This window comes from Pyrus communis, chromosome 9 (genome assembly GCF_041283825.1).
Source record: "Pyrus communis isolate YQ-2024b chromosome 9, ASM4128382v1, whole genome shotgun sequence".
NCBI lineage: Eukaryota > Viridiplantae > Streptophyta > Magnoliopsida > Rosales > Rosaceae > Pyrus > Pyrus communis.
The window spans coordinates 14,343,504-14,415,592 of NC_142573.1; the positions used below are offsets into that span (position 1 = coordinate 14,343,504).

Below are 72,089 nucleotides of genomic sequence, written 5' to 3' on the forward strand. Positions count from 1 at the left end.
GAGTTCCTACGGAACCCGAGGCCAGTGAGCTCCCAAAAGGCCTCGTGCTAGGTAAGGATGAGAATATACATTTAAGGATCACTCCCCTGGGCGAAGTGGAATGTCACATCAATATTTGGGCTTCACTACTTAGTAGACCTAGCAATTTCTTACATGATCCGTTAACATGATACTAAAATAACGGGTTTTGTGTCAACAAGATAACTAATTGGGTTGTTATGGGGTCACACGGTAAGAACCCGCTAATAACAAGTCCTTAACAAGTCTACACGAGGGTGACACGCCGATAACCTGTTTCGATAAGTTAAGGAAAAAAGTCATTTTGATGACTTTAATTTTTAAACTACTAAAAAAACTTACTATAAAATACAATAGTCACAGTGTGCATGTATATATAGTATATTGATATGTATTATTTTATTATTATTATGTATAAATTTAAAAAATTCAATTTTTATTTATTTTATAGTATACCATAGGCAAAGAGTGAGATTTAAAACTATAAAAAAAATTATAAAACACATTAAAAAAAATCAAGGAATTTAAAAATATATATGAACGCTCGTGAACACATCCTTTACACTTTGGGGATGGGTACATCATCATTTGAATTTTTAAAACCATACAAACCCTCATGAATAGTTTTAAGGGAGTTCAAAATAAATAAAACTCACAATTATTAATGTACAAGTATGAAAAATGTGAAAACATATATAAACGGTCATGATTGCATCCTCTATGCTTAGATGATGGTTACATGGTCATTTCGATTTTTAAACCCTCCATATCTTATGAATAGTATTTTTTATTTGAGTGCAAAATTAATAAAACTAATAATTATTGTAGGAGTGTGAAAAATGTATAAAAAATATATATATACAATCAGTCGTAATGACTAGCTTTATAACTTTCTTGAAGGCGTCAACTCCAAAACCGACACTATAATCCCTAAACCTTAGATTTAAATTTAACCCTCGATTGTCGTTTACGCTTTATTTTACTCACCGAATTTCATTTTTTAGACTTCCATTATTTATTGATAAGGGTCGGGTCATATTACCTGATAATAGTAATGGGTCAATCTCGGGTCGGGTCCTATTACCTATTTACTTTAATGGGTGTTACACGACATGGTCCATTAAGATATCGGGTATGTCACGAAGACGACACGAGCATGAAAAACACGACAGGAATGTCAAGTCTACTACTTAGCCCATGAAGGGTGTAACTCTTGTGTTATAAAAGGGATCTTTAACGTTCACTTTAGGAGGATGACAAACTCTAACCTCTCTAGCAACAAGCATATATCATCTATGTACAATGTAACTCCCATTTACATAGTAAAAACCGGACCTACACCATCATGGATGTAGCCCCAACTTGGGGTAAACCACAATGTATTAGAGTGTTCTTGGGTGTGCCTGTTTGCCATCGAATCTGAGTTGGTCCAAGATTAACCTGATTTTTTGCAACAGAAAATTTTAAATTTAATAACTTTTTTATTTGTTGCTCAAACTCTTGCTTAACTACATGGCATGTTAGCTGTTTTAATGGTTAAATCTGGATTAATAATATCTGATTTTGCTAATATTTTATTTTTACTCCAATGTAATTGAGGGTCTTCTCATATAATTCTAATTTGTTTTGCTGATTGTAATAATTCTTCCAAACTTTTTGGTCTGTCTAATTACAATACCTTTATAAGGGTTGCTTCTTCTAATATTGGATATTCATGCTAAAATATTTATCCATCAAATTCTTCTTTATTATGATGCTCATCATTTTCTTTTGAATTCTCTAAAATCTAAATAATAATTATCTCGACTGCTAGATTCTTCTATATTTATGCTTCTATATGCTTCCAAAGTACTACTTTGGTCAGTTATTGTTATACCTCTCTTAAAAAAAAAATGTTATGTTAGGAATCATAAACAAAAAACCTTGCAAATTTTTCATAACGTTTAAACCTAAAATGAATGATTATGAACCTACTAGTAAGATAAATGTTAATGGTAAATTAAATTGTTGTTTTTCTACTTTAATAGACTCATTATTAATACAATGTGTTACATATCCTGGTCTTTCAACAAACTGTGTTATTCTAACTAGTTTTGCTTATTTCTACCCATATTATGTTAGTACTAACTCTTCTCTTATAACACTCTTTATGCTTTATGTATTTACCATTGTTGTTGTTTGTATTTTATAATCTTTTACAAGTTTTACTTCACAATTTATGGTAATTATATAACTTTGTTTTTGTTTTTCTATATTATGAATAGGGGTGAAATTTTTGGCCAAATTACTATAGCAACCGTACCATACCAAAGTTGTGCCAAAAAATAGTACCAATTGGTAATGCTACTGTATTTGTATCGTACCATACATTTTTGGTACGATAATGATATCCAAAAACTACCAATATTATTCATCTCATCTTCTCCTTCATCAAATTGGGTTGTCTTTCTCTCTGATTTCGTCTATAATGATAATTTTTGTACAATTTTAAAGAATATTGAGATGGAGTCTACGAATTTGTGTACTTCTTTTTTTTTTTTTAGGGGTGCTAAGTGTTTTTAGTAATTCTTTCATCTATTTACTCTTTTTTTTCTTAAATGAATCTCTATATATTCTCTATAATTAAATATAAAAAATTTAGAAACCCAAGAAAGTGGCCAAAAATGTGTTTGGGCCTTAAATTGGGTTGGAAAAAAAAAATCAAATTTTGGGCCAAAACAGTGGCCCAAAACAAATTTATAACTACTATTGCCATATCATGCTAACCGAACCATTTAATATGCCAAAATTTGGTATACTAAAAGTTGGGTACGGTAATAGTAATAGATTTTGCTATATCAAAAGTTTGGTACGGTAATTGGAAATTTTGATACGATAATCGTACTGATACCACCCCTAACTATGAACACTAGTCTTAATATTTCAGTACTCTATAGTGATTCAGCTGAATTTATTTCTAACGACCTACTATTATAACAAGATTTACAAAATATTGAGTATGTATTATAGTATTTGTTTGCTGTGACATCCCGTCCCGAGATTATAAAAACGTATGTGTGAATTTACCTTTTTACCCCTAGTTCGTTACATTTACGTTTAGTGTTGTTTGTGTGGTGTGACATGTGTTGGACCACACACACACTCACACACACTGTCTCTATCTCTCCCGTGATTCCCTCTCCCTCTGTCTCTTTTCTGTCACTTCTCTCTCTCTCTCCCCGAGTCCTCCATCATTCTTCTTTCTTCAAAAACGTACGGACAACACACAAATCACCCAAACCTTGGTAGATCGAGGGAACCAACTACACCATTGAACTCGTGAGGTTGAGAGGAGCATGATCATACCATTTTCAGGTAAGAACTCTAACGTTTTCATGTCGATTCGAGGTAGTCCGATTTAGGTACTATTCATGCAAACTTAAACTAGCATGTTTTTGGACTTTTGAAGCTTGTAGATGTCTTAGTGAGGTCCCAAGGAGCCTCGGAGTGCTTCGTTGGACAAATTTGGACGTCGGGAAAGCTTGGTTCAAAGTTTGGCCGGAGCTTTCGAGGCTGTTTCCGGCGAATCCACGGCGAGTTAGGGGTCGAGGCAGGTATGGGTGTGTTCGTCTCGTCAATACCTTCATTTTGATATAAAGTACGTCGAAAATGGTTAAGAAATGAAGAAGTTATGACACTTTGAAGTTTACCCAGAAATTCCGGCAAAACACCCACCTCCGGCGAAACCAGTCCGGCGACGCGAGGAAGAAGACGCGCGCGTGGGCAGCGCGTGTACAGGGCGCGTGAGAGCTCCAAATTGAGTTCTAAAAATTGTCACGTGTTCGTGACGTCGTGTAGATCACCGTGGTATATTCATACACCCAAATTGAGCAACGTATGAGAAAGTTATTGATGAATGTTTGTGTATGTGCGTTTAAATGATGATTTTATAATTATTCTTTTATAGGTGAAACTTGTACGGACGACGAATGTAACCAAACTAGGCGTGAGGGTTACGCACCGACTACTTATCAGTGAGTGGGCAGTTATTTTTCAGTATATATATACGTATGCTTGACGTATTTTCCAGAAAACGTATTTTAAAAGAAATACGAATTAAATATCCTGTCATATATGCATCATATTTTAATATGTGCATTACCATAATTATGCATACTGTTGCATGGTGCTGAGGAGGCCCAGGTAAGCTACACTTGAAATACATTTGATATACGTACGAAATACAGTTGATATACGTATGAAATGTGATTGAGATATGTTTGAGATACAATTGTGATACGATTGAGTTATGATTGAGGTATAATTGTGATATGATAGAGATGCCTAGAGAGCTCATAACCTGCACCCCCGGTGTTAGTGCTCCCGCCCTGAGCAGGGCACAGTCCTTCACGTGATGTTCACCTCCCGCACCTCATGCTCAGCTTGGATCCAAGCTAGGTGCACAGGCCTGTCGTACAGACCACTTTAGGTGGTTCCGACTCGTAGGTGACCCGCGATTATTCGCCCAGTCTTCACGTGATCGTAGCACTTATTTACACCCAGTCATGTCGTACAGACCACTTTAGGTGGTTCCGACTCGTGGTCAGGTTCAGATATTGAGATTGAGATTAGAGCTCTATATGCAGCCGTACAGGTCACATTAGGTGACTCCGGCTGCCAGATTACATGATGTTGATACGATTATACCTGAGCACTGGCATATCATTATGAGATTGCGGCATGGCATATTATTAAGCACATTTGGCATATTCTTGAGCATGTTGGGCATATATTTGAGCATGATTGGCATATATACAATTCGTGTATTTATTTCTGGGAAACTATACTTGTTTTACGGCGAGGGGTTAGTATATTCAAAGAGAAAAGAAGGTTCTGAATAAGTTTGTTTTGCTGACCCACTCAACTTTGTTTTGCGCCCCTCCAGGTTTAAGATATCAGAGCTTGGTGGCTACGAGGAATCCAACGGTGTTCTGACAGAATGGACAAAAATTAGGACTCACCTTTGGGTGTTTCATCTTAGAAATTGTATCTTTAAAGCTTCCGTACTGTGTAAATGGTTACGTCACTCTCACGTGACGGCCAGCATGCCCTCCTTCGGGACGGGGTGTGTCATTTGCAATTAACTTACTACATTTATAACACCTTTCTAGTCAACCTAAATTAATATATTTGAACCTTTTTTTTTCTTTTTTTATTTTATTTTATATTTTATATTTTTTTATTTATGTTCTTCTTCTATGAATGCACACATATACTCTTCTAAATCACTATCTGATCAGAATAATCCGATTCTGAATCTATTATATTAATAATCTGTATTCTATAAATACTCTCAATACCACTCAAATATCTAAGCTATATATTTATTGTTTATTGTCATCTTCTTCGAATTTAAATAACTTCATTAAATGTACTTTTATCTCTAGATTGCTTTCTTAATTTTGAACTCTTGGGACTAACATGTCTTGCTTCTCCATGTAAATATCATTTACAATTATTTTTACCCTTTTATACTTTGTATTTTCTTATTCAAGGTATACTACTTCTTTTTTAAAATTGTTTGTGAATATATTTTCGCTTTCTATATGATCTAGAAGGTCGTATAGTGAAATTTTTATTTTGCTTAAAAGGTTTATATGACATGTATGTCACATCCCGGCCGGGGCGGGACCACTTCCCGGGCCCCACTCCACTGTAGCACGATGTTGTCAACTTTGGGCCCCCAGCACACCCTCACGATTTTGTTTTTGGGAACTCACACGAGAACTTCCCGATGGGTCACCCATCCTGGGAGTGCTCTCGCGCGCTACTCGCTTAACTTCGGAGTTCCTACGGAACCCGAAGCCAGTGAGCTCCCAAAAGGCCTCGTGCTAGGTAGGGATGAGAATATAGATATAAGGATCACTCCCTTGGGCGATATGGGATGTCACAATCCACCCCCCTTAGGGGCCCGACGTCCTTGTCGGCACACACGCAACCAGGGTTAGGCTCTGATACCAAATTGTCACATCCCGGTCCGGGCGGGACCACTTCCCGGGCCCCACTCCACCGTAGCACGATATTGTCCGCTTTGGGTCCCCAGCACACCCTCACGGTTTTGTTTTTGGGAACTCACACGAGAACTTCCCGATGGGTCACCCATCCTGGGAGTGCTCTTTCGCGCTACTCGCTTAACTTCGGAGTTCCTACGGAACCCGAAGCCAATGAGCTCCCAAAAGGCCTCGTGCTAGGTAGGGATGAGAATATAGATATAAGGATCACTCCCCTGGGCGATGTGGGATGTCACATGCATTTCTTATTATATATTTTCTTATGATTATACTTATTATGAAATCCATATTGTTATAGTATATCTATATTTCTACAACTCATATAAATTTGTTTCTTAATTTGTCATTTTGCTTTTAGTTGCCAATACTCTTGTCTAAGTATATCATATAAGTATGTAATAAATTATTGTCATTTATCTACCAATTCTTCCAAAATATTTAAAGAAAATCGATGTCACATCCCTGTCCGGACCCCCACCACATCCCGGGCTCGACTCCACTGTAGCATAATATTGTCTGCTTTGGGCCCCGACCACGCCCTCACGGTTTTGTTTCTAGGAAGCCTTGATTTTGGTCGTTGTCATTCGGGGTATAATTAGCTATGTACTATAAATCACAAATTTGTAATTGTTCTAAATTTCTAATAGCTTGTTTTGTTCTTATTCACTTTTGCCATCTAACCTATTATAATCTAAAATCTCTTGTTTAATTAAAGTAACAAAACCATCTTTATTAAAATGTGTTTTAGCTACTTGATGTTGTTTTGAATTTTGTATTTTCCATGATTGGAAATAATAAAAAACTAAACCATCTAAAGTATGTTCAAAATAATCTAACATGTTTTGTAAATTACTAAAATCTAACATTAATGTTGCATGTATACAACTATTTTCCCATCTTTGTATTGTTTTTTTTCTTTTTCCTAATCTTGTGAATTTGCATTACCTAAATTCAATATATTTCCTACTATATTAATTTGTTCTATTCCTCTCAAGTAAAACACCCTATTTTTCCTAGATGGCCTGACCATATTTTCATCTATGTAATCTATTCTCTTTGTTTAGTATATTGCTCACTTGTTTGTCTTAAAAATTGTTGGTATGTTCTGGCAATGTATCTTGAATTATTATCTACTCTTTATGTTCCACTTTCTTCTGCTGGGTTACTCTCAATTTTTAGTTCCGATAAATAATTAAACTTCTTTGCTCCTAAAACATGTTCTATTTCGTCTAAAATTATTATTTTTTTTTTTCTTCATCTGAAATCTTGTGTGGCCCTAAATCATATCTTATATTTTTTTTAAATATTATTCCTCATCTAAATTATCAGTATCTCTATTTATAATTGTTGCTTGTAACATCCCACATCGCCCAAGGGAGTGATCTTTAAATATATATTCCCATCTCTACTTAGCACGAGGCCTTTTGGGAGCTCACTGGCTTCGGGTTCCGTAGGAACTCCGAAGTTAAGCGAGAAGAGGGCTAGAGCAATCCCATGATGGGTGACCCACTGGGAAGTTGCTCGTGAGTTCCCAAAGACAAAACCGTGAGGGAATGGTAAGCCCAAAGCGGACAATATCGTGATACCGTGGTGGAGCGGGCCCGGGAAGTGATCCACCCCGGGCCGGGATGTGACAATTGGTATCAGAGCCTAACCCTGGTCGCGTGTGTGCCGACGAGGACGTCGAGCCCCTAAGGGGGGTGGATTGTAACATCCCACATCGCCTAGGGGAGTGATCTTTAAATATATATTCCCATCCCTACCTAGCACGAGGCCTTTTGGGAGCTCACTGGTTTCGGGTTCTGTAGGAACTCCGAAGTTAAGCGAGAAGGGGGCTAGAGCAATCCCATGATGGGTGACCCACTGGGAAGTTGCTCGTGAGTTCCCAAAAACAAAACCGTGAGGGAATGGTAAGCCCAAAGCGGACAATATCGTGCTATGGTGGTGGACCGGGCCCGGGAAGTGATCCTCCCCGGGCCGGGATGTGACAATTTGGTATCAGAGCCTAACCCTGGCTGTGGTGTGCCGACGAGGATGTCGGACCCCTAAGGGGGTGGATTGTAACATCCCACATCGCCCAGGGGAATGAACCTTATATGTATATTCCCATTCCTACCTAGCACGAGGCCTTTTGGGAGCTCACTGGCTTCGGGTTCCGTAGGAACTCCGAAGTTAAGCGAGAATGAGGCTAGAGCAATCCCATGATGGGTGACCCACTGGGAAGTTGCTCGTGAGTTCCCAAAAACAAAACCGTGGGGGAATGTTAAGCCCAAAGCGGACAATATCGTGCTACTGTGGTGGACCGGGCCCGGGAAGTGATCCTCCCCGGGCCGGGATGTGACATTGCTTCTCATGCACTAGTTTCTTATATTTGTACATGATATGGCTGCCTATTTCATACTACTTGTAAGTTAGGTAATATCCATTGGGTTCCTTAAAAGCTATTATCTACTGGGAGGATTATAAGCTTAAAACCAAGGATTTTTATCCAACGACTATTTTAATATAGGAGAAGTTGAAATTTTGACAAGTAGCTTATCTAGCTCAGTTGGTAGAGTGCAAGGCTCTTAACCTTGTGGTCGTGGGTTCGGGCCCCACGGTGGGTGTGTTTGAAATTTTATAGGGTAAATTACGAAAAACTACCTTAACTATAGATCCAACGACAATCTCATACCTCATTTTTGAAAAATGACAATGTCAGACCTCCGTCAGTTTTTTTATTAATTTTTCTATTAAATACTGACGTGGCTTAAGATGAGCTCTACCCCTTAGTCCAATTGGTTTAAAAATTAATTAAATAATTAAATAATATTTTTATAAAATAAGTGGGACCCACCCCCTATGTCCAACGACAATCTCATACCTCATGTTTGAAAGATGACAATGTCATACCTCATCTTACAAATTTGTGTCAATGTCAGACCTCCGTCAGTTTTTTTGTTAATTTTTCTATTAAATACTGATGTGGCTTAAGATGAGCTCTACCCCTTAGTCCAATTGGTTTAAAAATTTATAAAATATTAAATAATTAAATAATATTTTTATAAAATAAGTGGGACCCACCCCCTACAAATTCATCTTCCCCACCAAATTTAAATTTGTAACCAAACAATCCCACAATCCCCCCCTCTTCTCTATCTCTATACCAATTTCAAACAAAAAACCCCCCCCCAATTCCCCCAAAACCCTAACCCTAACCCTAAGCCTAACCCATCGGCAGCTCTACACCTCCCCACCACAGTCACCACCACTACCTTCTTTAAATTCTGGCCTCCTTCGTTTTTATCCCTATTCATTTGCTTCCAAGAAGCCATGCGCCACACTCCCTGCTTTCCTCCTCTTCACCTGCGCTTCCCTGTTCCTCCTCTCATTCTTCTCCCTCCACCTCTCCCGCACCACCGACTAAATCCACCACTTCCCCATCACCCTCGACGACGACCGCCGCCACTCCATCCTCGCAATCCGCGATCAGCCTCTTCCTACCCCTCATCGCACTTGCCACAACGTTTCCTCCCTCACGAACTCCTCCTCCACCGCCATATCCACTGTCTTCGTTCTCCTCCCCTCGTGGGAGATACTACTCATTGTCTCACTTGAGACTCCACTTCCAACCGCCGGAGGCAACAACTATGTTTGTCTCTTCCAAAACAATGACACCTTTGACGCCAGGCTATCCAAAACGTTACCGTTTACGAACCGGACGACACTGGCATGCCCTATGCCTAATCGAGTGAAGCGTCTCCGCCCGTTTCACCAACCTGTGTTGGCAAAGAGCTCCAACAAAGACACGCTGGCATCGGGTTCGAATTCTCCGGAGCTAATGGTCCGGTGGAACTTCATGGTTTATGAGTCGTTCTCGACCAATTGCCAATGGTCGCTCGACATTCTGGACGTCTGGGCGTTGATGGGTTTGAAGAGGAAGATGGACGAGGTAGGGTTAGGGTTTTGTGGGAATTTGGGGGGTTTTTTGTTTGAAATTGGTTTGGAGATGAAGAAGAGAGAGGATTGTGGGGGTGTTTGGTTACAGATTTAAATTTAGTGAGGGTGATGAATTTGTAAGGGGTGGGTCCCACTTATTTTATAAAAATATTAAATAAAAATATTAATTACTTATTTAATTTTTTTAATCCAGTTGGACTAAAGAGTAGAGCCCATCTTAAGCCACGTCAGTATTTAACAGAAAAATTAACAGAAAAACTGACGAAGGTTTGACATTGACACGAATTTGTAAGATAGGGTATTGTCATTTTTCAAACATGAGATATTAGATTGTCATTAAACCTATAATTGAAGTAGATTTTTGTAATTTACCCAATTTTATAATTACAAAGTTTCTTTTTTCTAAGTACTTTTTTGGGCTCAATGTGTCATCTGTATATTCAGCTGATGGGCTTGGGATAACATCTATTGTGGTGTGACCATCAAAGCACGTTAAATTGCATACATAATCGTAAATACAAATGTTGACGAGGAGTTTTCATATTCTAACAACTTAAAAGGGTTGATTGGTGCTCAGGCGACACAGAAGAAAATGAGTTTGAAAGGAGGAAGACGACGGTGACAGCAAGAGAGACTCACACAGGTTTGCATTGGTTCTATTTAAACCGGATCAAAAATCCGAGTTAGGCTTCTTTTGGTCGGATATAGATTGGACTTAGGTTGAAGGTTTTGATGAAACTTAGTACTAGCTGATTTAATGAAACTTTTACGTTAGGAAAAATTTATCTTCTGATCAAATTGGAATGTGTGGATGTGTTGGTGCTCAGAAATTAAAACCTTGGAGTTTTTTTATTTTTTTTATTTTTTATTGATGTGTTAGAATACGCTTAAACCTATCTCTATTGATTTTTTTTATATGACGGGATAGTTACGCTAAGTGATGAACAATTTTAGTTAAATCACATAATGCTCTAGTCATAATAATTTGGTATTGCACTCGTCATTTACAGAAGTCAAACTTAAGACCTTCTACTTATAAATAAAGAGAAATATCACTAGACTAAGGTAAATAATGTAAAAATAATAGAAAATGTATCTGATATTATGTTTAAATTTTAGTTATAAGTTCGACATGTGTATTTGGGTTTAGTATCAAGGTTAACAATTCGAGCAACCAAGTTTGGATTGAATGAACAACTCGAGCTGATAGGGCAATTGGATTAATTATTGCCTTAGGCACCAAAAAACTCCTCTAGCGGTCCAAAAAGAGGTGGCATTGTCATACAATTCTCTTTCGGCACCTACAAGTACAAATGTGATTCAATTTTTATAACAACAATAGATCATTCACAAAACACGAATGTTGGAACGTAGTGAATCATGCTTCGAAATACAAAATTGTTTCATGCGTAGTGAAGCATGCTTCAAATTACTAAGAATAATATTATTTTAATATCTTTGGCGGGTTGTAATGTTATGCTTTTGCCTTGTATTTGAAATAAATTATTGAAATTAGACAAACTTACAAAACATACAAAACATACAAAATATGTTTGTAAATAGTGTCATTGCCCTTCACAAACGGATGAACTTGCACAAGGGAGCTAAGTACACCCATGCTTAGAAGCATGTCCACCGGTTGGTGGAAGGCACAGGCAAGGGACCAAAAGATGCCCTCCAATCCATTTAACCACTTCCAGAGATCCAATTTTACAAGGGTAATTGGTGGGCCATGCAAAGCCCGTTCAAGTGCCCGAGCAAAAGAAGTCCGGCCTTGAGCCCGGAAGGTGAGTTAGCATGATGTCATGTTGACGCTAGTCATGATTAATTTTTTTTTTTTTTTTTTTTTGTCAGGTTTAACACGCTAACAGAAAAGGAGAGTGGCCGATTGTCTTAGCATGGTGGCCCTGCTGTAGCAAACCAACAACAGAGCCCAATAGCTCCATGACGTAGCTTGTTGTAAGCTGTTAGATTTCCAATCAAAAAAAAAAAATTGAAAATGTTATCTTGTGACACGTGGCACATTTTGGTGTGTCCAATTTTAAATCAGTTTGAAAATTGATAGCCAAGGGCCCAGAATTAATCCAATGGTAAATTTTTTAAACAAAAAAAGATTATTTTATATTGATATTCTATAAAATACCCAACCATCTCAACTCAATATTAATATGTTTGGTGTAATGATGTGCTTTTGCCTTGTATTTGAAATAATTTATTAGAACTATACAAACATTTTATTTTCAAAGTATAAAAATATATATTTGTGAATAGTAAGTACTTCTCCTTGCCATTATCGTTGCCCTTTCCAAACGAGTGAAGTTTACAAAACAAGTACTATCCAAAGTAAATAGTAAGGCAACTTACTTTGCCTTACCTTCTTAAAACAGGTAGACTTGCTTTGAAGTGTTTCATGAACTGAATGTGTAACTGGTCGCATATAGTTAATTAAAAGGTAAAGTGTACTGGGTATTTGGACCATGGATCGATTAACTCAATTCACCTAATAAAAGTGCACAATTTTTTTTTAAAGAACAATAGTGTTAGTGGTTAAATAGTTAGTTGTTGGGGAAGCGGTGTCCATGAAAATCGAACTCACACCATAATACATATGCAAGATAGTTTTATGTCATTGCGGGAAAGTGCCATATGCAATAAAAGGTTATAATTTGAGTACAAATTGGGTTAGATTTTTAGAGTTTAATCAAAAGCATTGAAATATAAAAATAATAAGTCGTTTATATTCAAGACAAATAATAAACAAGACTAGCTAGATTAAAAGGACCCGATCATATGTAGAAAAATGATCTCATTGATTTGGACTTTTATATGTGGATAATGTTGGAACAAATCCTATTTTAACATTAACCCTGGACCACAAGCAAACATAACGGTCGAAGACAAACCTATCGAAGCAGCCATAGCAGTACCATATCAGTAGTTTCAGGAGAACACATTTGTTCAGCATAACTGTCGAAACCATCGTGGTTGTCAATGAACTCTTCTACTCACTTAGAGACCTTTATAGTCTAATGATGATAGACCCCTTGAACGTAGAACACTTTCTCTATGAGCAGGGAATTCATTTATATAGATGCAATGGTAGCCAACTTCCATCTATCGTGGAGGGTTGGTTGTTCACCCGTTGCACCCAATCCAACCGTGTATGGAGCAGTTGCGATTAGTGCTTATTTTCAAATGCACGTTGGAAGTGTATTCCTCAATTATAGGATGTAGCTTTACACGTACTCAAACTCTATTTGATTTATATTACCAACCTATTACTTCTCCTTTATCCTAACTAGTTGAGTCCACATAGGCATAGGATTCTTACATTCTCCCACATGGACGTTAACTAATTATGGTATGAAGCAACATATCCATGACAAATCATTCCTTAGTGATCACCTTGAGTTTTTTACGCAACCAACATATTATACACATCTACCGGTAATCGTTTGAGACTTGAACTCCAAAAAACAATGCATGTAATAATACTGCATGCACCCTGGAATCACAATTCTCAAAATCATATCGTATGATGCAATTGATATACATTTCATGTACTTCCAAGCAAGTAATTTACAACTTATATCACATTTATTTCCTCCCACACATTTACCCAGTGTACCTTCAGAGATTGAACTTCCAAGTTTTCATCTTTGGACATTAACCTTTCAAGCTTCCTGCATAACAGACTTAACCAATATGCTCTTTGTGAGCAAGCAGAAGACAAAGACAGCATCCAGCACCATGGATTCTATTTCTACATAATGGTTCACGATCAAAACTTTACCACCTAATAAGAAATATAACTAGCTCGCCCTAGTTGTAAATAGACAAAGCTTTGAAGAGGACCTTGACACAGGTATACTTTCCGTAAAAGGTTTTCCCGTCCCAAAATGGTTTGACAATTTAGGATTCGCAAGAGCCTACCAGTCAAAATCTAATTACAGACACAATGCAAAGAAAACAACATGAATCAAGAGAACTTTTCTAGTCATGTAATCAACATAAATAATACAAATTACTCAAAACCAAAATCATCATGCACACCCATGTTTGCAACATGTTCCTTGAAAATTCCCAAAATCAGTGGTTTTGTCAAAAGATCAGCTAACATCAACTTCATATCAACGTGCTCAATCAACACCGACCCTTTTCTCACTTCTTCTTTCACAGACAAATCTTTCATGTCCATCATTCATGCATGTTTATGTTACACCTTTGGGCAAGAAACATAAACAACCACCATTTGATAATAGATTGTATAACCTTATTGTATAACAGGCATGTAAGAGATTATGAAAACAACCAAAACTTTAAGTCTTTGGACAAGAAAACAGTCAACTTAATTCTCTTAAAAAATAAAATAATACACTTGAAACATCTCAAACCATTCATATATTTCTCATTTTAAACCCAGTTCAAGTTCAGTTGCCTAAATATAAACAGAACACTATTTTCGAGGAAATTCCACTTAACCTCATCCACCATTTTTGTATATACATACATATATCATTTTTCTCGTCATAAACCATAAATTTTCATCCACACGTTGTCATTTAGTTTTGAATTAGATGCCAATTAACTCACACCTAAAATGCACCTTATCTAAGACTTTGACAAATTCATGCAGCTATATCCAAAAAACCTCAGTACTCACCTAAATGTATCAAAAGTTATAAACTAGAATTTGCAAATAAGTAAAATTGAAGAGAACCCAGAACCCATTTGACTACATGGTCCGTTCATACATACATACATACACACACACACACACACACACACACACACACACACACTTGTTCATATGCTTATAGATACATAAACATGTTGATGAAGGGGAAATTTGAAGATACCATTTTTGATGGCCGAGAGCACCAATTAGCTTCCTCTCTTCCTGAATGGTTTCAGCATAAGCATGCAATGTAACCTCTTTTGCTGCCATCTTATATGCTGCCAAATAGAGAACAGTACCCAGACCAAAATTTCCATAAAATCTCACTTTGGTGAAGATTTAATAAACATTTGTCCAAATGATTATTTGTTCTAGATGTTACAGCCTTAGTTATTTTCTGTTGGCATCATTCATGAATAAGACTGATTAAGAAAAACATTAATGTGAACAATTATAATCGCAAACAATTATAATCACATGAAAGAAACAAGGACCATTGACATCTTGCAATGTTTCCCTCTGCTGTGACACCACCACTCATCAATGTATTTAGAGTCTACAAGCCTAGAGGAAGTTATAATTTTGCTAGGGACCCCTAACTATAGTGTTAAGGTAGACTCTTATACAGCTGTAAGGGAAAATATCACTCACATTAGCTTTACTTTTGAGAAAGATGATTGCCAAGACTTATATCACTTGGACTCAAACTAAATGATAAACACTATTTTGTAACAGTAAAAGCAGGAAATCAAATACGAGGTAAATCAGAGTTACCAAAGTTCAAGTTCAAAATTGCTCAAATCCAATCACTAGAAAATCTCAAACAATATTATTGCACATACAATGTTTCTTCACCACCCGATTTGATTTAAGAATCAGTGGCATATCAAAAGGCAAAGCTCCTCCATGTGTTTTGCAAGGTATTCAGCTTGTCTTTTGTTTATTAAACCACATAGGTGGTTCTTTTAAGTTGGATTGTGTACCTTATAACATAATTAACAAGCTTGGATTGATTGGGATAACAATATTCCACAACTTTAACAAAATAAAGGTCATATCAGCGACCCATTACAATCCTTGATTAAGTACTAGGCATTGGGCAACCGATAATTGAAGACACACGTGAAAAGTGAGAACCCATCGCTTATAAAACGTAATGCTTTATTTCACAGTAAGATCAACAAAACAGGTAAAAAGAAATTAAGCATAATTTCTTATTCTTTCCAGGAATGACATTCAAAATCGAAAGCAACCTAACTACTTTGTAAGGGTTTTGTCGGGCACCGATCACATATAGGAATAACATGGATGGTTCTTACTCCCATAGATGAATCAATTACATGCATTGCAAACCGATATCAAGTATTTCTATTTTCCTTTAAATTACTCACGCACACAATTTTTTGAGCAATTGATAACTTGATAACAAGAAACTAAAGGGTTTTGGATCAAATTAAACCAAAATAGTGACAGGTTGATTCCATCAAAATTCATGTGCCAATCAAATTATATGACTCACAAATATATCAAAATCTGTGACTCACTAATTAACACTATTAGTGACAATAATAACAAATCAAATAAAGTATCACCCACATATTTGGTATTAGTTGTAAACTCAAATACCAACAGTCTGGAGATCGAGAACGGGGAATGGAGCAAATGCGGGAACGGGGGTGGCATGATTTGGTGCACTTAGATGTACGTGACCTCTACACCCATCAAGAAGAGCCTTTGTCTTTCCTTTTCCTGTCGTGAATACAAATTTTGGCTATCGAAGACAGGAAAAACTTGAAACAACCATTAGTGATTGTTAAATGCAGGTTTATATCACACCTTTGGGCAAGAGATATAAATTGCCATTGACCTTCATTGTATAGCCATCATCAAGGATCTTATCATGCAATTATCACAAGTCTTTGGATAGGAATATGGCCTGATCTACATGATGTCATACACTGATTAAAACTACCAACAATTTATACATCCCCTTCTTTGGAAAAGAATGTGAACATTTCATGGGTTTTAAACCACAAATGTTCTTCCTTTACTGTAATCGAACAATGCGCTTAATTGTTCTTAACATTTACTACAAATCAAACTGTTAGTATAGGAGTAGAAAAGATAAAACTCAAAGTGATATAGTTATCAGCAATAACTAAAGTAATTTAGCACCATGTGAAATAAAACCATAAGAGCAACTCCTATCCTACCCTACCCAATTGCCAAGGGAATCTATGGACTGAGATTGGGCTGCGTTGCCTAAGAAAGCATTAAAATTTAGTTGTGGAGAGATTGGAGTCGTTAAAATAATTTATCCTTGTTTGCAAGTTATAGCGTTTGACTGCAAAGGATATACACACCCTTTGCGCTTTCACTACAACCCCAATGATTTGGATTTATTAGTGATACAGTTCGATACCCATTGATAATGATTAAAAATCCGTCTGAAGACCCACAAATTCGTTGATGTCTTCCCAAATTTATTTGGGTTTTGAGAACCTTGTCATCCACAGGACCAAATGTTGTTCAATTTGAAGGCCTTGTCATCCACAGGACCAAATGTTGTTCAATTTGAAGGCAGATTCTATAAATCTTGTTGATGGTTATGGTAAATCCTATACTTTTGATGTTACTACTGATCAATCCATCTCAGATATGAAAGTGATTGCACACGAAAGTGGAGGGTGGAATGTCTATCTGTTAGAATCATGCAGTATAACTATACAATGGATCTAGAGCATGTTAAGTTGGCTCTGATACCAAAGGTTGGAACAAATCCTATTTTAACATTAACCCTTTACCACAAGCAGACGTAAGGGTCGAAGGCAAACCTATCGAAGTAGCCATAGCAGTACCATCGTGGTTGTTCAACATAACTGTTGAAGCCATCATGGTTGTCAAAGAACTCTTCTACCACTTAGAGACCTTTATAGTCTAATGATGATAGACCCCTTGAACGTAGAACACTTTCTCTATGAGCTGGCAGTTCATTTATATAGATGCAATGGTAGCCAACTTCCATCTATCGTGAAGGGTTGGTTGTTCACCCATTGCACCCAATCCAACCGTGTATGGAGCAGTTGTGATTAGTGCTTATTTTCAAATGCACGTTGGAAGTGTATTCCTCAATTATAGGATGTAGCTTTGCACATATTCAAACTCTATTTGATTTGTATTACCAATCTATTACTTCTCCTTTATCCTAACTAGTTGAGTCCACATAGGATTTTACATATAAGACTTAAGAGTGAATATAATTTTCACAATATTTTGTTAATTAACATTTTATCCAGTAGCCCTATATTTTATACTCTAAATCAGTGTTTTTAAGTATATAAGTAGTGATATTTTGTCCTTTCTATCTAATCAAGCAGTGATATTTTAATTGGAAACTTTAACGAAAAGCTCATGATATTGTTCATTTTAACAAAAAACCACATTTTTACATTAAAAAGTTAATTGTGGTACTATTCACTTTACCCTTTATTTTGTCCTTATCGTTAAAACTCAAAATTTTCAAACTTTTTTCATTAGTTTTTCTATTTTAATTTGTGAGTGCTAAGAATCATGCTCCCATTTGCTAAAAACTAAGAAGTCGTTTCAAGGAAAATTTTAGATAGTACATAAAGTTGGTCCAAAATAGATAAGACAGTACTAATTAAGGCCACCATACCTATCCATGCACCAAACCTCTGTCAGTTGTCGAAGCTAGTTGCTTTTTAATTCCTTAATAACAAAGACTCACAAAAGGATATTGATTCAAAATTATTTGTAGGAAAGATTCATTCCTTTTTAGCCCTTGATAGTTTACTTTTGCAATTATTTTGTTCTAGTATTTATCCAAACCCCTCCTCATCCCTAGTAATATCAATAGTTGAGCTTAAAACTCATGGGTGGTACATAGTTTTAACCGTGGAGTTGAGAGCAAGTTAATTAGAATTGGATCACTGCGAGTGCGCTATTTTGATCTAATAATGTTTTATCATGTAAAAAAAAGCTTACAAATAATAATTTGTTATTAAACCAAAACGTTATATGTATGTGGTTCATTGACACCCATTTCTTGTAAGTCATTCTCCTTGGAGTTTGGTGGACAATTAAATTAGTTGTGTTTCATGATTGAAGTAAGAGGTTTGAGTTTGGGAGTTCCCAATGCTAATGGAATTCTTTCTCTATTATTTGCTTTGCGGTTGAGCAGTATATTTTGGACAGCCCGAGTTTTGGTTTTGGATGCATATACAAACAACTCATTCTAAGTGGCCAAAAAGCAAGCATGAACTCTAAAGTCTATTTAAGCACGAACAATAATTTTGAAGCAAAAGGGAAAATCAATATGTACAAACTTTTCCATTTGCTCTAAGTTTTGCTTATTTCTTGCCAATAATCATTTTTGTAATTCGAAGCAATATATAAAGCTGTGCTCCTTCTTTAGCTGCCAGATATGTGGCGTTGAGGTAAAACCCTGATTTTCACTAATGCACAATACCATTTGTAAAGATTAAAAGCACTACAAAGTTACAAATCCACTCCCTTCCCCCTTTCCATTTAACAGGGCCATATTCTGAGTTTTCAAATGCCCGGGGCAAAATTTTAAATGGTGCCCTTCTTAGATTACTCTTACACATTTTTTCACAAACAAATTAATTTTATTAACAATGATAAAATACCAAAGTTATATATGGACTAGAAAGGATTATAGTAGGAGAGGAAACTTGTGTGATCTAGAGAGCACAACTGAATACATAAACAATGTAAAGATTAAAAGTCAAAATAAAATAAATTGGAGAGCTAGAGATTGAGAGATGAATACCTTCTAACACAAATTAGCATTTATGCAGATTACGCTTATTTATTTATTGTTGATGCAACACTGTATTCTATTTTCGATGGGAAGAAGATTGAGTTAGGTTACAAAATGGGCTAGACAGTATAATTAGATAACAAACTCAATATAGACTATGTGAGTCGATCTTAAGACCTATCACTTATAAAAAGAGAATACTACTAAACCATAATATTAGTTGATTGATGGTACTTATCTTTGACCAGTCTTTAATTTGCATGGCATGCCATACGTCCTAAAAATGGTTTAAGTACAAGCCTCATCGTAAATTATGCAAAAACCTCTGATGGCCAAAAGATTATGGAAGTATGTTCTTGGCATGATCTAAATTGAGAGACAATGATGGTGCTCTAGTGAGATATCATTATTAGGCAATTCGCCTACCATCCACCGACTCTTTCTTTGGGGGAATTTTCTAAGCTTTGCTTTATGGAACATTTAAAATCTAATACGCATTTATAATCCTACATTTGTATATTATACATTTCGTTGAGTATTATACGTGGTATATGTTAGAGTATGAGTTAGTGAGTGTAGGATTGTTAAACTTGTCATAAGATGAGGAGTTATGTTTGTCAGATAGTTAAGATTGTTGTGTGTAAATAGTATTGTACCTTGTATTACTTGGTTATTGAGAAAGGAATATACATTTCTCTCTTTTCTCTCTCTCTCTCTCTCTCTCTCTCTCTCTCTCTCTAGAAAATGTTCTTCATTACATAGATCAAAGATCGTCAATCAATATAGGTTAACATGGTATCAATCACCTCTGATGCTTGCGTTGATACTTTGATCCATTTTCTTGCTTCCGCTACCTTCGAATTTGTCTTCGTCTGCCTCTAATTTCTGTTTCTTGCTCCTCAAGGATTCTTCGTGTTCTTGAAAACCCTCATTTTCTAGGGTTTGGCTCGATCTTGATTTGTGATCGATCTTTCCTCTACATTTCTCTAGATTGTACAGTCCAAGTGTTTATGATTAATTCTCAGTGACTTTCTTCTTCACACAGCGATTTGCATAAAATCAAATAGGCTAGGGATTACTTGGTAGCTGCAGGTGTGTATTTTGCTGATAAAGACATTGTAATTCTAGCTTTGAATGGACTCCCTCCTGAATATAATACATTCCGATGTGTGGTTAGGGGTAGAAAGAGTGTTATTACTCTTAAAGAATTTCAATCTCAATTACTAGTTGAAGAAAGTATTGTGGATAATATCTCTATTGCACCATCCTATCTCACTGCTATGGTTGTTAACTATAGACCTAATATGTCTCACGCACCAACATTTCAGCAGTCTAATGGTTCTCATGGCCAATCCTCATATATTAATGGAGGTTATAAGTTTTTCAATAGAAACAACGACAAAGGAAAGTTCAATCAAGGTCACAGATCATTTAATCCAAGACAGCAGTTTTATACATTGACTCATGTGTTGCCTACACCAACTCCAGGTGTTCTTGGTCAATCCCCAACTTCATACTACTCTTCACCATCTGCACCTCTTATTCCTACCTGTCAACTGTGCAATAATGAAGGTCATATTGCTCCATTTTGTGGTTTTAAGCCCCCTGAGAGATCCAAGTGTAACATCTGTACAAAAAAAAAAAATCATACCACATGCTACTGTTTCTATAATGACAAAGGTCCAGATTTTATTGGTGATGGTTCCCATTAGAATTATCCTCAGATGTTTTCTCATTCATTTGGACACTCTACATCTCAGCACTATCAGTCTCAGCAATCTTAGATGCAAGCTATGTATACTGCAATTCAACCAACTTAGGCATCCATATCTCATAATCTACCTCAAGTATGGCTCACTGATTCTGGTGCAACAAATCACATGACTACATATATGTCTAACATGTATTTGCCAACTCCTTATCCAACTAATGAAACCATTCAAACTGCCAATGGTGAAGGTTTATTAGTATCACATGTTGGTAAATCTGTTATTAATACAAGAGTGGAACCAATAAACTTAGATTTAGTGCTCTATGTTCCAAAATTGACACAAAATTTGTTGTCAGTTCATCGGATATGTTTGGATAACAACTATTGGCTAACCTTTGATGCATTTTGCTTTTGGATTAAGGACAAGGCCACAGGGAGGATTCTTTACAAAGGGATGTGCAGTAATGGACTCTATCTCATACCTCTAGCATCTTCTTATTTTATCCACACAACCACCAAATATGACCTCAAGCATATCTTGATCAACTAGTACTATCTTCTACTTGGCATCATAGATTAAGACACCTTACAAATAAGATTGTTGCATTGATGTTACATAAAGCTCATGTACAATGTAAACAGGTTTCTTCACCTGTCATGTGTCACGGTTGTCTACAGGGCAAGTTTTGTAAACTTCCCTTTCACCATGGTGTCAATAAGTCTGTACAACCCTTCCAAACTATACATAGTGATCTTTGAGGCCATTTTCCTTGTATTTCAGTAGATGGATATAGGAACTATGTGATCTTTGTTGATGAATGTACAAGGCATTGTTTTATTTTTCCATTAATCAATAAAAGTGACTTGTGTTCTATGTCTGTTACTTTTACAAATATGTTCAAACTCAATTCTCAAGCTTTATTCAGATTTTACAAAGTGATAGGGGAGAGTATGTTAGCAAACAGTTTCAATCCTTTCTTAAAGATAAGGGTATTATTCATTATAAGTCATGTCCATATACTTTTGAACAAAATGTATTGGCTAAGAGAAAACATAGACACCTTATAGAAACAACCATCACCTTATTGCACAATGCCAAGTTACCATCTTTTTTCTGGTCCTATGATGTCAAAACTACATCTTACTTGATTAATAAAATGCCCACACCAGTTTTACATGATAAATCTCCCTTTGAAGTTCTATTTGGAGATGTTCCAGCAATTTTTCTCCTCTAAGAATATTTGGTTATGCCTACTATCCCTTGCTAAAACCATATCTCAACAACAAACTTCAACCAAATACCATTAAGTGTGTCTTCTTAGGATATGCATCTCAATATAAAGTGTACATTTGTTATGCTGTGTTTGGGAAGATAACCTATATCTTCAGGCATGTTGTATTTGATGAACATGATTATCCATATGCAGACTTATTGATGCACTCTAAGCCACCATATACATCTCATGTGATGTCAAGTACATCATCTTCTTTACCTATTATCACAAATACTAATTTTGTTGTCTTACCTGCTTCTCATGATACCTCTCTCTCGGATACATCTACTACACTTAGTAATTCACCTAATTCATGTTCTTCAGCACCACATATATCACCCATGTCATCCCCACCATCTCCATTTGTTCACAACTCACATCTATCCATTACTGGTACATTTGAATCTTCTTCATCAATCCATGCGGTACCTGAGTCCAATGCTGAAGCAACATCAACTAATAATTTACATCAAGTTTCTTTATTTCAACCTGAAACTTTGCAAGTAGTTCTAGATATTCCCCTTATGAATTTGCATCCAATGCAAACCAAAAGTGAAAGTGGAATTGTGAAGAGAGAGAAAAAAAAAAAAAAAAAAAAAAGGCCTTTCTGACCACTCTCCAAGAGTCTGGTGGTGTTGATTTGTCTCTAATAGAGCCAACTACTTACAAGAATGCTTTAAAAGTTCATGTTTGGTTAACATCTATGAAAGAAGAAGTTGATGCTCTTCACCAGGCCTGATATTGCATTTTCTATGCATCAGGTCTGCCAGTTTATGCAGACTCCAATGGTTGCCCATTTCACAGCTGTGAAGAGAATCCTTAGGTACTTAACAGCATTCAGTGATGCTAATTGGGCAGGAAACCCAAATGATCAAAGATCCACTATTGGATTAGTTGTATTTCTTGGACAAACTCCTGTGTCTTGGTCTTCTAAGAAACAATAAACTGTTTCCAGGTCTTCCACTGAAACTGAATATTGTGCCTTGTCTACTACTTCTGCTAAACTCAGTTGGATCAAACAATTACTTGTGTTTATGCATGTTCTCATTTCTAAAGCTCCAGTATTGTTTTGTGACAATCTTTCTGCCATTGCTTTCTCATTTAATCCGGTTCAGCATCAAAAGACAAAGCATATTGAAATTGATGTGCATTTTGTTAGGGAAAGAGTGGCAAAGCAACAACTTTTTGTGCAGTTTGTTTCCTCCAAAGAACAGTTTTCAAATATATTGACAAAAGGGTTGAATGCTCCTTTATTTCAAACTCATTGTAACAATCTCATGCTTAGCTTATCAAAGCAAGAGATTGATGGGGGATGTTAGAGTATGAGTTAGTGAGTGTAGGATTGTTACACTTGTCATAAGATTAGGAGTTATGTTAGTTAGGTAGTTAAGATTCTTATGTATAAATAGTATTGTACCTTGCATTACTTGGTTATTAAGAAAAGAATATACATTTCTCTCTTCTCTCTTCTCTTTTTTTTTTCTCTCTCTCTCTCTCTCTCTCTAGAAACTGTTCTTCATTACATACATCAAAGATCTTCAATCAATATAGGTTAACAATATATACACCGACCCCACCCAAAATTATGAACATATTCATATATGTAACATACTTGAACACTTGTAAGTAATAATATTAGGCTTAAGTTTTTTTTTAATGGTAAGTTTGATACCAAATAACTAGCACATTGGATGATTTAAACCAAATCCAATTCTATGGTATCAATATAAAAAAAAGTGTTATAATTTGAATGGGATAGTAACCACGTGACAGTGCAATAGCGTGCAAAATATTTAGACGAAAATAGCACGCAAATTGTCTTAGTGAGACATTTCGTCGAGTCCCTAGCCAAGTCATATTGTGCACCTACCAACAAATGTCGACAACTTCTTGGTTAGCAGATCAACTAATGTTGATAGATTTTAGCCAAGCTTGTCCATAGATGTCAATATGCCAAGTGAGCTTGTAGTAGATGGCAACATTAATGCACACAAAGGCATGAGACTAGCGACTTTCTTGTCCAATACTCATAGTGACAATTTGTCAAGCAGTTGAAGGACAACTTTTCAAGAAAATCTCAAATGTTGAAAGGCTAGTACCCACCTCTTTTATGGAGGATTTATGAACTTTAGGGGTGAGTGGCCCTAAAAGGAGGAGGGGTCTATTGACCATCACCTCAAGGTGGGCCAACCTCTATTTATGAGAATACCTGAAAATTAACTAATATATTCAGATTATAATACATCTTATAATTTTTCCTTAATATACTTTAAAAATAAGACATATTAATTATATCGGGTATAGTAACAACATTACGTAACAATGTTACGAGTACACCACAAATTTCTTTAGACAAAACAAAGATAAAAAAAAAAAAAACATTACCCTTTCCTATTAATAGCTTTTTAATTCCTAGTTAGATCAGTTCAAATCTTTAGAACAATTTTCATCCACACATGTGCATAAACATCCAAAAATGTAGGTTAATGGGTGTGGAACTTTGATATTGCACGACCAAATTAATGTAGTTATGATTCACATGTGAATGAGGATGCACGCTTTGTATTGTTGTAAGACCCTTTTTTGTTAGTGGGGAGAATGGAGAAAGGTTGGCATGAAAGAAAATTTAACTTTTTATAGGCATATAAGTTTGCTACTTTCGTGTTTCCCTATCTCTAAGCAAAGGCTTCCAGCTCATGGTTTGTAATTTCATATAGGCAATAAGTTCTAGCACAGGCACATTGTTTTGTTCAAAGACCATAGTGTGTGTGTGTGTGTATTTTTTTTTTCTTTTTGGACCAATTTAATTGCAGGGCTTAGCATTCATGCTTACATGTTTATAAGGTTAACTTTACTTGCCAGCTGTAATGCAAATTGCTAGAAAGGAGAAGCAAAAACATACCGTTATGGAAATAAAATATTTTTGGGTTAAAACCTAAATTTTCTAGGTTAAAAATGTTAGATTTTAACCCAAGTGTTGGAGATAGTCTAATAGTCGTAGTCAACTTTTTGGCCAATACACATCCAACAAATATTTTCTGAATTTCAAATTTTATAAGGTATCTTTGTGGCAAGATCCGCGTAATTTACAAATCTCCTTCGTCTTTTAATCAATAAAAGGATTACAAAGATGAAATTTTACTCTGATGGGGTAATTTCACAGTAATATTAGTGAATCACCAAATTTGTTCACCAAAAAACTACATATTATATGCTAGAGAGTCGTCAAATTTGTTCATAGAAAAGAAGAGTAGTGTCAATGTACATATAATGACCTAATTACTTAAAGAGTAATTTATCATAATTTGTGTGATAATTATTCTCTTATTCGTATCATCACACTTGTAGGTCATTACAAATGATATTTTTTTCATGCATATACGTGTGTATATACCTGCGTATACGTGTATATATACATGCATATATGTCTGTATATATATCATTCTCCCATTTAGACGCTACATAATCTCTGAATTTTGTTCAGACATATAATAATATATATTGCGCTGCCATGGGCAGGAGCGCTTTGACCAAACAACCATCTTTTCTCATCAAGTTTTTGCCTTTTGATCCACAACTTGTTCAATGTTCTAAAAATCCCCGCCTAACGTCGTCTAGACATTAAGCGGTTGGTCACTGCCCCGATTAATGTCTAGGCATTTGAAAATTAAGAAATTGTGCCTAGACCTACTGAGTCACCCGCCCATACCGCCTAGGCACCTACCTAAGTTGCAACTCACTTAGCCAAAAAATAGATAACTTTCATTTTGTATTTTATTTTTTTCAATAAATTGTAAAAGACTTGTTGAATACTTAAATGAATACACATTATATGCAAGTTCCCCATGTTTTCATTATGTTCCAATATACTTCCTAATATATATGTCATTCTATTTTGTAGTTTATAATGAAATTATGTATATTTTAAGTATAAACAGACACTTATTTACACGAAATATAATGAATTTACTTAAATCCGCCTAGGCGCTAGGCCCCAACTCGCTGCCCGACTAACATCTAGCGTCTTTTAGAACCTTGACTTGATTAGAGTGGAGAATCACCCTTCAAGCTCAGATTTTAATCAGTCTTTGGTTGTCATGTGTCTTTTACATAACAACCACTACTCCAACGAACATAATAACTATCTTATGACACTTTTTTAATTTTTATTTTATGCTTTATGCAGGACACTTGTATCATTCTACATCATAACATGAATAAAAGTATAAGAGAATACGATACATGAGACGGCTGAAAATATAATTGAAGGAAACTAAAGCCTTGATCATATGACAACTATATATTTGTTGATTGATGGACTAAAACCTTCGACGTATATACGTACGTAGAAATAGTTTACTTTGTCCTTTCGTTTAATCTGTATGATTCCGACTCGTCAACTACTATGGAATGTGAAAAATGTAAAATAAATATATAAACGAAAAGCATGTCAATATCAGGTATATTATAAACATATAAATATCAAATATAACACGAAAAGGAGTCCATTTATTGAATCGCAAATCCTTCGCTGTGTGAGAGAGAATCTGCGACACAAAATCTACGCTGCAACACAAGCGCCTTGAAATTAGGAGTTGAAAATCGAACGACCGTAACTTTGTTGCCTAGCAGGACTAAAATACTATAAAAACATTTGTTAATAGCTGTATTTTGTTTTCCAAACGACTGGAAATTTATTACGAGGGTTTTGATACAGATACTTAGGTTTTGAAATTTTGAGATTAAATATTTATGCCTTTTAGAATTTTGATTAAACATCTTTCTATAATTTAGGTGCCAAATCGATTAGTATACCTTTTAATTCGTAGATAATACATCAAAACTTCTAAAATTTTGTTGATAAATATTGTAGAATTTAATTCCAATAAAAAGTCTTTCAAAATACACATAAATGCAACTTGCCATTATATTTAATATACCTTTTAATTTTCTTAGATAATATCTCAAAACTCCTTAGATCTTGTAGATAAATATTGTAGTATTCAATTTTAATAAAAAGTCTTTCAAATTACACATGAAACGTTGATTTCTTCTTGGTACATATTTGATACGTTACTTAATATATCTTCTTGGTACATATTTGGTATGTTTGTTTTCTTTTTTGTATGTATTTGGTACGTTTATATTTATTTAAAAAAAAAACATATTTGGTACATATATTTCCTCTTGATTAAACATATATTTCTCTTTGGTACATATTTGGTACGTTACTTTATATATCTTCTTGGTACGTATTTGGTACGTTCATATTCTTTTTTTGTATGTATTTGGTACATTTATATATTATTTTGGTACTTTTATATTTATTTAAAAAAATATATTTGGTACGTTACTGTATATATCTTCTTTGCACGTATTCGGTACGTTTAAATATATTATCTGAACGTACCAGCCTCAAGCCTCTAAAAATAGAGAATATGTCTAATTATCTCACATGATATCAGTATAAAATAGTGAAAACAACCACTAATTGAAATGGATAAGTCCATTCAAAATTCAAAAATGAGGATCATATAATTCTAACGTGGGAGAAGAAACTGGCTTCATAAAAAAAAAGGCCACGTACATAAATATATCAACCTAAAAGGATATTTATGGAATTTAATAATTAACATTTTAAATTAAAAAAAACACAATAATTACATGTAATCTAAATAAATATAAAAATGCTGACATGACTATTGTTTATGACACATCCCGACCCGGAATGTCTACTAGGACTCCGAATCGAGTTATGCTGGCTTCATCACCTGAGGGCCCAGGCTGGGATGTGACATTTAGGCGTACTAATCAAATTTCAAAATAGAACCAATGTTTAATCTAAAGAGTATTAGAAAAGTGCAAGGGATTCTAATTTTTCCAATTTATTAACTACGAATAGTAACATTTACATTCTTTAATAGGGAGGCAGATTATCTACCCTCTTGTTTGGGTGCCCTTCCCATCCCCTTCTATTTATGCGGTCACGGTTAAGCCACATCAACATTTTATATTCCTATTGTTTTTTGTCTTATTATCTCTATAAAAAATCAATATAAAATGTTGACGTGACTTAACCGTAACCACAGAAAATATGAGAGGATAGGAAGGGCACCCAAATAGGAGGGTAGACAATCTGCCTTCCTTTAATAGAACATTAAAGTACCAAAATGGTCCAAATCCATTCCACCAATGACGTCTATGTTCCATGTAGTGCTAAACAGTGTTTAAAATTTCTTCGGTCGATATTTCTATGGAAATATTGAAATAATTAGAGAAAAGATATGAAAATGGGGGTGAAATCTAAATTTCACATCATATCTGAGAAACTCTTCAATTTAGCTAAAATAGACAGATATCATCAATATGTCTTACACATCTTTAAATACGTAATTTCCATCATTTCCATCAAAAGCAACCGATCTCGATACCGATATTCAAATATCTGTCAATATTTCCACAAATTTGCATATCGATATTTTCTTTTTTGCTTGGAAGTTGGAAGAGTACTTTCATGAATTTGGACACGTGTAGACGTAATTCTGAAGCCAAACCCATTCACATCTTAAATGATTTGAATTGTTAAATTTTGAGGAGAGAATTTTTTTTCTGAATTATCCATGCCAAATTGACATTTTTATTTCAGCTTTATTGAAGGAACTATGATTTTGCACATTTAAGATGAGGAAACAATTTTGGATTTAGATGATATGTTTTTTTTCCCCTCATGAACTTTGAATGCATGGAGAGAGAAGTTCGTTTCCTTTTGCTGGTTTATGTCTTTGACATAAAATAATTGGTATTAACTGTTATTGATATTTTAAACTAGTCAATCTACTCTTTTTTTCATTAAAAAAAAGTTATGAAAAAAACCCGGAATAAAAAACAAAATGACAATACGAAAGCGCCATCAAACCCATATTCTTTTAGAATAAGATTTATTTAATTATCGCATGACTTTTGTTTGTTTGTTCGTATTTTTTTTTCCTTCTTTTTTGCGGTACAGGGAATTCCGCATTATACCAAAATATAACACAACTTTGAAACTTTGCAATAGTGAAAGTTTAAAAATTTAAAGTATTAGGGTTAGAGGAGTCTCTTATAGCCCACTTCATAGTTTGGTTGGTAGCTTGAGAAACTCGAGCCGTAATAAACGAGGTTATGTAAGGTGGACTACAGACATAGGGACATGGCCTCCTGATCCAGAAGCTTCCAATGCACCATTAGGCTCCTGGAAAGTTTATGCAACCTTAAGGTTGTAGGTTATAACATTTAAACCTGGGCTCGGTCCCAAGTGCGATTACTTAAATACCGGACCAGCATACTAAGTCAAGTATATTATGCGGCGATCTCGTGCCTAAAGCAGGTCCGAATGAGGCATCTAGACTAGGAAATCCTCATGAGAAATTTTATTCCAGCGGAGCACTAATACGCTAAAGTGTCTTTATATTATGCGGCGATCTCATGCCTAAAGCAGGTCCGAATGAGGCATCTAGACTAGGAAATCCTCATGAGAAATTTTATTCCAGCGGAGCACTAATACGCTAAAGTGTCTTTATATTATGCGGCGATCTCGTGCCTAAAGCAGGTCCGAATGAGGCATCTAGACTAGGAAATCCTCATGAGAAATTTTATTCCAGCGGAGCACTAATACGCTGAAGTGTCTTACCTAAGTCAAGCTAAATGTAGTCCAATCGAAAATGCTTAGGTCCGATGCATATAGGATGCATGTCAAAAGGATTCCAAAGGAGCTTTTGATCCACGTTCAAGTGACCAAGTCCCTAACAAACTTTTGTTTATGATTCACCAAGGAAGAACACGTAATTTAGGCTAAGAAAGAAACCCCTTCTTGGTGACACGTTGCAATTATTAAAATCCTCAAACCTGGAATGGGGCAAGGTGAATGTACTGGAGTATGCCCAAAAAATAATTGACATGGCAGCCTAATGTTGAGTCATCGACAACAAACGGCAAGTGAGAACATCCATCAATCGAGCATGTGACCTAATAGCGGATTAGGAAGGTTCATTGTTAATTAGGATGAGACCAAGGAATAACTTAAAGTAGTAGGGACGTGATTCTAAATATGTTCCAATCCTGAGATACCTACCTTATAGATATTAAGTTCTAAATTATGTTCCTAGCCATAAGATGATTGAAAAAACTATCGAACATCCGTAGAAGTCGATTTATGTCGTATTCAGTAGTGAATCTCAGATTAAGCATGTATAGACATAGAATAGATATAATGGTGCTCATATATAAGATCAAGCTCATTGAACATTGACCAACCACAGAAGTGTCGGATGACAAATTACCTACTTGTTAATTGTATCACACTTCTTAGTTATGGATGCAACTAATTATCTTGTGTTTATGAATATGGTCCTTGGTCTTGCCTCGAAGCTCTCAAACAATAGCGGAGTCCTATAGTGTGATGTTCTGGATGATGTGCATCAACATGAAAGTACGTGAATGCACAATAAATAATCTGTCACCTTCTAGGTAATCATGAAGGTTGGTATCCTAGTGCCCCCTTGATGATCTATCTCTACATTTCTTTGGCCAAAGCAATGTACATGAGATACAATAGGGCGACCATATTTATGCTTAGAGTTTGACAAATTTTTCATGTTCAAAAATATATGATTCGAATAAAGTAGACAAAGGAACCGAATTGCATTGTAACCGTACTAAGGTTCTAAACATGCGTTGTATAAAAATATTTTGATTAATCTGGGTAGCTGAAAGCCATTGCTAGATGTTACTATTCAGTTTGTGGATATTCCAACAGGTTAAATTAGAATGGTTTCTAATTATATAAAACTAGAAAATTTGATTAATCAAATTATTCACTGCCAGCTTTAGTGAGAACCTACAAGGTCACACACAATAGAATGATATTGAAGGACAAAATTGATGAAGGATGAATTTAATATAAATTGTTTATATTAAATGTTTTGTTTTATATTTGATTAATTGGTTTCGACCTTGCCACTTAGTACTACGGTCTAGTGGTATTCCTCTTCATGTTTGATTCTCGCCAAAGGCAATACATTGTTGTTAAACCCATTGTGAAACTTACCCGATTCCCCCACCTCTTTAGTGTAGATAATATCGTTTGTTAAAAAAAAATATTGGTTTGAGCCTTATGTCTATTGTAAGTTATTTTAACTACAATAAAAGAAGCAAGCACAATCCAAAAGGAAAGACTAGAATAAATAAATAAATAAAATAGGAGCGAACCGGACCAAAGTCCAGTGACAAAGGGGGTGTGTGGCAAGCCAAAAGGAAGTGTCTCCTAAGGCATGCGGCACACATGTGCGGTGGAGGATTAAATTGTAATCCTATTGGGTTATGGAGTTGTTTTATACATAAGCCTAAAGGCTCTTTAGATCTAGAGTGGATTTCTTACGTATTGTGAAATCAAGCATGTCGATTAACCTAGATCACGTGGATTAATTTAATAAGATTAAATGGAATCCAACATTCTGCTAACCATGCATGTAAATTGGATTATATATGCTTACGTCATCTTGCCACTCTTCCGCACACTAAAGTAGTCCTTCATGTTATAGAATTTGCTGAACTAATTGTAACCAAGGGTTACTCCGTCGCCACCAATTGTTGTTGGTGGAGATTATGGGGCATCCCCATGAGAGTCACGGATGATTTTATTTGAGGAATTGTGGATATAAAATAACGAATATCATTCACCACATACCCCAACGGAATAGCTAAAATCTTGTAGGATCTAAAAAATAATGAAAAAAAAAAAACTAAAAATAGAAGCTAAAATCTTCCATCTACAAATCCATTGTAATATCTTTGGAATCATGGAAGTTTTTTCGTCATATCATTTGCGACTCGCGAGGGACAATGCTCTCATAATATATTAAGGAAAGAAAAAGAAAATATCTCTTAGTAGCTAAGTATGCGTGCATGAGTAAGTATGTGTTCAATAAACCTTTATTTATTAAATGGGTTGTCTTCACTATATAACCCTTGATAACTTTCAATCTGCGATTCAGATTACACGAGAAGCATGTCAATCTTGACCAAAGATGAGTTCAAAAAGTGACATCTGTCTAGCAATATGCCTGGATTCTTATTTTCACCTCATTGTACCTAAAATTTTAGCTTTATAACAGAGTTTAGATTGATGACACCTATCATTATATGGAATCTGCAAGTAACACATGTGCGCACATATCATTATATGGAATTTGCAAGTAACACGTGCGCACAAATTCATTACAAACACAAACATCTTTGCCCGCAAGAAATAACAATGTATGCATCTCACTTTCACGTCTACTATTGGGATCAACATGAACGTTCACTTTTGGATTTAAACACAAATTAGCTTTGCCCAAATTAATTAAACTGGTTTGTATTGCCCTTTTGGCTTCGATTGGTAACTTTTGTTCTATGAGACTGATTAAGAAAATAATGCATGCCCATGGTTTTTTATGTATGTGAAGGGAGAGTTTTTTTGGATAATTTCCTTCAAGTTCTTCATCTTATTATCTTTGTTCATTTTTCTCCTTAAAATGGATCCATTATGAAGGCATGCATAATATTATAGTTGAAGATGAGTGTTGTACTGAGAATAAAGAATTCAAAGGATGAAGAAGAAATCACTCCCATAAATAACGAGTATGACGGAACACAAAAAATCCTACAATGTGCTAAAAATACTACAAAGCAATCTCGGTTGATAAATCAATATCTATTCTGTCATATATACCTAAAACCTCGGTAACAAATTAACAGCCTAACGTTGATCTTGTTTATGAATTTAACTTTAATTAATTTATATACTCTTCTGTATGAACTTAACTTTTTACTACTTTTATACATCCCAAGCAAAACCTTTAATTTTGTAATTACTTGGTTTACCCAATAAATTAGTCAGTCCCTAAAGCTTTCATGCACCTACACAATCCGATGTGCTGGAATAGGATCAAATTTTCACCCACGGTTTCAACTCTATTTTTCCGTCCCTAAAAAATCAAGTATTGTTGTGGTCATGATCATCGTCTTCATAGCAGGTCTTAGCTATCTGGTAAAGACGGCCCCTTAAGAAACCCTAACATCAATAGTTCTTTTCATTTGTATTTGGGTATGTGACTGCAAAAGTAGCCAATTACCAACCAAAAGCAGCTAGTTTCTTATAAAAATTGATGAAAATAAAGGGAAACGAGAGAAGAAGAAAAAATATATAAAAAGGAGATTATATTTTTTAGGTAGGGGCCAGTATTTTGCTACTATATTGGTTTCACTTTAACGTAGTGGAATCACAACAGGATGGAGTGGAAGTGGTACTGTAGCTGTAAAAGCCGTTTTGAACTTTTAAATTTAAATTTTAATATGGAAAAAAGGAATAAAAAGGGAGATTGTAGTCACACATCCTAAATTACTTCTCACACATCTTTTTAAATTTTTAAATTTTTTAATATTTTTTTTATTAAGTGTTAGTGGTGTGTAGAAAATATTAAAAAATTAAAAGGATGTGAAAGAAGTGATTTAAGGTGTGTGAATATAATCTTTCAATAAAAATTATAATATCAGGCTTCTTGATGTTACAAAGTCCAAACCCCAAAATGGTCCTTGTAAATTGGAGGTTATACATGACTTGGAAACAAAGATTCAAATGATTACAAGCATTCTCAGAGTCAAATTCATAAAAGATTATTGGAATATACAAATTATATAGAACGTTTTTATTAAGTTATGCGTGCATTGTTGTGCATTGTCAATTATTACTTCTTCTTTTTTTATCAAATTGTCAATTATTACTCGTAACACTGCGACAATGTAATTTTTTTATATATGAAAAAAAATCAACAAGTTCATGTGGAATTTATGCACATTTTTTTTTTTTGCATCGAATGTTTTGGTGATATACAATATGATATGTCTGTTGTACGAACATATATCTGGAAGGTTAGAATCTGTTTATGATTTTTCTTTTTACAAAAAATATATATTCGATTTGAAGGTTAATATTAAAGAAGAAAACACGTAAGGGTAAAAGCCTAAAAATTTGGAATGACCAACATTTTTTTGTGTGTGCTTTCTTATGCAATTTCTTCAAGAACATAGAAATCAATCAAGGACTTGAAAACTGATCAATTAAGAAAAAACAACTGCAGTTTGACACAACTACTAAAACTAACTAATTAAGCTAGTTCTCTTTTATTGTTTTTCAACTTTCAACAACAATAATGTACTAAAAAGATAGTTCTCTTTTATCAACACTCAACGACAATAAGACGTACTAAAACGATCATAACTTGCCAAATTGAACATCAAGTGCACGTCACATTAATCTTCAAAGTATGGGATATAAGCATGATGCCAAACTCATTCGTCATGCATTCTCCTCTGTTGCCACAAATTCTTATAGAACTTCTCTATAAACTCCTCCGCCGCTTTGTCCACGTGGCTTTCCTCATCAGCCTCCCTCACCGGAAACGGTGAGTCCGTTATCCTCAGCTGGCGGACCATAGGGCTCTTCCCAAACCCGGGAAGCACCGGTGATGTTGCCACGTATGCCGCCGCCTCCACAGTCACTGCTTCATTGTTCAACATCTCCAAAACCGCCGTGACGGCACCTGCGGTCGCCATCTCATCATCCTGAGTCTGCAGCGCGTGAGTACACTTGAAGAGGTTGTGGTGGTTGTTGTCGTGGCAGCGCTTGCCCCTGAGGTGAAAAGGGTAGTTGGGGGTGTTGCTGCAGCTGAACTCGTACTCTCGTTGGGCGGCAGAGGAGGTGGCCCCGCTGTAGTGGGGGTGGCTGTGGCTGTGGTGGTGGCTGTGGAACATGAGATTGCTTAAGGTTTTGCTGGCGAGCTTGCCACGCTTCATCATCATGTTGAAGTCCAGTAGGAGCTTTCGCTTTGAAATGCCCTTTCTTAGCATGAAGAAAGCTACACGTACTACTCTCCATATTCTCTTGGCAATTTCTGGTAGATTATTTTGTTCCATATTTTAGGCTTTAATTTATTTTCTCAATTGAGAGAGAGAGAGAGAGAGAGAGAGAGAGAGAGAGAGAATTAGAGAGAGTTGTTGGGTGCGAGTTCTAAACGAAGAGGGGGGGAGGTGTATTTAAAGGTGGATCCGGAGGTGATGGAAGAGAAGAGAGTTGGGTTTGTATATCTTTTGAATAAATAATTTCTTTTTCAAAATGATCCAAAAAGTAGAGTTTGTATTTCAATTATGCACTAGCTAAAATGGCTTCTTGTGGAGTGGATTCAAAGATTTTTAGTATTACTTTTTTGGTTGCATAGATTTTTAGTGTTACTTTTTTTTTTCAGAGACCAAGCATGCACAATGGTGTTACTTTTTTAGTATATGATTAATTTTCGTTTGAAAATGATCGATCGGTACACAGTGTTATACCTTCTTATAAATGTGTAAAAGATTAAAAGTCGGTATTTCATTTCTATAAAAAAAAATCAACAAAAAAAAATAATGATACTAGAATATGACAATAATAATAATATGAAATACTTTGGATACGGTCCTTAATCACTACTTTACATTAATTGAAATCCTATTAGTTTTTAAATTTTGATCAAAGTCCTTTGACTTTGTACACATCAACATATTAGCACTAATCAATTTCCATGTCAACTATTTTATATTTTAAATTAAATATTGTAACATGTACATCTTTAAAGAAATTTTTTTTGTCCGAACATTTAAAGCAATTAAATAAAATAAATTAACACATTTATGGGATATAAAATCCCATAAGATTTGAACTTTAACGTTTATGGGATTAAACAACAAACTCCACCCTTAGAAAAGAATTGTTTTTTAATTGAATGTCATGATAAAAGATAAATGTTCCCATAAGAATGTACCCATGTACAGTTATAGTAATTCACAAGAATGTATCCATATACAATTTCAACATTAAAACCCATATGTGACAACAACAAGAAAAACAATGTACCCATATAAATTCTTAATGTAAACAATGATTAAAGGATAGCAAAATGGAAGCAAACCATAATGTTACATCCCACATCGCCCAGGGGAATGGATTCTGTAAGCCTTATATGTATATTCTCATCTCTACCTAGCACGAGACCTTTTGGGAGCTCACTGGTTTTGGGTTCCATCGGAACTTCGAAGTTAAGCGAATTCGCGCGAGAGCAATCCCAGGATGGGTGACCCACTAAGAAGTTCTCGTGTGAGTTTTCAGAAACAAAACCGTGAGGGCATGGTCGGGGCTCAAAGCAGACAATATTGTGCTACAGTGGAGTCGAGCCCGGGATGTGACAATTTGGTATCAGAGTCAATCCCTAGTCGGATGTGTGCCAACGAGGACGTCGGGCCCCTAAGGGGGTGGATTGTTACATCCCACATCACCCAGGGGAGTGGATCTTGTAAGCTTTATACGTATATTCTCATCTCTATCTAGCACGAGGACTTTTGGGAGCTCACTGGCTTCGAGTTCCATCGGAACTCCGAAGTTAAGCGAGTTCGCGCGAGATCAATCCCAGGATAGGTGACCCATTGGGAAGTTCTCGTGTGAGTTCGTAGAAACAAAACCGTGAGGGCATGGTCGGGGCCCAAAACGGATAATATCGTGCTACAGTAGAGTCAAGTCCAAGATGTGGTGGGGGCCCAAATCGGGATGTGACAAGAAGACCAAATTACTTAAGGGTACATACTATATAAATCTTATAGGAAAAAGTTATACATATATGTGACACACCCCGACCGAGATCAGGGCGTGCTGGCCGTCACTCGAAGGTGACGTAGCCATGTGCGCGTGCGGAAGCTAATTAAGAAGGTAATATAAAAGTACTAATAATTAAAAACCTAATAACATACAAAGTACTAGTGTATGTGAGACACAATTCAGAGCAAGCCTACAACAGTCCAAAAGGAAAGATACGACATATTTACACCCGAAGGTGACCCTACAATGGTGAGTGTCTGTCAGAAATGCCGGGACGCCCTCTGGGATAAACCACCGAACTTGCTAGACCACTAGAACCTGGAGGGGCGCAAAAACAAAAGCGTGAGTGGGCAAAAACAAAGTTCTTTGAAAACTCTTTAGCAAAATACATTCTAACCCCTCGCCGTAAAACCTGTATACTTCCCAGAAAATGAACATATATACGTATGTATAGATATGTCAATCATGCTCCACATATGCCATTCATGCTCACAATATGCCATTCATGCTTGAGAATATGCCACAACAGAATCTCATAATCAAATATAAATGCTCAAGCATAATTCACATCGATAATATATAATCTGGCAGCCGGGAGTCACCTAACGTGACCTGTACGGCTGAATCTAGAGCTCCACTCTCAACTCAATAACTGAATCTGCACACGAGTCGGAACCACCTAACGTGGTCTGTACGACAAGCTGGGTGTATTATATATGTATGCTCTAGTGCTACGATCACGTGAAGCTGTGCGATAATCGCGGGTCACCTACAAGTCGGAACCACCTAATGTGGTCTGTACGACAGGCTTGCACCTAACTTGGATCCAAGACGAGCATGCGGTGCTGGTGAACATACACGTGAAGGCTGTGCCCTGGCCCTGGACGGGAGCACTAACACCGGGGGTGCAGATTATGAGCTCTCTAAACCTCTCAAACTACCATTGCATAATAAACAGGAACGCATAACCACATGAATACCGCTTACCTGGCACTTACCTGTGCGTCCACAGCACCGAATACACATATATATATAGGTATGCCAATTACCAATGCACGTGATGATGCGTAAACAATATTCAAATGATGCATGGCATAAAACATATAACCTTTTCTATTTAATTTCTGGGAATTAATATGTATATAGGTATATACGGAAAACAAAAGCCCACTCACTGGTAATTAGAAGGGTCGTAGCCCCCCTGCCTCGAGTGCGTACGCTCGTCCTCGGAAAACGAATCACCTATACGCGACAAAGTTACGAAAACATTAATTTAAAAGCACCTAAGCAACTTCTCGTAATAACTTCTCATACATTGCTCAAATTGGACAATTGAATATACCAACGTGACCTACACAACCTCAGGATCACGCCCATATTTTTAGAAAAAATTTTGGACCACGCACGCGCCCCCACGCGCCGGCCAAGGCACGGACCTACGCGCCCCCCACGCGCGGCCACGTGCCAGGCACACTGACGGTGTCAACAGACGCCGTCAGGAATATTCTGTTAACTGACGGAATATTCCGTCAAATCTAACCGGATTCCGTCACTGCCGTTAGGAATATTCCGTTAGACTTAACGGAATATTCCTCTGTCTTCTCCGGCGAGACGCCGGCGCCGGCGACGGCGCCGGAAAACTGGGTAAATTTCTAACTTTGTTTTCTCCTTCGTTTTTCAACCATTTTTCACGTTCTTTATACCAAAATGAAGCTTAGGACTAGTAGAATCACGTTAGACTAGTTTTAAGGCCTAAAAATTGCTAGATCATACCTGTCCACAACTTCAAAGTTCGGCCAACTTTGCACAGGACGATCCCGACGTCCAAACTCACCCAACGAACCACTCCGAGGCTCCTTGGGACCTCACAAACACATCTACAAGCTTAGAAATTCCAAAAACAAGCTAGTTTAGGTTTGCATGAACAGTGTTCAAATCGGACCTCGTCGAAACGACGTGAAAACGTTAGATTTCTTACCTGGAAATGGTACCACTGGACTCCTCTCAGCTCCACGAACACGATGGTGGTCTTGGTTTCTTGATTGGTGAAGTATTGAGTATATGTGTGTGTTGTCCGTGTGTAGAAGAAGAAGAAGAAGTGAGGAAGTGGACTCGGGGAGAGAGAGAGACAGAGAGAAGGCTGAGAGACAGAGTGAGGGAATGAGGGAGGGAATCCCGGGAGAAAAGAAAATGTATGATTGTGTGTGGTCCCACCACCCACACAACACAAATATACACGTAAAATAACAGCTAGGGGGGTAAAATTGTAATTTCAATGTACGTTTCGTTAGTTTCGGGACGGGATGTTACATATGGGTACCAAAAAATTTAGATGAGAAATTACAATGGTAGTATAGAACAAAAGTTGGGTACATGGATTAAGGAACAAGAGAAGAGAATGTAGCCAATGAAATTAAAATTGCATTCAGAGCAGTATAATGTTCATTTGTTACGATTTTGCAATATGATGGTCATGAAGAAAAAATAAGTTTGAAATTTTTTTGGAGAAATTTGAATTTGAAGATACATACTCAATATGATAATGTTGAATTTGAATATAAGCATAAATTTGAGTGAGAGAATTTTGGGATTTTCAATTACAAATGTGATAATGTGGGAGAAATTATAAATTAAAATTTGTTGTAAAAAAATAAAAAGATGACATGGAAGTATTTTAACAGTAAAATGCTGAGGTGTATAAAGTCAAGAAGTCAATGGACTTTGATCAAAACCTGAAAACTAATAAAATTTTAATCTATGAACATTGGTGACTAGGGACTGGATCCTAATGTTTTGGGATATACAATTGTGATTAGGACTGGATCCTAATGTTTTGATTTATAAAATCTGATTCTTAGCTTTTATAAAATAATACATGCACTTCAATTGTACATCCATATAATTGTGTGTAAAAATTGCGCCACGATATTATTTTTTTAGTATTCTAAACTATAAGAGACATATAGTTAATGTGACAGCCCATTCCAGATTTTCGAACCGTAGGGGTGAAATGATGATTTTGCCCCTAGTATGTTTGTTTCGTTGTGTGGTTGTTTTGAGTTTTGTTTGGCTGGTTCTGGACCACACACACACCTTCCCATATCCCCTCACCCTTTTCCCTGTTCTGCATCCCTATCCCGAGCCCTTTCTCTCTCCCATTTATAGCCCTGTTCTAAAAATATGGGGATGTTCCTGAGGTTGAGTAGATCACGTTGGTGTATTCATACACCCCATTTGAGCATTGTATGAGAAGTTATTTCATAAGGTTGGTTGTGTGTTTTAAAATTAACGTTTTTATAGTTGTTTCGCATATAGGTGAGACCTATCCCGAGGACGAGCGTGGTCACTCGAGGCAAGGGGGTTACGACCCTTCTACATACCAGTGAGTGGGCTTTTGGTTTTCCGTATATACCTATATACTAATGTTTTTCCCAGAAAATGAATTGAAACGTTTATACGTTTTTATGCCATGCATTATGTTTGCCGTTTGTTTATGCATTGTTAGTAGCCTATATATGTATATATATATATATATATGTGTGTGTGTATGTTGGTGCTGCGGGCGCATAGGTAAGTGTCAGGTGAGTATGGTTTATCCTTATTTCCAGTAGTGGTTTGAGATGTATAGAGAGCTCATAACCAGCACCCCCGGTGTTAGTGCTCCCGCCCAGAGTTGGGCACAATCCTTCACGTGATGTTCACCTCCCGCACCACACGCTCATCTTGGATCCAAGTTAGGTGCACAGTCCTGTCGTACAGACCACTTTAGGTGGTTCCGACTCGTAGGTGACCCGCGATTATTCGCCCAGCCTTCACGTGATCGTAGCACTTGAGCGTACTTATATTACACCCAGTCCTGTCGTACAGACCACTTTAGGTGGTTCCGACTCGTGTGCAGGTATAGTTAGTGAGATGGAGATTTGAGCTCTACATTCAGCCGTACATGTCACGTTAGGTGACTCCGGCTGACAGATCACATGGCATTGATTTGACATTCCTGAGCACTTGCATTTTATTTCAAGGCTTTTGGCATGGCATATTTCCGAGCATGATATATATATATATATATATATATATATATATATATATATATATATATATATATATATGTATATTCTACTTTTCTGGGAAGTATACAGGTTTTACGGCGAGAGGTTAGAACTTGTTTATCAAATGGTTTTTGAAAAGCTTTGTTTTTGCCCACTCACACTTTTTGTTTTGCGCCCCTCCAGGTTCTAGTTGGCTAGTACTTGTGGTGGCTTCCCAGAGGATTTCCCCGGCATATCTGACAGATTATCACCAGTGTAGGACCACCTTTGGGTGTGTTTTTGTAGTGTTGTTTCTTCCGGACTGCATTAGGTCTTCGTGCTCTGAACTTGTTTTTCACGCTTGCACATGTAGGTTCTTACGTTGTGTAGCTGTTTTTTTTTATTATTTATTCGTACTTTTATTATTATTTTATTCGCTTCCGCACTGTGCACGTGGTTACGTCACTTCCACGTGACGGCCAGCATGCCCTGATCTCGGTCAGGGTGTGTCAGTTAAAGTGGTTAAAATGTTATTATTGTTTATTATGTCATAGGTTCGATTTCCACCTCCCTACTATAGCTTGTATTGATATCTAACTCTTACTTAGTTATTTCGTAGTTCCTTAGATCTAAAAAAGCAGTTAGAATTCGTGAATACTTCAATATTATTTTTCATACACAGAGGAAATACATAAAATTGTACAACCCTAATCACAATTAATCTAGGAAACCTATATTAAGAAATAGATCTTCAATATAATCAATTACAATATTTACATTTATTATAATGCTTCCGCTCAAGTTGATGCATAAATATCGAACACGCCCAACTTGCCCACAAGTTTTGCAAATATTCTATTCAACATTATTTTTCTTAAGACAATAGCAAACTAATCTTCTGACTTGACTTCTGGTATCTCAATAATCTTTCTATCTAGCTTCTCTCCTTGTTAAGGATCTATTTATTTCCACTTGCTTTGTTTGATCATAATGAACTAGATTAGCAGCAATCTCACATGCAGCCTTACTATCACAATACAACTTCATGTCCTTTTTCGGATCACATATCCCAAATCCCTCAAGATATTTCATAACCAAAGCATTTCAGAAGTTCCCAAAGTAACTCCTTTATACTCTACTTCGGCACTTAAGCAAGCAATAAGATTCTGTTTCTTACTTCTCCAAGTAACCAGATTACGTCCCACAAATATGAAGTAACCTAATGTTGATCGCATGTCCTCAATCGATCCTACCTAATCTACATCTGTATACGCTTCAACCTCCAAATAATCTTTGAGAGAAAAACCAATTTACCTGAGTTAACGCATATCATAAAATTCGCATCAATGCATCCATAAGTTGCTTCCTATGATCGTGTATAACCTAGCTTACCGCACTTAAAGCATAAGCCAAGTCTAGCAACATACGCACCAGATACATCAATCTTCCTACCAACTAGATCATACCACAAATTTAACCTTATTCCAATGGCATATCAACTGCTGACAGGCTGATATTCCAGCCTTATGTAATAAATCAAGAGCATATTTCATCTATAATAGAAAGAAACCATTCTTCGAACGGGCCACTTCAATACCTAATAAATACTTTAGTGGACCAAGATCTTTCATCTCAAATTCGCGTGCCAAACAACTTTGCAATGTTCGTTGATCCTCAAGATCATCACCAATTACTACTATATCATCCACATAGACAATGTACCATAATCTTACATATCTTCTTCTTTAGGAACAAAGTATGATCGTAATTACTTTGTTTGTAACCGAAGGCTCTCATAGAATTTGTGAATCACCTAAACCATGCTTTTGGCGATTGTTTAAGACCATACAATGATTTCTTCAATTAACGAACTTTATTCCAATGTTCAGTCGACCTGTTAAAAATAGGTAGAGCCTTGTTCGAAATAGGTAGGAGCTCTATGTACACTTCTTCAGTTATTTCTCCATTCATAAATGCAATCTTTACATCAAACTAGTGTAATAGTCAATCAAGATTTGATGCCAGTGACGAGAATTCTATCGATATTAAGTTTCATTATTGGAGCTAATGACTCGTCATAATCAATTTCATATGTCTGAGTATATCCATTTTTCCATAAGTCTTGCTTTGTATCTTTCTATCAATCCATCAGCATTATATTGCACCGTGTAAACCCATCTGCACCATAAGGTTTTTTACCTAGGTTAAACCCATCAGAATAATATTGCATCTTGTAAACCCATCTCATTTTTGTTGAAGAACTTCATCTCTTTTTCCTTTGCTGTTTTCCACCCTGGATCGACAAAGTTTTCTTGCATATTGTTAGGTTTGGATTCCTTTGGATGACTTACGGTGTGGTAGGTCTTTGGTTATGGGCAAGGTAGCACTTGACCGTATCAGTTTTCGCATCAGAAAGGATGTGCAAAGTCACAACTGCCATTTTCTGGTTGTTTTGTTGTCCTCCTTAGGTTCATGCATCGTAATCTTCAAGCATTTCGATGGCAAAGATCTCGTCATAAAACCTAGGTCAAAGTCCATACGATTCTTTCCTTCGTCTCTCATCCTTCAGCTTGGGGAATGGCGTGTCATTACTCTAAGGCTAGGAGTACTTGCACCAATAGGCTTTTTCCCTATTCCTATAAGGCTCTCAAATGGCCTCATGTGGCTTGCGCCATTATTCCATGGACGATAAACATCATCGTCCTTGGAGCATGTTATCCCAATTACCACCTCTTTCTCTCAGCGTTTCAGCAAAAGGTCAGTATCGATAGCTTGCTTCTTGCATGGTAACTCTAGTGTTCTCTCACAGATATTTGCATGGAGGATCCTTCTCAGGGTTTGACATGCAATGGAAGGGTGTCCCCACATGTTGATGGTATGGAAAATATCTGGGGTTTTTCCTATCTTCCCTAGAAGGAACTCTGGAAGGTCTGGGCGGCTTGATGACTCTGTCTGTGAACATGGTGTCAAGAATAGCATAGAATTCCTCGTCACTGCATGATAGTGGAGGATAGGTTTCCCTATTTTCGTTATTTTTCTTACTCTTTTGCTAATTGTAGTCAAACCTGTCGTCCACAACCAAGGCTTGGTGAGCTTTATTCTTTTCACCTTTCTAGGACCTTCCCATGGAAAACTTGACCAACATTCTGATATTCCTCACTACTTCTAGGATCCTAAAGAATTGGCTAATACCAATGTTCTTCAAAAACACTATGTAATTTGCGACAATGTTGATGTAAATTTTCATAAATATCTCCTCATCTTTTTTCATCGTAGCAGTTAAGGGCAAAGTCCCGGAAGCATTTGACAAAAGTCATAGGATCTTTCTCATGCTTTGGGTGTGTGTTGTTGAGTTGGGTTGTGGTGTCCCTATCTTCGTGTTGGAAGAACTTGTCAACTCTTCCCAAGTTCGAATGGATCATGGCGAGTGTGCAGTTTACCAAGTGTAGGCACGGTCAAAGAGACTTTTCAAGAACTGTTTAAGACAGAGATTATAATTGCGGCCATGAGGACCCAAAGCGTCAATGAAATGACTTATAAGCTCATTTGGGTTGCCCTTCCTTCCATCAAAGAGGACAAAGTTGAAGGTTTGATAACCCTTAGGGTATGGCGGCTCAAAAACATGCAACTCTTTCTCCAACATGGCAGTGACATCTTCCCAAGTGACAAAGGATGGTCCTTTTTCATAATCCTTCCCCGCAACAATGGTCAATTCTTCTTGGGAATATTTTCTCTATGTGCGCAGTGTTTCTCACTCATCTTTTCGCTTGACATCGGGATTGAGTTTTTCAACTCTTTCACAGATGCTACGATTTCTTTTTGGGCTTCTCCCATATCGTGAATGGCAGAGATGATATCTAGCATGGCGTACTCATCCAACTTTTCCTAGCTTTCCCAATGTTGTTCTTCGCGTTGGGACTCGTTCAACCGGAAAGCAGACTCGCCAAAGCATTGTCATTCCTGGTAACGTTTCTTCTGGAACTTGGAGCCATTGATTCATGAAGTCGCCAATTTATGCCATGATTGTAAATATCTTTTCTTCTCAATCTTGCACCTTTGCATATATTTAAGCTTGGTTTGAGGTGTTTTTACGACAATCAAACTTTGAGATGTAATTGATTTTGCATGTGCATTTTTTGGGCCCCAACAATGAGTATAAAGAAGGTGATTTTACTTTCCAGAATATTATATAATTTGTTGATATGTAATATTTGAGACACACCAATATGGGCTAGGCCTTCTACATCTCTGGTGCCTCTACTTTTGGGCCTTCTATCTCTGTTTGTCTTTGGGCTTTGGCCATTGGATGCTAATTGGGTTTATTGGTTATGTGGCAATGTTGGGTAAAGGAATATGGCACTGCAGCAATATAGCATAGCACAATGCAGAGTTTCTCTCCTGCGCATGGGTTGCGCATCAACCTAGTCAAATCACAGTTACTTGTTTTCACTTGAAAAAATAGAAGGCTGAGATTTAATTAAGTTGATGAGCAATCTATGCGCATGTGGGTGATGCGCAGGAGAGAAAAACTGTTGCTTAATTACTCGAAATCACCTGATCAAGCCAGTTCTAACTTAGTTAAAAATAAAGATACAAAATCATTTTCGCACTCTTGTTTATTTTTTTATCCACAAATTCTCTTTCGACTTGTTCAATTCAAATGTCAAAAATAACAAAAATAGTGCAAAACTCAGTTCCCGTAAGATATAATTTTGCATTGCCAATCACATGATAAATGTTTCATCCAATATCCTAATCTATTTATCCGAAGACTCTGCGCCAAACGTGGGTTTACAAGTACAAACATCTACTCAGCCAGATCCATCAAAAGTTAGAGGTTTATTATAGTTTTGAATTACAAATCTATAGGTTAACTTTTGTTTTGTGAATTTTATTAGACAAAAGTGTTTGATTTATATGGTAATGTACAGGTTAAGAATTAGAAAATGTTTAAGAAAACGGAGAATCTACGTTCTTATTGTCATCTACCAATGAAACCCACATACTTAAAGCAGCCATTTTACAAGACAACTGTGAGCTTAAGACTGTTGATTTGGTTCATGATTTAGGTTTGTCATATCCATAATCTCACATACACCACCCCACTCTCTCTCTCTCTCTCTCTCTCTCTCTCTCTCTCTCTCATGCATATAGGGATATGATTGATTTAACTGCTCGTGAAATTAGATTTGTGGCTGTGGGAGAGAACCCATGAGTGAGCAAGGCAGTCACTTTCTTTCATGTTGGCCCTGTATGCTGCTAGTATAGTTGAAGATAAAGGGACCATACGTGATGTGTATACGGTTTGAGTAGGCTCACTCGTGAATATGCAACTTTCAGCTTTTTTACAAGGACAAAATAATTGTTGAAAGCAAAGGACAATGGTTTTCAAGCCAGAAACCAAACGTATGGCACTCACACTTAATTAGTAAATGTTTAATATTTCTTTTATTAATTGAGATCTTGAATAACAAAACATATATAGTCATGGGATATAGGATGTGCCATGGCCTTTCATATTATATCCTTCAAAAGAAAAATAGATGTAAGACCGTTTCATGAAGCTAAAACATCCTCCTCCACATGATCAATTGGGAAAATTTTTAGAAACCCCATGAAAAGTTGTGTGGCAAATTTCAGCTGGCATTTATTCAAACCTAAAAAGCAAAACATATTTCCTTTTCTTTCAAAACTTTCTTGAAAAATCTAGCACGGTCACGAAACTATTCAGCCCTTCCGTTGATAAGTGACATATGAATGAACAAGATCCATTCAAATAAATAATGGCTGTAGATTTCCAGTAAAGGCCGAAGTGATCACTATAAATAGGCTTACTATAGACCTCCTTCTACTACCATCCGACAATCTTCAGAGTTTGGCCAAGTTAATTAACTCTTGCTTCCCATTGTCAATCAATCCAATTAGCTTGAGTCCTACGTTAGGGTTTTTTGTGTTTTCCAAATTTTCAAACATGGCACCTCATGGAGAATCTATTTCTGGCTCTAACTACTCTAGGGCCAACAACACCTCCATGTCTAAGCCACCAAGGCCTTCATTCTCATCCGATAGCCTGAAAAGAACGATGTCCGACATCTCGTATGAGCTAAGCAAAGAAGCCAACATTGATCAGGACCTGAAATCCCTCCCGCCAATATCGGAGGTTGAAGATGCAAAGTGTGAATGCTGTGGCATGAGTGAAGAGTGCACGCCCGAGTACATAGACCGAGTGAGAGACAAGTTCTTTGGGAAGTGGATATGCGGGTTGTGTTCTGAGGCAGTGAAAGAAGAGGTGGAGAAAAATGGAGGAAATAAAGAAGAGGCTTTAAATTCACATATAAGTGCATGTGTTAGGTTTAACAAGTATAGTAGGGCGTATCCAGTGTTGTTTCAAGCTGAGGCTATGAGGGAGATGTTGAAGAAGAGCAAGTTGGAGGGGAGAGTCATGAGGGCTAAGTCGTTTAATCCGAGAGACAAAGGAGAGCCAAAGGGGAAGATTACTCGGAGTTCAAGCTGCATTCCGGCGATCACGAGGGAGATGAACGATCTCACCATGGCTTGATGATGAGTTTCTAAAAGGCTAGCTAAGGCATATAATATCTGATCATGATCTGGAGGACATGGTTTTGTATTTGTCAACCTGCTCTCCTCTTTTTTATACGCTAATCATTAACTAGTACTATAACTTCCTTCTAAATAAACTTATTTAATGGACCGACCTTTTCCTTCTGTTGTTTTTTGGGTTAGTCCAATCCTTCCTAGCTATCCTTGGAGAAATTTTTGGGTGTTCCGGGTACACCAAAAAAATTTGGTGTACCCTCACTCATAATGGTGGACCCTACCCTCACTTTTTTTTCAATAAAATAATAAAATCAAATTTTAATGAGTGTGGGTACACCAAAATTTTTTGGTGTACCCGGAACACCTAAAAATTTTCCCTATCCTTGGGCTTTCCAATGCTCCCTCTTGCAGTCACCCTCTAGGGTTTTCTTTCGCTGGTCATATATTTTTCACTTCACACCATACACGTACTTATGCTAACCTACGGGGTTTTGGGGTTAATTAATTAGTATTAAATGCTCCATCACTGCCCTTTTCCTCTACGGTTTCATTTTTCTTTTTCTTTTTTGAGTATAAATAAGAAGGCTTAGTTGTTATTTTTTGTGAAGAGCTACCACCTTTTCGATCCTCGCTTTGAATCCAACCTCAAGTCTTTGATATATGTAATTTTCAGTCCAGATATACGTATCGGAACCATATATGTGTGCGCGTGTGCGGTTTTCATTAATAATTTCTTGTGTTATATTCTTCTAGCTACTATGGTTGGAGTTGTACAGTTTTCATTGCCTCAACAAGATTAGTTTGAATGTAAGCGGTTCCATTGATCACTCGTGAAACTTCTTTTTCCTGTAAAATGTTTTGGTCCAATTAGTATCATTTTGTAAGTTTTGAAATTTTTATATTTTTATAGGGTTATGTTATCCACACATTTTTATTTTTTACACATCCCTCTCAATTTTCATCTATCGGACTAAATGAATTGAAGATCAATGTATAAAACTTAACAATGATGTGTGGAAGGTAAAAAGAGGAATGTTATGAGAAAATGATTTCCGGCATCACTTTTCTCTTTTTGCAAACCCATACTTATTTTTGTCCATAAATTTATCCCAATGCTGGTAAGCCCACCTCATTGTCTTGTTTTCTCACCCACTTGGGAATGATAAATTTATCCTTATGTAAAATGACCTGCTAAGACCTAAAGACCAACAAATCAAGTCTTGCAACATAACTATAAGTGATACTTTAAAAGAGATGATGAGAACAAATTTGATGAAGTACCTTACGAGCATACACATCAGCGAGAATGGCATCCCATCCTCCATTGTTGTAACTGAATTGGACGATGGACGACGGACGAACCAAATATCAAAAATTGAGGTCTTAATAATAATTGTTTTATTTATTTATTTATGATAACTTTTTAAAATCTAACGAGAAAAATATAAGGAAGTGTTATTGGCATTTCAAAAATTTCATTTTACACTCCTCACAAGTGTATTTTTCTTTCCTAATATAAGGTTTGGAATGTAGAATGAGATTTTTGTAATGTTAATAACAGTTCCCAAAATATATAAGGTTATTTCAGGTGGCCAACACCAAAATAGTTATTCAATTAAACACTAAAATTGTGATAACTGTTAAACAATTTTTATTTAATTAAATTTTAAAAAAGTTGACTTTTAAAATGTGAACGTAGGACCGTCCTAATCATCGTGCAATCCTCATTTTTCTTTCCCAACTTACCAATATAGTTGGATAACATTAGCATGCAATCCTCCTTTTTTTGTGGGAGGTTAATATTAACACGCCTAAATCCAACACTCCATATAAACATATGATGTGTAAACAAAGGGTCTCCAGTCTGGGTTTTGGTTCTGAAAACGTACAAAAGATTAGTTACTCTCATCACACAGGCATACTCACAACCTCGAACCGGACTCGAGTCTAGGGTTCCCCTAGCAATCTTTCCTTCCAAAACCACCCGAAAAATAAAAACTGTAAAACAGGACAGATCCAAAGCATTTATAGGGTACGCAACAAGCTAACACAACTTAAGTCTTAACATCCATACAACATTTTTAATCACACCAAAAGGACAGAAGAGATGGTTTAAACATGAAAGGTTCAGTCTCCTCTTTTCAAGCCTATTACATTATATCTTCTAGTCTTTAGTGACCTGGTCCTGATATCAGACGAAAGACCAGTTTACAAACAAGAAACACATGCAGTGAGCCGTCTCCTCTTCGTTCAACACCTTCCACGCCACTGCTCTCTCATATGACACTGGTCGCCCCATGCTCGAAAGACAGATGCCACCTTGAAGACAAGTGAAACCCTACAAAAATAGCACGAAGAAATCAATACAAAGTTTACAACTCTATTGGTTATCGTGTTAAAGCAATTCGATCTACATGGATTCCAACAGGAGTTTGAGATGTTGGAGAAATTTTTCATTGTGACCGAAACACGAATGGTACACGTGTTTTTATATAAGTGATGGAAAATTGTATTTTTTAAGTTAATAAGTTTTTAACACACATATCCCAGTATTTGTATAGTGAGACGTTATGAACCACTCCGTATTCCGGTCACATTGAAAATCTCTCGTGATGTTGAACCATACCTCATCTTTAGCGCGTTAGGTGAAAATGACATGAAAAAAAAATTTATACAATTCAGAGATGTTTTACTACACCTGTTGCATTATTTGGGGGAATTCCGAGCACAGAGTCTTTCGTCCATGGTCATCAAATATCTTCTCCAAAGTTATGTCTTGCAGCGCAACCAAGGTGGTCTCCAGCATGTCAAGCCCTGCCTGGTTTGCAAAGGTGAAAACTGGCAATGCCTGAAAAATTGGAGTTCCATAGTATATTTGCTTAAGATAAGTAGGCAAGAGAGTAACTCAAAGAACGACGCACCTTCATTAAGTGTTGTATTGGGTGTTTTTTCAAGGTTAAGAGTAATATGCTCACCTTCAGAGAGCAGCACATAATTGCATCGGAGTGATGCCACAAAGATTTGAGGATGGATTCACTTCCTTCATTGCCCAATTTGAGCAGCTCCACACCCAGATAGCACCTGCAATATCAATAGTATTAGCAGCTACGCCACCTATATGATCATCACATGGTTACACTGATCAAAGTTTCTTATTACAACTTGTAACATTCATTGCAACAGAAGAAAGAATATCTAACAATATGGTGCGGCTGTGTACGGAAGAACCCATTTTTAAATGTTGCACAGTGCACCATATATCTCGGTCCAAATAAAATGAAGGGGAGAGAGGGAGAGAGAGTTACAAGACCTGTAACTGTTGCAGATCCAACGAGCAAGTGTTTGCGCTTCAGGAGTACCAAGTGGTGACCGAAGACCAGCCTGTGAACTCAAATTTGAAGGAGAGAGAGCTAATGCCACCCTCTGAACTGAAGATATAATGCTGCGAACATATTGTCGGGCCATGGATGCTACATGCTCTTGCATGTGGGTCTCACAGGCAAATTCAAATGCTATAGTCATGACAGATCTCACACAACCACCACTTGCAGAATATTCACTGGATCCTTTATTTCCAGTTGGCCCAATTTCAAGTGCAGACGCAAGGTCCAAGGTGCGATTTGGACTGGAAGCTTCCTGAAACGTTTTTCAGCGCACTAATGAACATTTCCTTTAAAGACATAGTGTGGTATAAATTCTGTCCTATAACATCACTTGGGAATGGGATTTAGTTTAGAGGCTAACCTTCCCATAATCAAGAGGAATGATGCGAAACCCAGAAGGTAGAAGGGGTGCATCATCAGCAAAAGAAGCATCAATGGGAGCAAAAATGAGTTCAGCACAGGAACCCACAGCATTCTCATCCATTCCACTGCATAGCTATTAAAAAACACAGCCATGGAATTTAAACAGAATAACAAGTCAGTCAGAAAATAAACATCGAATAAAATGAATATTCAAGACGATAAAAGAAATCGAATAGAAACTGGATATTACTTCTTATCCATATCGTTTTGCCCATGTTTTCTGCATTTCCCTTGGTAATTTAAGAACTCACCATCTCTCCAAAACAAAATAAAAAAACAAAATCGCAAATTCTCATGTCTTTCTTTCCCGATAATACTTTATTACAGATTCATAGGATATTTTGAAAGGCACCGAACATGTTTAAGATTAAAAAAGAAAATAAATAAAGGAATCATAAACGAACATGATCCCTAACATTCCCGCGCAGGACACACCTATTATTTTCAAGAAGGAAATCAATACAGATTAAGTATTAGTTTATCTTATTAGGCTTTGACAGTAACAGTTAAGCTACGAGACACCAATGCCAGACAAGCATTCTCATGAATAAGTACCATCATTAACACAACAAGAATAACTGATGCTTACTTGCAAGAGAAACATTTCTCTCGGCATCATTGCATCTTCAGGAGAATGGCCTACGCCTTCCAATTTAATGACTTCCAAGAACTAATAAGCACAGAAAAGAAACATATTAAACAATGAAAAGAACAATTGAAGCAGTGTATTACCATTGTAAAATAAGACATTTTAAATGCCATAAGTTCCTTGATACAAACTTGCTTACCTCTTCATGCTCAAGAGTGTGAGCCAGAGGGAGTATAACTTGACCTCCAAAACTACCAACTCGAGACCCAGCTAAGCTACAAGGACCGACTTTAACAGCTGCAGCTGAGTAAGCATCAATATTGTTGTCTGCCCATTCTGATCTGTGCTCGCGCAGGAACCGAAGAAGGATAGCAGGGGGCACATTCTGGAAGAAAATAGTACACAGCAAACCAGGAAAGGTTATAAGATAGGCTCGACAAGAAATTTTTGAGTTATTGTCCATTTGAAAGGTTACTACGTACATAATTTACAAAAATAACATGCATGCATATCTTAGTGTTTTATTGCTAATTTCCGGTTGATTGAAATGAAAGATGGAAAGCACCCTGACCTGTAACAGCATGGATGCTTTAGCACATAAGACAGAATTACTGACAGCTGGGAATCCATTACCAAAGGACAGGTTTAAGCCCATCAACTTGTCAGGAGACGAGTTTATGAGGATAGTAACATCATCCATGCCATCATTTCCCATCATGGACCACCCCTCATCGGTAAATCCATTAAGTGCATCATTAAAACCCCTGGCAGAAAACTCCATTAGCTTCCAAGAAACAAAGAACCCTTCTCTGACTGAAAGATATTTACTAAAACCACCAAAATATACTAACCTGCTAAGCCTCTGGCTTAATGCTCGTAGAGCTGCAGGTCGTCTTCCCCAACCTGTGACATTAGATTGAGAAACCTCATGCGCTATCTGTCTCAGCTGACGTAAAGCCTGAACCAAAGTAAGAAAGACTAATTAAAACTTAACCTCTCCTCTTTGACCTTCATAGCATGCTTGTGCAACAGATTAACATGCAGCTTTGTTAGTTTTGACCCCTACAAACAATGTCAAAATATCCACCATATATAGTAATCTTACCGCCATTGTCATCTTTTGAGCAAGAACAGCAGATGATTCATACAATGGGCGCAGGACTTCAGGCACGCTACAAGGCTAGTTGATGAAACAAATGTAAGAGTTATAATTCATTTAACAGATGTATCAGAACAAGAATGAATTAAAGAAGATTATCCCATTACACTTGACATATAACTTTCTAACCTCTAAATCCATATGATCAACGATATGTATAATCGAGCCACCCCCTTCACAGGGCCGTATAAGGTATCCACTAGGCAGCATTTCTGCTCTGACAAAGTGCTGCACTGGAGGCATGGTTGGACCATTCTGAGTGTTTTTCAGAGATCTCGCACATACCTGAGCATTGTAAACATAGTGAGAACAATTTGAGTTAAACCAGTGTATGTTTACTAGTGTGCTTCGCAAGGTATTAAAATCGCTCAATCAACTTGATAGTTATTTGGCAATACATATCAAATTTCTTAACTTCTGTGACAACATACCACAAGGCTGCCATCCTCTAAAACAGAAGTATAGCGCAGTAGCCAGAAATCGCAAGCAGGCGCCAAAGTTGTCGGCGCATATAGCTATATCAGAAAATTTAAGAAATTAATAATAATAAACAAAATTCGTAAAACAATGCTCTAACTTTTGATGGAAGTAGAGCCTACCTGCATGTAGAGCAGCTCAATGGTTCCACCATTAGCTGTAGGCAATACATTTAAAACATCTACAGCACGGCAATCACGCAACCACGACGGCAGATCTTTGAGGATCTCCGCAACCTAGCCACATAATATAGTGATTAGTTAATCATAAATTCTCTTAAGCTGAAATAGGAAGAAAACAGGCTCAAACAAATTGTGATTACTTACCCTGGTAGGCTCTAGACCCACCAGGCCGCAGGCTCGTGCTGCCACTCCAGTGCAACCATGAGAAATAGCAACGATTCCAATGGAATCCGGACCAGGCTGAGAACATCAGGAAGACATGACAAATAATAAGAAACATATTAAAAGGGCAGGTATCCCCTTTTGAAACACAATATATACCCTTTTGAAACACAATATATAAATAAAAATTTGCATATTACAGCATTCCACAAAACCACAAAGAAGAAATGGAAGTCATGGTAAATAAACGGCATTCAAGAGCGCAACGAACACCATCTCAAAAAGTACTTTTCCATATTTATAACAATTCAATTACATCATCTTAAGAGGTACAATTTTTATTTCTGATTTAATTTCAGATCAATGAAATGTCAATGTTCAGAATTATAATTCCATTGTCGCATTGTTCAGGCATTTCTTCCTCAGTCAATCAAATACGTATACGAATACTTAGAAAAAGTATAGAAAGAGAAATACCTTCATTCCAGGCATTTGGACCCACTCAACAGCAGTTCCAGTTGCCTTTGAAAGAAACTCTGCTAAAGTTTCTTCTGCAATGGACAAAAGTCTAGCAAACACAAACAAACAAAGCACGAAGCCATAAGCCACTAAACACAAAACAACAAAAGCTCCTGTCAGGAAGCCCGATGAACTGAAAAGGATTTAACAACTACATCCCACTACTACGTTACTAACCCTGCAGGACTTGCATCCCTTGGCGGATGCTGAGGTGTCAAATGGTGTTGGCCACTCGTCACCACTGATTCACAACTCGTATCTTTGGTTGCAAGCGTTGTCTGTAAGAAAAATAAACAACATTTAAATGTCACTTACCCCATAAGTTCAGAAATAACAAAAATAAAAATTATAATTCAGGACATTTTTGTTTGTAAAGTGTTAATCTAAACTATTCTAATTTACACAGAGAGGTACTCGAACTTAAGTATAAGGAGACCGTTCAGCCAACTGGCCTGACCCACGTCTGAACAATACACATTTGTGTATCTCAAGTTGCTCACTAATTGTTCTTTAAAGGCAAAAAATTAATCCTGGATTTTTAATGGTTAATGAATTTAGATATTCTAAGATCCCAAACGAGAATGTTTAGATTTCAGAGAGATGGAGCAGCTGCCCACTACTAATCAACACCCGAAAAGGGTTTGGAATGGTTAATGAGTTCTCACCCCCTGGCTATGCTGACGGAAGTAACCATTTTCATACACCAAGTGAGACACCTGCTTCTGCAACCTATCATTTTCCTCCATCAGTAGCTTATTCATAGCACTGAGCTTCCTGTTGACCGCTTGGAGGCGTGAAGCCTCTTTCCTCTGCTTCTCTCTACATCTGTTAAACCCAAGCCACAATTAATTTCCTTCCTCAGGAAACACATTAAATGCAATGTAATTAAGATTTTTGAACAACTAACTTCGCACAAATAAGGAAACCAAACCTCATGAAACCATATTCCAGAACATTATTATATGTAATTTCGAACTGATTACAAACCTCAATAATCAAAACCATGAACTAGCATTCAAGATCCAAACTTTGTTTACCTTCTGTTCTGGAACCAGACCTTAATCTGTTTCGGTTCGATGTTGGAGAGAATCGGGCACTCCCGAATAAGCTGTTGGCGGCGAATCGAACTGGGTTTGGGGCAATCATGATAAAGCCTCTCGAGGGCTTCAACCTGCTCAGGTGTGTACCTCACATATTTGCCATTATCCAATGCATGCTTATTACCATCCTTGCAGGACATAGCCATTTCCAAATTCTCAGCTCAGAAATCACTTCCAAACCAGAGAGAATTACACCATACCCAGAAATCCAAACCCTCAGAGCACCAAAACGGCAACTGAATCTGCAACCAAATGTGCTAACTTGCAGAACTCGATGACTAAATACTTAGAAATAAATAAACTTTTCGAGGCTAGAGATAAACCAACAAGGGAAAGCACTATCCTTAGCTGGAACGGAGTTAGCACCGAACACAAAGAAGCTGTACAAATCTTTCGAGATCAGCAAACACAACCGATCTGCTCCCCAAACGACCACTACCCAAAAAGCGTTTACCGACGAAGGACGAGTTACTGAGTGAGTGAACTCAGTTAGTGGAACGATTCGTCATACACCCAGCTGGGTTGAAACCGATCTCTGTGCTACGGCCCGAGAACCAGAGAAACGTCACCGTCTCGCCGATCTCGATGGCTTCCATACCCAATCCCTGAGACATTTTCTACGATTTAAAGGGCTGAAGCAGCATGGTCTTTGTGTGTGGGATTTGGGTTTTGGGAGCTGAAAGTTGGAAGCTTTGGAGCTGGAGGAGGAAGAAGAAGAAAAGGGAAAGCAATATTATTGTGTTTTGCACTGTTTCTGGTTTTGGTTTGCTTTTCTTGGTTTTGCTTTCGGATTCATACGGTTTTGCTGTTGCTGATGATGCTGTTGTTGCTGTTGTTTGTTTTCATTGGTTCGTCACTTTCGGCTCAGATGAGGGGAGAGAGAGAGAGAGAGAGAGAGAGAGAGAAGGTGTTCTTTGCTCGCTCCACTGTGTAGGAAGATGGGGGAAAAAAAAAAACCTTTCCCTTCGAATATCTTTATCGTTTCTCTTTCATGCTTCATGATTTGACCAAAATACCCTTGAACAAGCTTGAGAAAGACGACCTTTGCTCAACTTTCCCACTCAAATCGCATGATTACCCTTTCTTCAATGCCTTTGAATTTTCAGACCAACCACAGATAAAAAGAAGGCCAAAGTGTGTCAATTGTGATACAACAACATGTACAACGAGTTTTTGCCAACAACAAATGTATACCATGTTTTCTTCTATCGATTTTCTTAAATGTTATTATATGTGAGCTCGTGTAAACTACAAATGTATATAATGTTTTTTTTACTGTTTCTTTACACGTTAATTTTGTGTCTGCTGTGAGAAAAACGTTGCATACAGAGAAGTTTTCGTAACAAACAAAGATTATGCGGCAGTGGTTATTATTATCATTTTTTTCTTTTTGATAATGTGATGCCATTTGAATTTACAATTTGTATCAACAAATCATAAAAATATAAATTAAGTTCATGTCAAGAAATAGGATTTAGAAACTACAAACAAAATCACTCTATTAGAGAAACTTTAGAAATATTTAGAATTATAGAGTCGTCTCTAATGCACCAAAAGCGTTGAAAGTAATAAACTTTGTACAATCTCATTTATCAAATCATCTAAATAGAAATGAGTAATAGCATTGTTGGTTTCAAGTGTTATAACTTACTTAGAAACTCATGTCAATAGATAGGATTTAAAAACTCTAAAAAATCTATGGCAAAAAAAGAGATGTTATTGGCTTTACGTTTCATAAGTGCATTCTCTTTTGAAATGTAGAAAATTTGAAGTGCAAAAGGACTTATTTAGAATATGTTATTACATAATTAGGCTTAATTAGATTTATAGTCTTCGTAGTACTAGGGTAATCGGAAGATAGCTTGTGCAGTAAAAAAATTAGAACTTAAACTCATGTTGTGAAGTTTGCTCGGATTTAGACCCACAATTAAAAGTTCCGAAAACTCTTCATTAATTATTAGCACGTGAGGCTCACTCATTACAGGAGTTTAAATTCTAATTTTTTTACTACAAAACTATTTTCCGACTACCTTATTATCACGTAAACTAATAATTCAATTAGACCTAATAAAATTGCTTTATTTGAAGTGCATGCAAAATAACGAGTCATTCATGTTTATTACATTTGTGAATTAAATAGGATGGAATTAAATAGGATGGAATCTTTAGAAGATACAATTTGAATTAATGGTCCAGACGACCAGCCCAAAAGATTTTATAGGATCTTTCTATTAAAAGAGAGTGAGCGAGTTTGATTCAAGGTTAGCCATTATTAACGGATAATGGAATGATGGCAATTTGGTCAAAGAAATTTTAGAGCAGGAGAAAGTTCAAATTTTGGGAAGCAGAGGTCGATGTGCAGACTGCAGAGAAACAGAAAAACATAAATAAATAAATAAAATGTTATTAATATTTCAAAAATTTTATAAATAAATAAGAAAATCTTGAAATGCTAATCACTAAATAAATAATAAAATGTAGAATAAAAATATTAAAATATCAATAACAATTCTCATAAATAAATGAGAAAATCTTTAGAAATACTAAAACGCATGGGAGAGTGGTGAGGAGTGCAGAGCAGGAGGAGCAGAGGACATCATCATTAGGTTTTTGCATGCGTCTCGATTTCAAAGCTATGCCAAAAAAGAAACCAAAGATTATTACTCACACACCAGACACATACCAACATATTATTTTTAGTTTCTTATTTATATTTTAGCTTCTCTTTTCAAAAAAAATTAGATTTTCCACTACTTTTTTTGTTTTGAAATTTTATCTCGTAATTATATCTTCTAATCGGAGTGTCGGTATGTTTTGATATGAAACGAAGACCTACAGATGATCCGATTAAAAGATGTGATTACGAGAAAGGAGCTCAAGACCAAAGGAATAAAAGAAGACTTAGAAAGAGATTCTAAGAAAAAATTTAAACTACTTTAATCTAATGAAAGACGTGACATAAAATTGAACTGAGCACATTAGCGTTCTAAAATTTATATAATCGACCTCACTTAGATCTACTCCAACCCTTGGAGTAAAACTCAAATCTCATTTCTAGGACAAATTTAATCCTGAATTTCCCTAGATTGGTGGTGGGGTTAGCCCACTATATATGTATATATTTTTTTTTGTTTTATATCTATAAATTAATTGAATCTAATGGTGAAGATCTAATTTGATCAAATCCAACGATAAAAAAAAATATTTAACGGTCTAAATTTAAATCTAACTACTAAAGTAATTAAAAAAAATATTTATGTGTTTCCTATTCTTTTATAGTGTTCCACGAGTTTCTTAGTGTCGATTTAGTGATTTTTCAATATTTATCGGAATCTAAATATTTTTAAGTTAAAATGTTTATAAAATTAAATTAGAATAGTATGAATAATTTATTTTTAAAAAAAAAGTTACCTTAAGAAAGAAATATCTTAAATTCATTTTTTTAATAATTTTGGGCTAAATAGAAAAATTATTTCTGAATTAAAACCTAAATTTTATGAGCTAAAAATTTTAGTTTTTTTAATTTTATTAGTACATCGATATTTTTATATTAGATGAATGAATTAAGCCAAACAATAGTTAACCTAATTTGGTATTGAATTCATCATTTATTAGATTTTCCATTTTTGTTGTTGTTTGTTATTTATTAGGAGGCTACGTCATCATCATCAATAGGCTATGGAATAGATCCTACTACATGATAATAATTATAATTATAAATTAATAAATATTTCGATATATTGCAGTAAAATGCAGAGAATGCAGGCACAATATACTCTCGCAGCTGACAAGACATGTGACATTTGAGACCAAAAATAAAAATTGGTGATGGGATGCTGGGTTGGGTGTGGTGGTGATGTAATGTGTTTGTAGGGACAATAAGGGGTTAGGAGGCCTTATCTTTTGGCTCTGTCTCTGTGTGTCTGTCAGTTAGGCAGCCTACTCCAGAGAGGGTTAGGGTTAGGGTTAGGATAAGAATCAGTCATAGAATAGTCCAAACTCGTAGCGGTTCGTTGATATTATATGGCCTCACATCACAAGCTACTTTACAATTCTACATATGTAAGGTGTGCTATCCACACATCATTTTTACTTCTCATACATTTGTTTTGTTAATTTTTTATCTTTGATTTTGTTCAATTCATTTGGTCTGACAATCGAAAATTAAAAAAGAATGTGAGAAATAAAATAAAATGTGTAGACCCATGTATATTCGAGAAGTAAAGAATTGTGTTTTTAGCACTACTCATAGAACAAAAGAATAGGGACGGGGTGAGAACATCTCTAAAGAAGGGATCATGTATACATTATTATAAGAAGAATACATGAATGTCACTCTCAATGGATAACAACTTTTTCATTTTGTCTAAGTTAAAAGTTATTTATAAGGAAAATACATCTAGATAAAATAAAGAAGTTGTCATCTATTTCTTCCTTCAAAGTCAATTCTCTCCAACAACAAAAAGACTAAAATTGTTGGAACCAAATTCGCGCACTATGCATGTGTGGAGGAGATGCACAAACTCGAATACATGTAAAGGAACAAATGATCGTAAGACAACCTGCACTGGTGAGTTACCAGCCAAAGGTCTTTCAAGGATCAAGTTAATAAGAAACATACGAGACTCAAGCAATGGGCAACATAATGTATGCGTTAATTGCGACATCAGAGATGAACCCCTAGGTAGGTGTATTTATACTAGTACGCAGAGAAATCTTTTGAAATATAGAATATGTCTTAAATTGGGAGAATCCTGAAAGGATATTTAGAGATAGATATTGCTTTCTTTAATAGTGTGACTAATTCCAGCGCACGTCAATCCCTAGATTGTAGGAATCTCCAAGAATAGAGGAAACTTATATGATCCCCAATCGAATCAAGTTTTTGTGACTTGCAGAGTAAGAATGGTCAATATCAGTAAGGTTGGTAGAGTTTGCCTACGCTTTTAGAACTCATGATAATATTAGCATCGCTAATCCGTTTGTATAGCTCAATCTAATCGTAGTTGTTGAGTCTATAACAAGAATTCTGAAGTATTCGTATTCTGATTCGTCTTATTCTGGTCATGAAAAATCATGGTCCCACAAAAATGTATACTCATTCTCACTCCTTTTTGTTTTTTTTTCTTTCCTATCACACACTTAAAATGTAACATTATTGTGTAAGAGGTTAAAGAATGAAGGTTAAAGTAACTGGGCTTTTATGGCATGTTTACTTAATAAGAGGGTATATTGAACAACTAATCTTCATAGTGTTTCTAAAAAATTTAGAGAAACTCTAATGAACATTGTTTTCAATGTTTGGATTAAAATAGACAAAGATTTGTACGCATTAAAATAGACAAACATTCTTTCATAAACATGATATGTTTTTCTCCAAGTATGTTTTTCTGGACGTACAAAGTGTCCAAAGTTGGAGTATCTTGTGTTCACAACAAATCTCGCCTGAATTTAATAGTTGATATTTAACTTATTATAAATCTTTTACCATTTATAAAGAAAAAGATGGCTGAAACTTTTTGAAGTAATTGATGCAAAATAGGCACGTCAAGTTTTTTTCAATTTAAATTGAGGATCCAAGCTAAAATGTAAAAATATGTGTCAAAAAAAAAAAAAAAGCTAAAATGTAAAAATTATTGCGGTCCTATTAGATTAGGAATGTGATTGTGTAAATCCTAGTATATCTTGGAATATCTCTCATATTCCTATTAGGAGTAGATTACCTATTAAATGTTGTAATCCTACAGTGAAAAGTTTTTACCTATCCTACTACTATAAATACAGGCACAAAGAGATGGAATAGAAAACATCTCACAATTACACATCTCGTTTTTCTCTCTACTATTGCCGCACCTTCTCTCTCTGTAGCCTCCATAATTGTTCAGTAAATTATGTATACAACACGTTATCTGCACGCTCTTGACACTGTGCTAACAAGAGTTTGATCTTCAATCAGGGGAGTATTACGTTTTAATCATTCTTCTTATGATTAATTTATTATTTCATTGAATTGATCTATGTGCTATTGATTCAATTTAATTTTCTATGTTGAACATGATATAACGTATTGGAGATGCAATTTTGGCTTTCCGAGAAGGAACTTCTACAAATTCAAAGGTTTTTTGTTGTTTTCTGCCAATCAGGTACGCTTAAAATAAAAGAAGATATTTGAAACGACCTTGAAGCATGAAAACATTCCTCATAATGCATGAACCCCTTATGTTTATATTTTCCTTACTATATATATATATATATATATATATATATATATATATATATATTGTATATGTTTCATATAATTGTTTCAAGCATTACGCAATTTTTGCTAAGTGGAATATGTGAGTCAAAGAATTAAAATAAATTAGAAGCAATTGGGGTTTTTCAAACCCTAGGAATGTCGAAAAGAAAAAAGTTTATTGGGATTTTTTTTATGGCATTTTGATATCCGGACAAAGGCAGCAGCCATTTGGGCTTGCTGCGTGCGAGACTAACTAGGCCTGTGGCCTGGGAAGGTTTTCCAGTTGGGCATAAAGCCCCAGCTTGGCTTGCAGCCGCATGTTGGGCCCTGCCTTCGCACCCCTGGCCCAAACCAACAGCCTTTATGCTGTTAGGCTTGTCCCGTGTCCCAGCCCACCTACAATAGGCCCACATTCCCACTGCAAGCCTGTAGCTTACACACGCTAATTGGGCTGCCCCATGTGGCCTGCCCAAGCCAAATTAGCCCGTTTCTGCTTCTAGCTGCACCCAACTATGGGGTGCCCACGACTAAGCTCAAAGTAGGGCTATATTTTTCGACTCTATGCTAATTTTTGGCATTTTAAAATAATTTTAACCCTAACATTATTATTATTTTTTGCTTCTACGATTGATCTCAAATAGTCTCGATCTATTGAATTAATTAAAAGTGACTAGCAGTCCATTAATCTGATAATTAATCCAAAATTATTGGCCTAAAGTGAACGTTCATAAACTAAATTGAACCTGTAGTTTCAAATTTAGTGCCTTTGAAACCTGAAGTTTTCATAAAACAATACATCCATGAAAACTCGATGTTTTTCATGAAAACCATGTCTTAAAACTCGAATGTTCTAACATTGATGCTTATGGATGATTCATTCCCATAGCACCAATCACAATTTTGTTCCCTCCAATTCTGTGGATTGTCGAACAATCACAAGTTTGATTTTCCCTGCATTGGATGTTTCACATAGAAACCACTTTGTGTGGGGTATAAGATGTGAATCTCCACTTGACTATCAAGAAGCTGAGAAACCATTGTAGCCAACAATGGCATGGAAGAGCTAAATAAGCCTCCGCCATGATCTTCATTCGAAAACTTATGCCCAAAGCATTACAAACAAAAGTACCTCCCGAACGAGGATTCCATGGCTCTTTGGCTCACTCCTATGGACTGCCTAGTCATGAAAGATATTGCCCGGAGCACACCATGATTACGTCCATGAATGAGTACGATTCTAAAGTTTATAAATTCGATCGAATTTTGACTAAGAGAATATTTTTCTCGTCCTTCCATGTTTCTAACTTGCTCCTGAAGCAGCAGTGTAGAAAGTGGCAGTTTACCAAATTCTCGAATCTGATTGCTACCACAAACATATGGTAGAATCAAGGCCTACCAAGGTGTGGCATCATGCCCGAAGCATGATCCTTAGCACCTAATACCTAAAACTTCAAGAATAACGGAAATATTCCAAAACCTTAACCATGTAGAATCTACTTCCGTCTTGATGGAATAGATCATTGGTTATGCACCTGTTCGTGCCCCTACCAATGTTGTTGAGGAGTACCATTCTAGTGGTCAATATGTGAGGCTAATTTTGCTTCACCAAACATCGTTGGAATAGCAGAATTTTGACATGGTGGCCTTGCTGGCCGAATCCCCTTAGTAAACCATTTACTTTGTGAACATTTTTCCATGTTCTTGGATTCAAGTTTGGTGTATGTTTTATTTAAGGATAATCTTATTGATATTGTCCTCGAATATGAGTTAATTAAATCATGTTTCTTAATACATGTGACCAATTTAATTAAACATGTGATTAGGTAGGAATCTGGGAAAGTTAGTGTCTGGATGAATGCGTACTACGCACACTAACTTTACACCTAAATCACACCTCTAACAATGACTTCAAGTCTATCTAACCTGATTAAGAGCATTGGCACGTTCCTCGTTGTATGAATGATACTGCATCACCATTTAAGGGACCTTAAATTCTCCCTGTCGTTGAGTTTTTAAGGATATTCGAGATGACAATGATCATAAATGAAACCACTGAAAAAAATAGAGTGAAATATCTTTGCACCACCTCCAAGAATGAGTCTGAAGCTTTGATTTGGGGCCAATGGGCTACCTCCCAACTGGGAACACGCCACATGTGACCGGCTTAGAGCTAGGTGATTGAGCAGTTTAGTTGCGTTGGCATGACCATTTAGGGCACTTTGGTCGAACAATGATGCTACAACGTATCTCCTTACCTGAAGTAAGGATCTTTATAAGCACACTTGTCAAAGCCCGCTCGTTTAGGAAATTAGATTTTCTAAATCATCCCTCGCAAAGATATGAAACGACTATCTTTTCATAGTGGATTCAAGGAATATATGTGGACTAATCCAACCAAAACGCGGACCATATAAAGACTTATGGTTTTGGTTAATGAATCAACAAATTGGTCACATGTTTGTCCACACACATTACTACTAAACCTCGTAGCCGATTAAGGGTTCACCACTCTACTTATCCCATAAAGTCCAGGAGACTGGATAATGCCAAAGAGTTTATATCAACGGTTTTCGATAAAGTATTGCATGTCGTTTTGGGTTTATAATTGAACATCGAATTCCCATGAATCACCCCAAATAGCCTCGCCTAGTGATCATAAAGTGCAATTTAAATGATCGCCTGGATTTTGGTAAATGTACCAAGTTTTCGGTTTCTGCCTAGGGCTATGCAATCTTGTACGCAGTTATGTTGGTCCGCCTTGAGGCTCAATGCCACCCAACCTATATGAAGTTACATTTGGTTATTGGGTATGAACCTGACGATTTTTGTATTTACGCATTTGGGTGTACATTTCATGTGCCAAGTTGCATCGCCACAACGTACCAACCTAGGTCCTTAAAGAAGGATGAGAATCTTTGTCGATTATGATTCTCCTTCACACTAGCTCTTTTCGAGCTCTTGCATGCGATCTCTTTACCGCTCATTTGCGGGTTGTCACTTTAATGAGACAGTCTTCCCGCTGTTAGAGGGAGATAAGAACGTCAACATTCTTGGAGAACGGCGTGAATTTGCGTGGACGTTGCCCATTATGTCTCATCTCAATCCCCATACCGCACATGTGTGATAAGCAAATGTAATGAATTCTAGCTTTCAGAATGTTGCCCCAGACACATTCCTTTGATCTAGCTAAAATGACGAGATCATATACCAGCTGCAAACATGCTTGCAATGATAGACGTACTTAACAGATGTCGAGTCAACATCCCTGAAGGGTGTGCCGCCCCTGTTAGACTGTCCGGTACACCGACAAATAGCTAATCAATCTGTCTTGGCCTGAAGCATGACAGATCACTCGGTTCGTAGGATTCACTTCCCTAGAAGAGGAAGGCACGACACAAAATGGATTTACACTTGATCGCTGTCTTAAATCATCGATGATGTTTTCACTTATATGGTAACTATCGACATAAATGAAAAACGACGATATCGAATCGTGTTCCGTTGGTTAAGTGACAACATAAAATTGATTAGACAACCAAAATTACAATCTAGGTCAAATTCCTTAACAAAGTGTTTTTGGACCTGTCGTTCCTACACTGCCCAAGGTAACCCTGTTATGTTACAAGTGGGAAAGGAAGCGTTATGAGATGAGTGAAATAATGCGATATGATGCACAACTTACGGCGCAAGGTTTTTCTCAAAACGTCATGTGATTAATAGCAGCATTATGAAATGTGGTTAGTGTTTTCTCCATGGGGATATTGATATGGAGATTTACATGTAACTTCCCGAAGAATTACATAGATTGTTTCAAATAGTTCCAAAACCACGAACACCCTCTTAACTCGTTTTGAGGCGTTCACTTATGGATTGAAAAATCCGACGAATGTGGTATACTCGTCTACGTGATTATTTGATTAGTCAGGAATATGAATTATGCCCTTGCGTGTTAAACTATGAAGTCTTATTCCGAATTGCTAGAGTTACAGTTTATGTCGTTGACACGAATCTCACTAAGAGTCCGAAAGAGCTTGAGAAAACTGCCTTGCACCTGAAGATGAAATTTGAGATGAAGGATCTTGGGAAAACTCATTTATGCCTTGACCTAAAGTTCAAGCGTTGTTCTGACGGTATTTTGGTCTACCAGTCGAACTACACCCCGAATGTGTTACCTTTAAGTATACCTATGATCATCCATACGTTATATGCAAATAAGACCCTTGAAGAGGTTATGGAATCCAAAAATCCATATCTAAGTTCAACTTTGCACTTCATTGTACTTATCTCATTGTATTTAGACAAGACATTTCATTCGATGTTGATCTTGGTAAAGATGCAGCATTGCGCCTACACGCATCCATTGAATTGGTATTAAAGATGTACCCTGAAGGTACTATGAAGGCAAATCCCAACGCATCTCGAGCGGATCCAACCCCCTGATCCTCAGAATGATGCTTGCCTTGTTTGTTATGCTGATGCATGTTACTTATCAAACCCGCACAAGGAAAAATCCTCGAATGGTTATGTATTTACCATTAAGGATACCGCAATATCTTGGAGGTCCACGATATGACCTTAGTTGTGAAATCTTCGAATTGTTCCAAGACTCACCTCACTTCACTATGCCACAAGTGAGACATGGTTAGGAGTTCTTGGTAAGCATATTCGAAGGATTTGTCGTGTTTTCATCCATCGTTGAGTCCCAACGACGATCCATGAAGATTATGCCGCATGTATCCACCTGACCAAGACATGATACATCAACAAAGTCAATGCCAAGACATATTGCGTCTACATTAGCAAAGCATCAGGAGATTGAAGTCATGCAAGCTGATCCCAGACAACCTTATCGACCTCTACACGATGTCACTACCGAAGTCAACCTTCCAGAAGCTTGTCCGAGGAATTGGTATGCCTAACTATCATATGCAATACTTGTAGTTCTCATTTGGAAGTTATGTCAAACTCAGGGGGAATATCCCGAAGTATACTCACTTGATCTTAATGTACTCTTTTTCCTTATGATTAGGAGCATTTTTCCCATTAGGTTTTTGCTACCTAACGAGGTTTTAACGAGGCACTCATCCTGGGCTGATCATACCTTTGTGAGCTCTTTTACTTGCGTCCAAAAGACATAGTTTTGACTTAATGCAACTTCTCACTTTTCTCCTTAGTCTATGTGTTTTTCTCCCACCTTGGGTTTTACCATAGCGAGGTTTTGTGAGTTTTACTTTTTATGCATTCTTTCATTGATCTGAGACTCGCATTCGCTCATTGTGCCAACAACTTCATCAACTGTACTTATTTCATCACTAAAGACCTAATGCATCATTTACTTGAGTATTTACACACTCAAGGGGGAGTGTTGCAGTCCTATTAGATTAGGAATGTGATTGTGTAAATCCTAGTATATCTTGGAATATCTCTCATATTCCTATTAGAAGTAGATTACCTATTGAATGTTGTAATCCTAAAGGGAAAGGTTTTTTACCTATCCTACTACTATAGATAAAGGCACAATGGGGTGGAATAGAACACACCTCACAATTACACATCTCTCTCTTCTCTCTACTATTGCACACCTTCTCTCTCTGTGGCCTCCATAATCGTTTAGTAAATTATGTCTACAACAAAAATTTAATTTTAGTAAATATGGACAATGATAAGTAAATGAAGAGTTCTAGTATTAGATTAAAATTAACTAATTGGGTTACCATTTCATTATTGGACAAAACTACAAATCTACTTGCCGGTAAAATATTGTATTCCGTTCATTGTTAATTTTTTTTTTTTTTCCGGATGTTTATATGTCACATCCCGACCTGGGGGGACCACTTCCCGGGCCCGCTCCACCATCTTAGCACGATATTGTCCGCTTTGGGCCCCGACCATGCCCTCACGGTTTTGTTTCTGGGAACTCACACGAGAACTTCCCAATGGATCACCCATCCTGGGAGTGCTCTCGTGCGCTACTTGCTTAACTTCGGAGTTCCCATGGAACCCGAAGCCAGTAAGCTCCCAAAAGGCCTCGTGCTAGGTAGAGATGAGAATATACATATAAGGATCACTCCCCTGAGCGATGTGGGACGTCACAATATACATATCTACACTACCCATTAATAAAATTCTAGTTATCAACCAAAATTTTAGAAAATTTTCATTTTAACCCCTCACCAAAGTTGAATTCAAGCAAAAAATATGAGCAATTTAGTAATTATATGAACATAAATTTTGCTATTTTTTACAGTAACCACACAACCAAGTTAGTATAACATGCCCTATTTTAAAATAAAAATAAAATAAAATAAAAAGTATTCCCACATTGGAAGAAACCACTCACGATTATCCCAGTTTTCATTAACAGATTTATTTAAAAAAAAATTAAAAATTAATTTCACTTCATAATAAAAAAACAAAATGAAATGAAATTGTTCACACACAGTTTCTGTGTCACATCCCGGCTCGGGGGGGACCACTTCCCGGGCCCGCTCCACCACCGTAGCACGATATTGTCCGCTTTAGGCCCCGACCACGCCCTCACGGTTTTGTTTTTGGGAACTCACACGAGAACTTCCCAATGGGTCACCCATCCTGGGAATGCTCTCGCGCACTACTCGCTTAACTTCGGAGTTCCCATGGAACCCGAAGCCAGTGAGCTCCCAAAAGGCCTTGTGCTAGGTAAGGATGAGAATATACATTTAAGGATCACTCCCCTGGGCGATGTGGGATGTCACAATCCACCCCCCTTAGGGGCCCGACGTCCTCGTCGGCACACCACGACCAGGGTTAGGCTCTGATACCAATTTGTCACATCCCGGCCCGGGGGGGACCACTTCCCGGGCCCCCTCCACCACCGTAGCACGATATTGTCCACTTTGGGCCCCAACCACGCCCTCACGATTTTGTTTTTGGGAACTCACACGAGAACTTCCCAATGGGTCACCCATCCTGGGAATGCTCTCGCGCACTACTCGCTTAACTTCGGAGTTCCCATGGAACCCGAAGCCAGTGAGCTCCTAAAAGGCCTCGTGCTAGGTAAGGATGAGAATATACATTTAAGGATCACTCCCCTGGGCGATGTGGGATGTCACATTGTGCGCATCCGCTAGTTTCCATTAGGAAAATGTTATAAAAATCATGTTTCCATATTATATTTTGTAAATCATATAGCGAGTTAGGTAATTGTTTAAATAATTTTTTATTAATTTAAATATAAAATTGAATCGTCAACTACTACGCCATAACCTACAAAATCGGTATATATATTTACATAAGAGCAGTTCCAGCGTGGGAACCCTCCCCCCAGGCAATACACTATGCTATCCACCCAGTGAACAGTAACTGCCCTTAATGAATAGTAATCGCATTTTGCATCTCCACCGTTGCACTTCAATAGCCTTGGCAATAGGCAATAAAATATTAATATTTTATTTATTTATAAAATAATACAAAATAATTTTATTTGTAATTTCGGATAAGATTTTTAATCGTTCTCATTGTGCCACTTGTCATAAAATCCGAAAAGATAATTATTGGTGATGAATTTCCGATAAGATTTTTAATCGTACTCGTTGCGCCATGTGTTATTATCCGAAAATACAATTATTGGTGATGGAAAAAAAAAATTGGATTGAAACATTGAGAGAAAGATAGGAATGTGGTTGAAAGAAAATGAGAAAATATGAAATTGTGGTGTAAGGTAGAAGATAATGAGAAGGTATTTATAGAAAAGTAAAATCAAATTTTTTTTTAATTTTTTAATTTTTTTTTCTTCAGATTTTTAATAATTTTTTACATTTAAAAAAAAATTATTCACCTAATTAATCTCTGGTATTGGATTAAAAAAAATTTGAATTTCCAACACTCTAGATTGTGCCACGTGGCACAATGCTAACATTTCAGAATTTTAAATTGTTTTTTTTTTAAAATTTACATAGCCTAATAACGTGGACCGTTGATCTTAGATCCAACGGCTGAAATTAAATGAGGTTTTTAATTTTTTAATTTTTAATTTTTTACTTTGAAAATCTAACGGTCCATAAAATATAGCCGTTGAAATCCAACGGACACAGGGAAGCCCTGTGATCTCCCCAACGGTAAGAAATCTGAGTGGGCTACGGGCCCCATTTTTGAATTTATGTCTCCTAATGCCCGCCCACGTGCACTTGAAGGCCACGTGCCTGACAGAAAGAAAAATAAAAAAAACGGCTAACGTCGCCTTGATGTCACACCCACTCCGGGCTCTCAGGCTAGCAACTCGTGTCAAGCGTTTCCTTTGGACCGGACCTGTCCCTCGGGCTGCCACATGCTGGACCAAATCAGTCCGGCTTTCTGGCTTTGTTCACTCCATTGTCCCCCTAGCAAAAGCTCCCGCAGGGGCTGCTCTAACGAGCACGTGAAGGCAATTACCAAATAGTAATATTTTACATTTTCTTAATTTATTTTTATATTTGATTTTTAAAGTGTTTTGTGGGAAGAGCAGGAACTCCAGAAGGGGCTTTATGAATTTGATGGGCTGGACGTGGGCCCAGAGGGAGCGAGAGGGGACAACGCATGACCTGACAAGGAAAGGGTGGGGCCCACAAAGGGTGCGGCGAATTTCTCGTCGGCCTCCCCGGTCATGTCGTGGCACACCTGCGCACGCATGTCACCTTGCGTGTTTTTGAAGTCTGTCTCTCAAGCCCAATGGGCTGCTCTTCTCCACAGAGTGGGCTTATCGGGAATAATGGGCCGAAGATCAAGGCCCACTTGTTCATGCGCAAAAGCGTTGAACGTATAGAAACTGAAATCTGAGGGAAGTCTTGCTCCTGTGCGAGTTTCTTGGTTTCACGGCAGCAGAGCAATTCGCGATCCACTTCGTCCTGAAACTACGTCGTTTCGATCCCAATCTTTGCTTCCCAGGTTAGATCCCTTTTTTTCTTCACTGTTACTGCATTTCTTGTAGAATTTTGGATTGGGTGTTTTGTTTTTGTTGCAAGATCGTTGTATTAAATCCGTAACATATTGAATTTTGATCAATTTCTGCGTTTGATATTAGCTCAAATCGATTAGGGTTTGTAAATTTTTTTAGTCCCAAATTCGCAATCCGTTTCATAGTATTTTAGCAGAAGTGTGATATTCCTTTTAGGAGATCTCATTGAAATTTGCTGATTATATTGAGTACATAATTGGTTAATTTTTCTGTTTGGTTGCTTTTGCTCTGATATCGTTAATGTTAATGTTTGAAATACGAAAACATCATTGCTTCTTTCTACATTGTGATGTATATATTTTATTGAATTTTCTCAGCAACCAAACAGATGGGTTTATGAGAAAAAGATAATTGGAGGATTTGGGATTTTCTGGAGGGACCCATTGGAATTTATAAAATTAGAATTAGTTTTGATTGAATTTTCGGCGACCTTATTGATATCAAATTGTTGAAACATTAACATAGGAGTAGAGAAATGCCTGCACAAAAGGTTGAGACTGGCCACCAGGACACAGTCCATGATGTGGTCATGGATTACTATGGTAAGCGCGTCGCCACAGCTTCATCCGACAACATAATTAAGATAATTGGGGTGAGCAATTCATCCTCTCAGCATCTAGCAACCCTGACTGGTCACCAGGGACCAGTTTGGCAGGTTGCTTGGGCTCATCCAAAATTTGGGTCTTTACTTGCTTCCTGTTCTTATGATGGGCGTGTCATACTGTGGAAGGAAGGTAATCAGAATGAGTGGACCCAAGCTCATGTTTTTGATGACCACAAATCCTCTGTGAACTCAATTGCTTGGGCTCCTCATGAACTCGGTCTTTGTTTGGCGTGTGGTTCTTCTGATGGGAACATCTCAGTCTTCACTGCAAGGTCTGATGGTGGCTGGGATACCTCGAGGATCGATCAAGCTCACCCAATTGGTGTCACCTCTGTTTCTTGGGCTCCCTCAACAGCCCCCGGTGCTCTTGTTGGTTCTGGTCTGCTTGACCCTGTCCAGAAGCTGTGTTCTGGTGGTTGTGATAATACTGTAAAAGTGTGGAAGCTTGGTAATGGCATTTGGAAGCTGGACTGCTTTCCGGCTCTTCATATGCATGTTGATTGGGTCAGGGATGTTGCTTG

At 36.8% G+C, this 72,089-nt stretch overlaps 4 protein-coding genes, 1 non-coding gene and 1 pseudogene across 6 annotated transcripts in view; 4 read left to right on the forward strand and 2 right to left on the reverse strand.

The window, feature by feature from the left end:
• The first annotated feature begins 8,601 nt into the window (after positions 1-8,601).
• On the forward strand, positions 8,602-8,674 carry TRNAK-CUU (transfer RNA lysine (anticodon CUU)). Its single transcript has one exon. It is a non-coding gene; the product is annotated as a tRNA-Lys (tRNA).
• Positions 8,675-20,769: 12,095 nt separating this feature from the next.
• LOC148694301 (uncharacterized) lies at positions 20,770-21,665 on the forward strand (annotated as a pseudogene).
• Positions 21,666-34,592: 12,927 nt separating this feature from the next.
• LOC137740611 (uncharacterized) lies at positions 34,593-35,571 on the reverse strand. Its single transcript, XM_068480452.2, has one exon. The coding sequence runs from the start codon at positions 35,465-35,467 to the stop codon at positions 34,844-34,846; it is 624 nt and encodes a 207-aa protein (XP_068336553.2). The 5' UTR covers positions 35,468-35,571; the 3' UTR covers positions 34,593-34,843.
• Positions 35,572-47,075: 11,504 nt separating this feature from the next.
• LOC137740612 (CASP-like protein (DUF1677)) lies at positions 47,076-47,929 on the forward strand. The gene has a single exon (XM_068480453.2). It carries the CDS (start codon positions 47,175-47,177, stop codon positions 47,760-47,762), a length of 588 nt encoding a protein of 195 aa, XP_068336554.2. The 5' UTR covers positions 47,076-47,174; the 3' UTR covers positions 47,763-47,929.
• A 1,856-nt stretch (positions 47,930-49,785) lies between these two features.
• Positions 49,786-56,746, reverse strand: LOC137739023 (homeobox-leucine zipper protein ATHB-15). Its single transcript, XM_068478496.2, has 18 exons — positions 55,693-56,746; positions 55,321-55,480; positions 54,833-54,933; positions 54,614-54,704; positions 54,119-54,214; positions 53,915-54,028; positions 53,747-53,830; positions 53,445-53,600; positions 53,262-53,336; positions 53,008-53,114; positions 52,728-52,920; positions 52,356-52,541; positions 52,157-52,237; positions 51,506-51,640; positions 51,072-51,397; positions 50,737-50,842; positions 50,460-50,609; positions 49,786-50,099 (listed from the first exon to the last, which is right to left on the reverse strand). Exons 1-18 carry the CDS (start codon positions 55,899-55,901, stop codon positions 49,953-49,955), a joined length of 2,517 nt encoding a protein of 838 aa, XP_068334597.1. The 5' UTR covers positions 55,902-56,746; the 3' UTR covers positions 49,786-49,952.
• Positions 56,747-70,759: 14,013 nt separating this feature from the next.
• LOC137740003 (protein transport protein SEC13 homolog B) overlaps positions 70,760-72,089 on the forward strand; it is a 1,851-nt gene continuing 521 nt past the window's right edge. Inside the window, exons 1-2 of one of the 2 annotated variants that reach the window (XM_068479785.2) lie at positions 70,760-70,894; positions 71,430-72,089. The exon at positions 71,430-72,089 is cut by the window's right edge and continues 521 nt beyond it. In XM_068479785.2, the coding sequence (XP_068335886.2) occupies positions 71,440-72,089 (650 nt within the window). In that variant the 5' untranslated portion in view covers positions 70,760-70,894; positions 71,430-71,439. Of the gene's footprint in view, positions 70,895-71,281 lie in introns of both variants that reach the window. The other variant, XM_088700609.1, reaches the window with a different exon arrangement.

Excerpts from the sequence above, each read along its gene's own strand:
- LOC137740611 (XM_068480452.2), bottom strand. The coding sequence starts at position 35,467 with ATGGAACAAAATAATCTACCAGAAATTGCCAAGAGAATATGGAGAGTA.
- LOC137740612 (XM_068480453.2), top strand. The coding sequence starts at position 47,175 with ATGGCACCTCATGGAGAATCTATTTCTGGCTCTAACTACTCTAGGGCC.
- LOC137739023 (XM_068478496.2), bottom strand. The coding sequence starts at position 55,901 with ATGGCTATGTCCTGCAAGGATGGTAATAAGCATGCATTGGATAATGGC. Across the intron at positions 54,215-54,613 it reads TCCAAATGCCTGGAATGAAG|CCTGGTCCGGATTCCATTGG; the intron begins GTATTTCTCTTT and ends TGATGTTCTCAG. Across the intron at positions 50,610-50,736 it reads TTATGTGCTGCTCTCTGAAG|GCATTGCCAGTTTTCACCTT; the intron begins GTGAGCATATTA and ends CCAATTTTTCAG.